The sequence below is a fragment of the Neovison vison genome, chromosome 6 (assembly GCF_020171115.1).
Source record: "Neovison vison isolate M4711 chromosome 6, ASM_NN_V1, whole genome shotgun sequence".
In the NCBI taxonomy this organism is placed as follows: Eukaryota; Metazoa; Chordata; class Mammalia; order Carnivora; family Mustelidae; genus Neogale; species Neogale vison.
This window is the reverse complement of record NC_058096.1, coordinates 185371766-185443854: the sequence shown is the minus strand read 5'-3', so window position 1 is coordinate 185443854 and position 72089 is coordinate 185371766. Positions and strand designations below refer to the sequence as shown.

Sequence of the window (72089 nt, the reverse complement as noted above, 5' to 3'; positions counted from 1 at the left end):
GTACTTCAAAGCCTAGAGACTTTGCAGATGTCTTGGTGGTGATTTCCCTTTAGCAAACACATGGGAAATACTTCAATAAGAGAGAGACCAGGTCCACAAAGGAAAACCAGGGGCCAGGAAGAGAGAGAAGTCGGTTTGCAAGCTGAGCCCGAAGAGCCGGGTCGCCGGATACTCAGATCTCAGATCGACGGCCTGGATTTGCAGCTGGGGTCTGTTCCTTGAGCTCCCCCATCCCCTCACAGCCAGGCGGCATCTCTTAGGTACCAACCCATGAAATGTCGAAACAGAACTTGACTAGAAGAAATGAAATACCTCACTGTGGCCAAGAGCCTATCAGCACGCAATCACCCCCACAGGAAAAGGGGAACGGTAGCCTCTGGGACCTGAAAAGGGTGGGGATGGCTGGCAGAGGGTGGGTCTCATCGCCCCTTGTGTCGTTTCCAGGTCTGTTTCTTTTGCATTTTTGAGTCTCCTCCCATAGCAAGTTTCCCTTAACACACGGTCAGGGACATCTTTACTTTGAGGAGCTCTAAAGCTCTAAGCCACAAAGTCCATCTTTACAAATGGCAAAGTTCTTTTGTGGATTAAAATCTACTTTTTTTTTTTCCAATTTATTTATTTTCAGAAAAACAGTATTCATTATTTAAAATCTACTTTTTGAATCAAGAAGCACCTCATCTTTTAAAAATAAGCATGTATTACAGAACTACAACATTGTCTACGGTCTAGACACGAAGTGCTAAGCATCTGTGGAGTAAGCAAGTGACCGCTCCCACATTATCCAGCAGGGCCTGGAGCGGTTCCCGATGGTGGGGATGGTGCCTGGGGTGGGGACACCCAGTGGGGCTTATAGATCAGAGTGAAGCGCCCCATCCACTGGGGCACTGAACACACAGGGCCAACCAAGCCTTCACCTGGGAGACAGCCTGCCTGCCTATCGTTCAGCCCTGATTGATTTCTATGACAAAGTTTGATCGCATGCTGGCCAGCAGCCAGATCTGGTGGCCCCCTGAGTGACAATGACGGTGTCTGTCCTCACCAAGTCTAGTGGGAAGGACAAACAGGCTGTCACAACGCCATGTGCTTCTGCTCTCCTGGGACAGGTGCAGGCTCCAAGAGAGAACACAGGAGGGGCGCTCGAGGTGGGAAGAAGGACAGAGAAGGATGCTGTAATGGCACCCTGGAGGGGTCACTTGCCTCCAAGGAGGAGTAGGAAGGAAGGATAATGGGAGCTAAAGGAGGAAAGCCTGGAGACTTAGCTCCATGTAGGTGAGTCAAGGAGTCAGGATATCTTCTACAGGGCAACTGGAAACCACAGCCCCACCACTGGCTTGTTAACTTCAGCTAAGGCAAACATGTATTGAAATTGACCACATACAAAGGTTAGGGTACCACTCAAAACAAGAGGAGTGCCAATACCATCTTCACCCTGCAGTTGTAAGAATGGAGGCTTGGCAGTGAGGTAGCTCACCCTGGGTCCTCCTGCTACTGGGACTTGACGCTGTAGATGAGGTTCCTGAGTTTGTCACCCAGAATCAACACCCCCTTTTCTGGAACTCCATCTCCATGACGTCACTGGAGCTATAGGCATGGGTATAGGACTTATGCCTGGCCTGCCAGAGCACTGCCATCCTCTGGTCACAACCACTGGCTCAGGAATAAGATAGAGAGCCAGTTAGAGTCAATGGCACACAAAGTTGCAAATTCCTGGGAATCTTGAGATAGAGAGAGAGAGAAAGGGGTCTTAAAAGTGGGAGGATATGGGTTTAGAGCTGGGGAATAAAGACAGTGCAAAGAGAACCATGAGATTAGGTCTCCTGGATCAAACTCTGCTTGAAGCCACAATACTCCACAACTTTTGAGTGAGAATATTTACCATATTCTTAGTTGTTTTTTCTCTCTCTTGCAACGAAGTAGCCCTAACGCAATGGTCTTATGGTGACCCTCTCATCCTGTACCCCTAGTGTCACACGTGGCTGAAACTGCTTTGTTTTGCTAATTTCTCGGCGCCTGGGTGGCTCAGTGGGTTGAGCCGCTACCTTCGGCTCGGGTCGTGATCTCAGGGTCCTGGGATCGAGTCCCGCGTCAGGCTCTCTGCTCTGCGGGGAGCTTGCTTCCTCCTCTCCCTCTCTCTGCCTGCCTGTCTGCCTGCTTGTGATCTCTGTTTGTCAAATAAATAAATAAAATCTTTAAAAAAAATTATCTTAGTGAAATTTTGAGCATGGAATAAATTGAGCTATGAAAATAAAGGCAGAGTATAGGAATGCATTATTTAAACAACTATAAAATTAGTTGCACAGGAAAAGGAGGTGGGATGTAGAGCAAGGGGAACAGAGGGACGGAAGCACAGACCCTGCTCTGTGGCTCACCAGCTCTGTGACCTCATGCAAGGCCCCTCTGCTCTCTCAGCATCAAAGCTATGGAATAAGCAAGCATCATTAGACGGGACCTCAACTCAGGTTGATGACTGCTACGTAGGCTGTTTTGGAATCATCCAAAGTTGACTAACACAGATTTAGGAGGCCCATTCATATCCTAACATAGACCAAGCCTTAGCTTCAAGAAAGCTCACACCTGTTTGTATCTGGCAGGTGCTGCTGAGAAAGGCTCATCACTGGGCTTGTGTTCAGTGAAGTGCAATTATGTAACCGACAAACGGCAGAGAACCTCGCTTGTCCTGGATCTTGGAAATCTCAAATGGCAGCCCTGGGAGAGGGTCTCCAGCCTGGCTCCAGTCTTCTTGTGCTCAAGGCGTGTGACCATCCCACCGTCCTACCACTTGCAAGACAGGACTTGCCCAGTTTCCTCTCCGCCGTCATGGAGCCTCGCTCTACAAACTCTTCCCGCGAGTCCCCAAGGGCAGCTGCTCTCATCTTTTGATGACGGCCGGCCAGTGACCTGGAAGGCGGCCCACAGGGACCCACAGAAACCACGCTGGTTGTTTATAAAGGTTGACACTGGCAGGTTGCAACTGGGTAGTGACTTTCAAAGAATCTGATGGGCCAGGTGCTTTATTTAGCTATTCCGCTAAAAATAAACTTTAGAATTTCTACAACTTTTAGAAACAGACAGTTCTCACCCACTTTCAACTTCTTACAATAAAAAAAGCATCTGCAAGAATTGGAGTTAAGATGCCTGTCACTATAGCCGACTTTGAAGACAGTCTCCTTTTAAAACCTGTATTCTGTTACAGATAAACACGCTTTGTTCTCCAACGATTCCACCTGTGAACTAATTAGGGGTTTTTGCCCGCAACATGTGAGATTTTAAGTTCTGTGTTGTTAAAAACGAAATATACAACTGGATGTGTGAAGTGGCTATGGAGATGGGTCAGAACAAGGTCACGTTCTAATCGGCAGTCACTGACCCCTCCTGCAAGGCGGAAATCATCTCCTTCGCCCAGAAAACACCGGGGAAGGTGCTCCCTGTAAGTCCTAGTGAAGTCCGAACACAACGTCCACCTCCCCCCTCCGTATCTGAATGACTTTCTAGGGCTACCGTCTCAGGGGTTCCGTAGGCCTAGAGCCATAACAGACTTTCCAGTGGAACAAAGAAGAAGACCAGAGTATCTCCCCCGTTTATGCTCTTGGATTGGGGCACATCCTCGAACCCCAGCAGAACGACTAACAGAAGGAAACTGTGAACACTGTCCAACTCTCGCCATGGCGACCCTCACCCAGCTACCTAAACACAAGAGGCCCAAGCCATTCTTGAGAACGAGATACAACACCGACAAGAAAAATAATTAGATTTAAAATCACAAACCTCCACTGTAGTTTCTCCAGGACCAGCAGTCTGTGGGCCTCGGTGTGAAGATAATACACATTTGTTGATGAAGGCGAGGGCCGACGTAACTACCTCGAGGGGGACATCTGAACTCTAGAAAGTCAGGGGGGCTCTGGCAGGTTTTATCTGCCCTCAGACCTCACCTCCAGGCGCAGAGGGAAGAAAGTCCTACAGGAGTTGGACCCATGCAAATGAAGCCTAATGGCTTTCCTTTAGAGAAATGAAGCCTAATGGCTTTCCTTTAGAGAACCCGGCAAACTTGGGCGGGGGAGACAGGAGATGCTGATGAATGACTTCTCCAGTGCCACCTGAGTGAGGTCAGGCCTCTTTGCAAGGCTCACAGTTCTTTGGTCTCTCCTTTTTCCTGTTTAGTATCTCCTTCCTTCCACATCTTTACATCTCTCAGCCTTGAGCTGGCTCCAAGCAGCCCCACTTTCTTGCCTATCTTCAGATATCCATAAACACTGTTAGTTCCCATGGGTATCGTTCCAGGGGGGAAAAAAAAAGTATTTGGCTGCGGGTCGGGGGGTAGCTCTTATTGTTTGCATTTGTTAAAATGAACATGTTACCACTTTTATCCTAAAAAGAGGATTTTTATAAACATAAAGTGTCTGGACTCTTTTTATTTTTTTTTTTTTTTGAGGGGGTAGGGACAGAGGCAGAGGGGAGAGAGAGACTTGGAGTCTGACGCAGGGTTTGATCTCACAACCCTGAGATCATGATTTGAGCTGAATTTAAGAGTTGGGCACTTAAAACTGAGCCACCCAGAAGCTCCTGGGCTCTACATTAGAAGGTGATTTTAAAACACCTGGCATAGAACAACAGGCCTATCTTGACCAGAACACTGTAGTATCATAAAGTAGGACTACCAAGACCTACACGTGAACGGCACAAGCAGCCGGAAAGGGTCTCACCACAGATTTTCTCATTTCGTCTTCCCACCCAGTGATGGGAGCATTCATTCTGCTTGTCCCCCAGACGAAAGAAACCGAAGCTCAGGAAGGTCAGGGAGCCGCATGCAAGTTCACAGAACTTGCAGGCTGGGGTGTAGGGAGGGAGGAGCTAGTCTTCTCGCTCAGACGGCAGTGCTCTTTCCAACCACCAAACCAATCCCCCAGGATCCTGCAAGGCACTGTCGCTTCTCTGTTCAACAGACAGCAGAGTCTCCCGTGTGAAAGTCCCAGTAAGAGCGGGGTGTCGGGGCGCCTGGGTGGCTCAGTGGGTTAAAGCCTCTGCCTTCAGCTCAGGTCACGATCTCAGGGTCCTGGGATCGAGCCCAACACTTGGGCTTTCTGCTCAGCGGGGAGCCTGCTTCCCTTCCTCTCTCTCTGCCTGCCTCTCTGCCTACTTGTCATCTCTGTCAAATAAATAAATAAAATCTTAAAAAAAAAAAAAAAAAAAAAGAGGCGGTGTGAAAGGCCCAAGGACTCTTGAGTTAGGGCCACACTTACAAATGAAGACGCCTGAGAAGGAACTTGGTGCCACAGAGGAGCTAAAAGAAAATGTAAGGGCCTCCTCTGTTGCCAGAAGGAGGGTTCCTCTTCAGCTTGAAAGCTCAGAACTGGCTTCCTGGAGGAGGGCAGGCCTTGGCTCACACTCACAGGGTGGGAAGGGGTGAGCAGGCAGGGATGGAGGCAGAGGGCTGGGAACACAAGGGGCCTCGCTGGCCGCACTCAGAGAGGGCCCAGGGGTCAGCGCGGCCGTCAGTTTTGGGGGGTGGGGGTGGGGAGAGGGAGAACCCGCTATATACTTTGCTCATGGCTGGAATCTAAAATACAGCTTTAAATTATTAAGGATCCTGGAATGCCACAAACTTCTGAAAACTGCCTGTCAGGATCACAAAGATGCTTGGCGGAAGGCTCTTTTCAAACCAAGTGTCAGAAATGAGAGACGAGCTGTGTGACCCCACTTCACCGCGCACGTGTTCATCAGCCATCAGTCGGCGGCTGGCGGTGGTGCGGCTGCGTGGAAGGAGAGCCCACAAATAAAACGGGAACTCGCAGTATGTGGATTTGTGTGATTTGCCTCCATGTTAAAGTGGGGGGGGGGACCACCCCTTGGGTGCTTCTTTCCCAAACTGCGATATAAAGGTAGGAACCTTTCTTATTTTATTTTTTTTTTTTTTGAAGTCTTTTTTGGGAAAGGCGTACAGCACACCCAGGACAGTCAGGGGACCATATTTTGTGCAACAGCAATTCTTCTAAATATAGAACACACAGCGATCACAAGAGGGATGCGAGCAGTGTCCTTGGATGCTCCGCGGAACAGGCGGATGACAAAGCTGCTAAGAGGGTTTGCATCGAAATCCTGCGTTCCCCGATTTAGCAGAAGGCTTATTTCGCTCTCTTGCATGAGTGGGTTGCGGGAGCAGACCCACGGCAGTCGCATTTTGAATCCCATTCTTTGCCTTGTCCTAGGCCTGCCTTAAAGGCACATAAATCTCCCAGCTGGGAGAATTTGCTTTTTAACCAGGTACAAGTGAATTTCCTTAGCCAAACTCCGCCTATCCCTAACGCCTGCCAGATACCACAGGTCAATTTCATTCTTTTTTTTTTAACTTCACCTTCCCAACAGAAACATAAAAGGGGAGCTCTATAAACATTTCAGATTGCTAATATACTACCTCTTCTCATTCTTCTAAGTGGGAACTTTGCTCATGAGAGAAGGTGAGCATCTACTAAAAAGTAATTTTCTCTGTCAGAAGGGCTCGCCGAGCACTTGGTCGCAGCTGAAATGTGTTTTAATAAGGCCTTTCTCCTTTACAAGCCGGCGGCTTTCAGCTCTGTCCCCCAGCCTGAGCGGGGAGGAAGATGGCTCTCAGACATCCTTTTGTTGCTCTAATCAGAACCAGAAGGGCCGTAGTGACTTTCAGGCCTTGGGGAGCTGTAGTTCTTTTGTACCCATCTCATCCAAGAAATCAAGTTTGATTAATTTGTCATCGAGGCAAACGTGTGATCCCCTCAGAGCCAGGCCTTTGAAGTGGAACGCTGAACGGGGACTGCAGAAACCCCGGTCAGTGGGAGAAACGGTGATGGTGCCCAGTCCGAGTTCTTCTGTGCGGCCGGAGCTGCCTGTTCTCATTTAAAACGCTCTAAAAACAACAACAGAACCCTTTTCCATACAAGGGTTCCGAGTTGGACGGCTCCCCGTCCAGAGTCTCCTTTTGTTTACTTGAACTCTGAAAAATAGAGTTAGACGGACTACAAAGTCAGTAAGACCCAGAAAACACTGAGCCACACCACAAAGCACGGGGGCGCAGGGCTCTGACCTCCTGCCAATCTTAAAAGACCACTTCGAGTGGGAGATTCGAGAGGGCTGAACCCGGTGTCAGCACGTGCTTCTGGAATGAATAATCGGAAGGGGTCTCCAGCTGGGTCATGGGACAGATGCTCATTTACGATGCTCTGGTCTTGTTAACCTGCACTTAGTGGAGTTCCTGAACTGCTGAAAATGCATAAGGTAGTGGCCCCGAGATATTATTTAATCCGAGACTTAGTGTCATATTTCTTGTTCAGATGCTATATATGCTTTATAAGGAATTACAGGGCTTTTAAAAATTACGGAGTAAGCAATCTTGAGACATTCCACAGTGTACGAATCCCCATATTGAACATGCCGGCGCACAGACCTTCTTTATGATGGTTACCCCTCAGGTATATACATAAAGACTCCGTGAGTTACCCAGCCAAAGTCCAGGGCTCCCTCAGCTTTTAAAGATGTCTGAAAAGCACCGACAAATTATAAACAGCCTTTTTGGTGAACTGAATTCCGTGTCAGAACTATTATTAGAGCATTTTAAAAACAATAATGAGATTAGTAAAAACACTCAGCTTCAGAAATCTAAGGATATTTTAACTTAAAAAAAACCCCCAAACCTGCTTATAGCAACACTGAAACATGCCTTCCCCCCAGCACGCACCGAGTTCGTTCACAGTACGTGTAGGTATATGGAGCTCAAACATGCTTAACATAGATTTCTTGCTTATCTTATGGTCTAGTAGTTCCTAAGTTTTAATGATATTTGCCAATCTGCTCAACAGTAAGCTCCATGAAGAACGGATGATGTCTTGCCTTGTTTATTTTTGTATCCCCAGTGCCTAGCAGCACGTCATAGCTGTTCAATAAATACTTTCTGAGTCAGTGAGTCAATATCCCATGTAATCCTTATCTCAGCTCTCCCAATGCCCACTGGCTTTCCTTAAGGCCTCCGGCATTAAAAGAATATGCATGGACTACAAGGAACACTTGCCCCCCCCCCCTACGGTCCTCCTCCAACGATAAGTTTGAGTGCCTACAATCCACAGAGCATAACATGGGACTTATGTTTCAGCGGTAATTGGATCAGCCTGGAAAACGTTTTCATCAGCTGGACTTCCTTCATCTACTCCTGAGTAACAATGGCAATAATGTCCTTAGAAAATAATTAACTGGAAGATTCATTCAGGTTTTTAACTGGTTCACAGCAAATGACCGGAAGTCAGGTCCACAGAGCTCCAGTGAAGAACTTGTTTGTTTGACTTGTTTGGGCCACTATGGTGCGAAGAGGTAGAGAGATTGGTAGACAAGCAGTCACGAGACTACTGGATTTGGCCACCATTGCCATCAACGTGCACGGCCTCGAACAGCTTAAGCCAGACCAATCCGTCAAGGGGAAGGTGCCAAAGTTCCATTGGATCAGTTCGTTCTCTTTACCATGTGGACGTAGAGTCAACTAATAGAAGCACCATCAAACAGCTCTCTACATGAGCAAAGTGCTGAGCTGGGTACTTCAGTATGTCATTGGCTTTGAAGAAGCTCTGTCTTCTTCCCTTCTGTAGATTAGCAAATTGGGGCTATGAGAGGATGAGTAACTTGCTTGAGGCACAAGCTAATGGGATTTCAACCCAATAAAACAAATTCCAAGCTAAGCTCTTTGCATTGTGCCAGTCTGCCTCCCTTCCGATTGCTGACATCCAAGGCTAAGGTTTGGAAATCCCAGAGTGGTTCAACCCAGAGAGAATCCCACAGTCTCCCACAAAAACCACCAAACCATTACCCAGGACACCTAACGCTCTGGTCAAGAAACTAAATCCCATCTTCTCTGTTCTTCTCCTTTCCAATCTCCAATAGAAGCATTTGCAAACACAAATAGTTAAAGGTCACCAGTAAGAAGTAGAAGAGGATTTTGCATGATCCATCTGTGCTGGGATAATCCAGAATTGGCCGTGAATATGTTGAAGGGCCTACACTACACCAGTAATTCTTTTCCACCTGCCATCCACACCAGTCAAATGTGTTATTCTTGTACATTCTTTGGAGGAGAGTGTTAGGCATGTGCGTCTACAGATTGGGCACTCAATAAGTGAGACAGAAAAGCAAACTTCAAGTACAAATTTTTTAATTCCCAGCTAAAACCTTGAACAAGTAAGCAAGTAGATGGTGTACACTGGTTTCAAGACAAATCTGCTCATGTGGAACTGATGCAAAGAAGCGGATTAGGAAATGTGTATTTTTCCCACATAAGGTATGGAATGAAGGAAAGATCGTTGATTTTAACAGCCAGGAGATTCGGGGAGCTGGCTGCAACTTTGCCTCCAACTGCTTGTGTGACCTTAAGCAAATTCTTTATGCTTTCTGGGTCATTTCTTCATCTGTAAAATGCAAAGGTTGAACTAGGCCAGCGAGCTTTCCATCTTTCTCTTAAAGCTGTAGGTCCTTTCCTTTACAAAGTCCTCTAAGCAGTGTCAAGATCTTTGTCTACTGGAATCTTCCATCAAGCCTAGTGTCAGGAGAACAGGCTAGAGCCACAGCACCTGAGCTGTCCCTTTGCTCTGTGACGAACTGCCTGCGTGACTGTGGGCAAGTTATTTCACGCCCTCGAGTCTTAGCTTCCATGCACAGAAAATGGAGGGAACAATCATGACAGTGCCTCCTTGTATCGTGGGGAGAAGTAAATTAGTCTCTGTGCTTCCATGGCATGGAGCTCCAAACACCATTAGTTACCATTAAGTCACAGCTAGGAAGAGAGCCGCACCGCATAGTAGAAGCGTACCAACCCCATTGGCTCCCTGGCTTATGCGGGCAGCCCGGGCTTACAGTGTCATTTGGCACCTAGCATTCAGAGAGCTTATAAGTTACTTTGCTGAACCCAACTTTCATGAATAGAGGAGCTTCTATATAAAAAGGTAAAGGTGATATTTATCACCTGAGTGATAAAACCAGAAAGAAATGCAAGGAGTTGCTTACTGTAAGTCAGCATCGGGGTTATTCTAGCGGGCAAGGCCCTAGGGGCTGGGATTGTGGGGAAACTAACAAAGGAGGCTCCTGGGATGGCTGGCAAAGATCTATTTCTCGACCTGGGTGCTGCTCTAGGAATGTTCTGCATATAATGATTCACTAAGTTACACGTTTGTTTTGGGTGGTTTTCTGTATCTTTGTTTTATTTTTACAATAAAAAGTTTCTAAAAAGTGGTGTTTCATAAAACAAAATCAATGAGTATGTAAATTATGCCGAATGGCTTCCAAAATGTTAACAATTTGCCTTGCAATGCATGTCAGTATGGATGTGTTATTGTGTTACTACACTTTAAAAAATACTTTTAAAAATATACTTTACAATAGGAGCTTTGTTTGCAGTATCTAAAAGTATTTCTGTAAAACCAACCACCTGGAGAACACTTTTTGAAAGCCAACGGGCTTCTGTTAAACTGTTATTTATGATTCCATGACGTTGGATTTTTTTTAAAAAAAGACACATTCTGAAAATCAGCGTCTTGTCCTTTATCATTTGACTATCTTCATGAAACACCAATTATTTTTGCCTCAAAAAGGGAATGCTGCATTAATATTTACCCTTCATTTCCAGCATTCTTTAGTCAGGGTGAGTCACAAAACTCCAAACTTTCCTAAGACCCGAAACCTCCCTCTAAGTCCATGCTTTCTAGAATTCTATATGTGCAAACAACAAATGATTTAAGTTCCCCAAGTGAAAGAGGAAATTGGGGAGTAAGAGCTTGTCCACATCTTTGAGGCTGGGAGGAGCCCACACATTTAACCATACCATCTGTACAAATCCTACCAGAGTCCAACATGCTTATGATTAGAAGGGCTTATGATTTATGCTTGCTAGTTAAATATGCTTATGATTTAAAATTATTTTCTCTGGCAAGAAATAACCTAGTCAGCACCACAGCTTAGCCAGATGATGGGAAATAGATACATATTTCAATGGTACACATTTTAACTGGCTGAGCCCAGTAAATGCTACTGTTTTCTTTTCTTCCTGTAACAAAAGACTGATCTTCCTGTAGGATTCCAGAGGTTTTTAAACATACATTCATTATGGAAAGCAGTTAAAAAGTTCTGCAACAGAGGTTACTCTGACCAAAAGAATCACTGGGGTTGGCCTCTGAGAAACTGTATCTTCAGGGGGAAGGCAGAGCCCACAACCAAGAACACGTCCCCAAAAAGTGCATCGATAACCATTACATGATACAGCACCACAGAATACATGGCAGCAGTAATTAGACTCGAAAGTGAGAAGGAGATATTGGGAAATCTTAACACCTTCAGGGTGTTATGCCCCGCCCCTCCAAGATTTCACAAAAAATCTGCTGTGTTCATGGTAACTGGGCATCACACACATAATCCTGAACCGCTTGCTTCTGCAGCGAGAGACAGGAAAGTCTGCAGATAAATGGGAGGAAGTACGAGTTCGCTGGTTTCTTTTTGTTTTTAGAGGGATATGTGGGGCAGCCAGAAAGGAAGAGTAAGTTCACTTTACGTGGCGAAATGGGGGACAGTTGGATCTTAGGGGCAAATCAGAGGACAGGAGAGAAATAACAGTAATTGACTTATTCTAAAATGAGACCATTCTTAGCAAAAAATAGTGAAAAGGAATGAAAATGAGTGAATTGTGTTTTCTAAATGCTGAAGAGGAGCCCTGTCACCAAATATGTTCAACAGAGGAGTAGAAAAGCAGCCGTGTTTCCTACCAGAGCACCTTAGACAGCTGTCCACGTGTCACACACTGTGTGTCACATGCCGTGCTGGGAGCTTCACGTCCCTATGCTTGCTGGACAGAAAGGCTCAGCAGGAGTGGGAATAAACAGTGTGATGACCCTCACCACACATACACTCAGACCCTAGTTGAGATGAAGCAATGTGGTTAATGAAACGGCATGAAATTTTAAACCCGAGGGAGGAGAAGGACGTTTCTGTTCCACAGAATCCCAATACAGAGTGAAAATGAGTGGCAACAGATAAGAAAAAAAATCTCAGTAGAAAGTCTACAACCTCATGGACCCTCAAACCCCCATAAAGTTATAACTTGAAAAAAAGGAGCACCGATTCGTAACAGCACAGTCCCAAAGGAGAAAACTACAAGAACTTTTACATGAAAAGCCTAAACATTTGCCCTAAATACATAAATCACTACATTTTCGAGGAAGAAAAGTACAGTCTAGTCTTACCTTATTGCTGCAAAAGGCTGGAATAAAAATTACTGACTCATGGAAGCAACTTTCACATGTATCTGAACATCAAACACAACACACAATATAAAATCAAAAATAACTAGAACAGAAAAGTTTTCAGTCTGACCTTAAAAATACTGAGCAAATCACTAGATGAAGCCAGATCAAAAGGAAGGGCATTACACCAGCTTGTAGCCATATGTGGAAGGGCCCCAACCGCACAGGGCACAGATGGTATACAATGGGGAGGGGTGCACAGCAGATCCAAAACATAAGGCAAATAAACCTGCTTCGGCTTACACACAGGTAGGACAGTTTCAAAGGATGAATAATTTTGAATGCAACTGATAAGATTTTAAATTTGGGCTAACCAGTGCTAGATGTCTCCAGCTAAAGTGTGCTCACTGGCTTAAACTCTGAAATCCTTTGTGTAATAATTTAAATGAAACTAAAATCTCAGGGAGGACACATGCCAGGGGACGGTAACTTGTTATTAAATGACAACTGAGTAGTTAAAACTTAAAAAAACAAAACAAAACAAAAACACTGTGGTTGTGAGCCGTATTACCTGATTAAGGTCTGAGAAATAGGGGTTGGGGAGGAATTTAATGCATGCTCACAAAATTAATAGCTCTATTTGAAAGCAGAAACCCTACAAGTTTTATTAAAATGTTCAAAGTCCCCATTCATCACATAAGGAAAAGTGCTATAATTAAAAATTTCACCTCTTTAAACTTTCTTAGGTAAAAAGACAAAAGGTACCAAATTTTCTACAGAAAACTCAGAAACGCTTGTATTTACTTCATGCTTGTTTCTCTAATACAAAGCTGACCGTTTTATAAATCTCGAACACTTGCTCCAAAATAAAAGTTTCAGAAAAATTCTCTCACTTCAACATTAGGAGTCGAAATCCTCACAAAGAAATCTTGCATTTCATTAAATGAGTTAGATAGCTTTTTTGAGGCAGCAACCCAAACAAACATTAAACACAGATTTCTTCAACCTCATGATTTCTGAAGGACACAAAAACATAGAATATCCAAAAGGCCATTTTATTGGATATTCTAATCAGTACATTCAACACACACATATACAATGGGACTCTAAATTTTAGCAGCAATGATGGACAGAAAAATACTGACTTCACAATGACTTCTGATTATCGTTTACGTGGTTTTAGGGAATACTTACTTGAATTTTTTTGGACACTTCTTTGTATTAGAGAATCCCTCCACTTTAGTAACGGCTTTGCTAAGCTACGTCTAGAAGTGACAATTTTAGTGGAAATTCTTCCCAGGCTACTTTGATAGTCATTTGAACAGTTTTGCTTTATTTTACATGCAATTTTATAGCTCTATAACGTTCATTTAATCTTGTTCAATGATGCTGAACCCCAGATGCCATAAGATATTATAGAAAAGTAGTTACTGCACATATGGAGTAACTACTTTTTCTGAACATTAATTTCTTTTCTCTTAACACGCTGAAATGGTATTTAGAAAAGAGAAAAGCCACCACTCTGTAGTAAAGGTTTTATATCATGGACTTCCAGAGATGGGCTACTTATTACCGCTGTGGTCCTAGCCATAAAGTTCTTATTTACGAGCATCATCTTCTGAAGTCTTAGTGATAATGGCTTTCTCCAGCCTTCCTGAGGTTGTTGGTATTACAATTCCAATCAGGTCACCGGAGAGCTTGGGAATGTGGAGTGGGAGGCTCTCCTCCTTTGTGATAGGTGAGGGCTGGATATGAACAGGGGGCTCTCCAAGTGAGGTCTGAGGGCCATCCACATTACAATCACCGGGACTCTTGCTAAAAAAGGCAGATATCTAGGCCTGCCAGACCTGGCGGATCAGAACCTCTAGGGCCGGGGCTGAGACACGTGCAAGTTGAGTAAGCACCTCAGTGATTCTTCTGCACGCTAAGGGGTGAGAAGCACTGGCAGATGATCTCGAAGGTCCCTTCCACTCTAAAATTCAAAGACTCGGTGAGTTTCCTTTTGGAAACGGAGTAGCGTCAGCAAGATGAGAGGATTTCTACGACTCGAGATGGTGACTTTGAGCCTGAATGCGCTAACCTGAGAAGTGCTTGGATGTGGATGTGCATGTGAATATAGAAAACGGAAACAGAACAGCATAATCCGATGTGTAAAGAACCTATTTGAGCTTTCTTCCTTGTGACAGGACGAGGGGGAGAACCCACTCTAATCGCTAGGCAAAAGCATGGGTCCAAAGTGTGTTCACTACACCCCCCACCTCCCATCTTTTCCCTTGGCCTCTTGTGACCCCTCCCACTTGTCCAGGCAATTACCCAGGCTTGTACAACCCTGAGTCGCCACACTCTTAAGTAATTTTTAATTGCTCTGCATACATTCTTTTAAGAAATAAACTACCTACAGGCAGTCCTCTACTTTTCCTTGTTAGGAGTGAAATCGTACAGAAATACACAGTCTAGGAAAGGTGAACAGCGAACTTATGTTTTTAAAGGCGAGTTCCATATTTAGAAAGCCCTTAAAAAAAAAACCTGAAAACCAAACCCTAGTTTTACTTCTGCCTTCGGGCACAATATTTGATGAAACATTCCTGGTATTTCCTATATGTTAGTTTATTTCGTTCTTTCTCTTTGTCACTGCTTAGAGGCTCACTGAGAGCCCAAGAATTGAGCTTTTTAAAGCACATCCAGAGAGTTCTGTCTTTCACACGTTCTTCTCCGGTATTGGAGAGCTAAACTTCTATTGGTAGTATCTAACTGCATTTTTATAAAAGCAGAAGAGCAAAATGCACTCGAATCTTAAAATAATCGCACAGACCTAGCTGGGTAAATGGTGCTGAGCCGGACCCGTTGGCTGGAAGGCAGCGCCCTCATGTGATCGCTCCAAATGTTGTCACTTTTGTTTCAAGCACAAAAGATGGGACCTTCTAGGAGCTGGGCTTCTCACAGCAAAGGCCGACCTCCTGTCCCAACAAGGTTATTTTCAAACACCAAACTGGAGCACTGCTTTAGTCCCTGAGAGTCCGAGGAAGAAAATGAGAGGCTATCTGGCCACCTAGGGGCGTATCACTGGCCAGACGGGATCGGGTATGTAGTGCTTGGCCTGGGTGAGCTGTCTGGGAGTTCGGCTGACAGACTTGAGTGTTCTCAGTTTGAGGAATCTGGACTGGGTATGTAGCCTGCAGACTCTAATGCCCAGCTCTGTCCCTTGCTACCCCATGTCCTTTCACAAGGGACGGGTTTCGTCAAGGCTCTGCTAGGAGCCGGCACGGTGTGTCTATCACTCAATGACACCCAAAGTTTTGTTCATCTATAAGGTCTTGGAACTGTGTGTATGGTGCAGGCCTGAGCTGAAGTCAAGAAGAGAGTTGAGAAGGAGTCAAGTTAAACTATTTAAAGTTTTATGAGAGTTGTGTTTTCCCTTTTGCGTTTTTTTGCTGTCACTTTCACTGTGAATTTAATAGCCATGTTATAGTAAATGTACACGTTCACTGTAAACTATCCCCTCATTTCAGAAGTGTGGAAAAGTTGGGCGGTGAATCTTTAAGTGGAATAAGCCAACACTTCGGGTTGTGCTTACAGAAGAAAAGTGAATACAGAGACAAGTTACTTTAAGTGGGTATCACCTGTCCTTATTAAACGGGTGTCACTTCCCCAGTGTAAGCAAGCACCTGTGATCTAATGACCTAGTATGGGGCAGTGGGAGGAGAAAGTGCACACTGGTTTCCCTCAGAGACCCTGGCTCTCCATCCAGACCTAAGGAAGGACAAAAGTGAGCAAGTCAGCACTGTGGTTTCCATCAGGCTCTCTGGAGAGAGGACAGGCTGTACCTGCAAGGTCAGGACTGAAATCAGGATCCCCCGCAAGGTGCCGCCCACCCCCGCATGGGTACACTGCCCTAAACAAAAGTCTCATGGCCCACAAGATATTTCCTTGTATCTCAAAAAGAGTATTAGCTTCTTTAATCCAAGAAGGTAATGAGAGGTTTTTAGACTGATTAAATCAGCTTAGTTCGTACAAAGTCTATTAGGAACTAAATATTCAATTAAAACAATTTCCAAAGCAAAATCTGACAGACTCCACTCTTAGAGTAATTTAGATAATAGGTTCTTAACATTTGGCAAATTAAATCCTTCTCACAGTTGGTATTTTCCGCAGGGTCAGAAATAGGTGCAGAAGTTCTCTGGGACAAAAATCTACTTTGTGTGTTAAGCCATGTGCCACGATCAGAAAGAACAGAAACTCGAGAACATTAATGTGAGCCTAGCATTCCTATTTATTTTTTTTCTTCAAAGGCTACATACATGCAGAAGCTGAACATGTCATCACAATGCTTTAAATAAAGTTAAAAAAAAAATAAAAATACTTCAAAATCCATTTACTTATGGAAATATATATGACAATTAAAATGAAGATAGGTCAATCATCCTTTTTTTCTACTCTATCAGAAAAATACTTATATTATAAAAAAGAATTTAAATTCATGTTCAAAATAATTTTTTTAAAAATCCTTGATGAATAATTTAAAAAGAAGTTGGATGTTAGTACAATGTTAAGGAAGCAAGTTCCAGGCTTTTGAAAAAAGGGGTCTGAAATCCTTATACCTCATTCTGAAATCACTGAGGAAAGTCAGTTTAGAAACAAAGGAGGTTTTCATGACTGTGATCATTGAGATTATGGTTGATATGGTCAGCAATGCAAGTGAAGGGCACAACTTTTATAAATAGATTATCATTGGAAGTATTTAAAAATGTTTGATGGGAGAATTTTATTTACAAACACAGGCTGGAGGTTTGAAGAGGTCCAACCTCTCTCTGCTGGTCGATACTGCAAGAGGTATTAAAAATCCTGGGTACAACGAAGTTCTGAGCACAGGGAGGGTCCTTTCTGTGACATGTATAGCGTGCACTAGCTCCCTGGACTCGGAAAAAGCCAGGAAGAGGAAGTGTCTTCAAATGGCCCTGCCTTTTTCAAATAACAGCAGTAGGAGGCTTGGCAGAGTCGAGAGAGGGAAACAGGCACATTTTGGAAAGAGTCTCAGTGTTCCAGAGGGTGGCCATTTCCTTCTACTAAAACCGGCATTTCTTTGGTAACATAATACAACATATATCAACAATTCCAAAAATTAATATCAACACAATGCACTCTACGGTCCACTTTGCCAATGTTCACATTCATCCTGGAAATGAGATTTACCTTCCTGCTCCTAAATGACAAAGGCAGGGGAGAGCTGCCCAGGCAGGAAGACTATCGATTATTGGAAATCATATACAATGTGAGCAGGAAAAGGGGATAATCTAACAAAGTGTGTTTGAAAGGATTTGGAAAGCCCTAAGTGGGCACACATATCCAAAATTCAGAAGTAGCTTTAATGCAAGCAATTACAATACCTCTACCTCTTCAAATCAGAAATACAAGGTCTCCTACCAGGAGAAATCCATTGCCACCACTCTATGCCTATCCTTGGAGAGGGCCAAATTGAAATTCTGGTTAGAAATACTTCCATAGATGGTGTGAAGACCTCGAGTTTGATTTATATCCTGAAATATTCAACTGTGATTATAGTTTTCATGTTCGGCAACCCAACTATTATTTTCCTTTTATTGCTAAAAAAAAAAAAAAAGTTTCAAAAGGAAAAATAAAAGATGTGTGTGCTGTCAGTGCAAAATCAGATTAAGTATGGTTTTTCTTTTCCCTGGGACAGAAGAAAACAATGCCCAGTGCACAGTCTTTAGGAATGTGTCACCACAAATAACCAAGACAGGTTTCACCAAGCTAGTATTCCTCCAAGTACAGTGTGGTTTTCAAAAGCAGTATTGTCACGATTAGGCATATTCTCATGAACTAGGTACAGCAGAGCTACTCAAAGGGAAACCGATTTCTTGTGCCTCAATGAAAGGGGAGTGTAGAAAACAATAATTAGACTGAATAAGGAAATTTAAAAGGAAAAAAAGAACAACAACAACAACAACAACAAAAACAAAAAACAAACCCAGAGTGAAAAGAGCAGAGAATTTAGAAAGCAAAAGAGAGAGAGAGAGGGAAAAAAAAAAAAAAAAAGCAAGTAATGTGACGGTAGAACCCCACACAGTTCCCCCCCACCCCACCTGCCACTTTGAGCCCTAATCGCCCCGTCTGCAAGGACAGAACCCACTCTAAATGGACCAGCATCGGGCTTCGGCAAGTCTTCTCTTCACTCTCCCTCCTGTTAAGACCGTTTCCAAAACCAATCAGCAAAGGACAAAGAATTCTTTACAGAGTGTGCAATTAGTGTTTTCCACGTCCACCTTCAAAAGCATGATGCTCTTCATGGGCTAAAGGACAGAAAAAAACAAAAAAGAAAAAAAGGAAAGAAAACTTTAAGCAAAGGATGGGGCAACCCTTCTCTAAGGCATCTCATTCAGTTTCCCCAAAGGCTGGCAAGAACGCAAATACCTTTTTGTGCCAGTAACTCTTAGCTAAGGCGTGCATTTCCTGAGAAACGTAATCATGAAAATTAAAACAAGGAATAAACAAGCAATGGGCATGCTGCCTGTTTCTTCTTGCTGTGCCGAGAGGATGAGTAATCCCCACGAGCTGATGAAGAGAATGTGCAGGGCCTCCAATGCTATGGGGTGGGGGGAGAACGTGCCCCACGGGATGCACAGGGTGGGGGAACCCAATGTTACCCACGCCAGGGCTGTGCACGAACCTATCTTTAGAAATAAAATAAAACAAAAACAAAGCAAAGCAAAGAACAACACAAGTGGGTAAGCAGTCCTATCACATCCCCCCACCACTGAGCACCCTCTGTGGGAAATGAAATTCCATAAAACGGATGGGACTGTTATTTTTTCCAATCATGTTGTTCATTTTTTTCCCCCTCAGTCCTGTTGTCTGGCTTGCAAAGTCACTAATTACAGCTGGGGACCCTAGGATAAAAAATGGCGCTATCAAAGATACTTTTCAAAGACTTAAAATTTTATAAAGAAGTGGGAAATAAGACATTCATAATACATATAACATTTTCTCCAAGGCAAAAAAGGCCGAGTGTGAAAGTCCACTTCCTGGAATCTGACTAACATCGTCATGAAGCAAGGGCAGATTCTCTTCTCTTGAAGGGAAATGTTGCTCCAGCTTGGGTCTGATAAAGCCCAGGGCAACTCACAATTCTCTGTGCTTTGTCTCCCTGTGTCCTCCCCCTGTGGGCTGTGCATGATGTCCTAGGAAGGCATGGATGGACTGGCCCATTCCACCTGTCAAGCCCCTCCCATTTCTCTGTCTTTAATAAAGACTAAGTTCTTCAGACTATTGTCTGCAGGGGTGAAGTGGTGAGCACAGGGACCATTTTCCCTTCAGGATCATCCTGGATGCTCGCCCCAACCTGTTCTTCATTTGGATAAAATCCTGGGGGATACCTATTAGCTCCCAGGGTTACTGTGGGTTGGCCAAATTCCCAAGGAGACCCTACAATCCCAAATGATTTAACTGAATGCTTTTCGCATGTAGAACTTTACAAATATCCCCTACCCCCACTTTTTTCTCTTGAAAACAGATTTTTAGGGCTGGTACCAAAGCAAAAATGGTCTGTTCTGCAGTGAAATATAGAGTGCTGCAGGGTCAGGCAGGGGAGGCCCAGACCTCTTGGTGACGCTGGGCTCCAACTGAGGAACGGAGACATGTGGATTGAGCCGGGATTTTCATGACTCTGAGTGTGAGGACAGTCTGCGGCAGTCGTGGCTGAGACACGGAAGTCGTGGAACTGTCACGGGTTATGGAGCTAGCTGAATAGAACATGCAGAACTGGGGAAGTCCTGCGAGATAGAAGTTCTTTCAGCCTTGGGTGAGCCTTGGTGGGAAGATAATATAGAATTCTCGAAACTGGGAGTCAAGAGATCTTGGTCCGGAAAGGGGCAAGAATACATATTTTGCGCTACACAGGTCACGTGTTCTCTGTCCCGACCGTGAACTCTGCCACCATCGGCACTGAGCAGCCGTACACGGTATGTGCACGAACGGGCACCGCTAGGCACCCATACACTTTATCTATATATGGACATGGAAATTTGAATTTCATACAATTTTCATGTGCTACGAAATGTCGTTCTTCCCCTGGTTTTTTCCAACCATTTAAAGATGTGAAAACCATTCTTAGCTGCAGCCCCTGCTGAAGAAGGCAAGGAGGGGGCAGATTTGGCAAAAGGTTCCTAGTGTGCCAACCTCTGCTCTAAATAATTCTCCCATCAGAAAAGATGTCATTCAGCTGCTCTGAAGAACATAACATAATGGGTATGGGGTGTCGGAAAGGTCTCCCTGTACGTTGTGAGTGTCTCCGTCAAATAATTAATCTGTGTCCAAATCCTGTATAGCTTAACAACAGCCCACTCATCTCCCCTCCCTCTTGGAGGCCTTGACCCAAGATGCTTGGGCTCTTTCCACACGGGAAATCTGCCACGTCACCTGGCTTCTGTACACTTGTAAATACTTACACAGGATCCTGTTAACAAGACAGAATCAAAGCATGGAGTTGGCCATTCCTAACTTAGCTCACGCTACAACTGTTCTTCATCATGCTGTGAATAAGATTTCTGCCCAAACCTCATTTTTCCAAATCAATTCTGCAGCACGTGGTGTATAATAATCCTACTGAGTAAAGGACTGCCTGCTTTATATAAAATAAAGAGAATTGCTTGTTTTTTCCAATTCAAATTTTTATTTGAATAATCTTTGAGTCTTTAAATGTTAATTTATGCCATTAAAATATGGATTTCTACAGAGACCCTAGCCAGTTCTGCATTACTCAAAAACTTCACAATGGCATCTATCTTTAGGGCAACTAGTCAGCTTGATTCAACGGGCCAGGTTGCAACTTCTCCCCCTTGCTTGGCTTGCCCTCCCCCTTCCTCCCCAAGCCATCACAACAACTAAGCAGTGATTCATCCATGTTCGGTCTTACCTGATTATTACCAGTGCCCTAACAACTCGCCTAACCGCTCTATGGCTTCATTTTCTAGTGAAATACTCCTATCATCTTGGACCTGCTGTGAACCGTGTTACTTGGAAATTTAATCAGAGAATTTTGAAGCAGAAGGAACCTTGGAGATCATTTAAGACCAACCTCCTCAATAGTCTGATGACAAAGTAAAAGGACAAGTAAAGTGTGATCTGCTCGAGGTCCCATGGTTGAAGGGGAACAAAAATTCAGAGGGCCTGACTTGATGATCCCAAATTTGCTTCTCTCCTCTTTTGAGTTGAATGTGGAGTGGGTTCAAAGGTGGGAAAGACTCCTGTAGCCCCATTCGTAAGTGGCCATGAAATATACTTCCTTCCAGAGAGTTAGTCTCATGAAGCAGAAAAAAACAAGAAAAGACCCTTGGTGACCTTTCAATTAATATGTGGGTTGAAATACAATTAGGGTTCCCCAAGGACTGAAAATTGTATCTATAAATGTGCAGTTTCCACACTGCACAGCCAAGAATCCACTTCAGCAGGGCCATTTTTCTGTCTCTTTTATTGAAACTTTTATTTAAAATTCAGGAGCTAAGCACCTGCTGAATATCTACAGCAACATATCAGTCTTGTTGCTTAAATCTAAATCCCTTGGCCTGTGATTTTATGATTCCTTCGAGGGAGGCCTTTGTTTTAATAACCTCTGTCATACCAAGACAATCCCAAAAGAACATTTGATTTTTATTTTTTCCCTCCTTTTTGGCAAGGGGTTGGGAAAAGTGAAACAATAATGGAGTGTATTTCAACAAGACTGAGATGCACTCCTCACCCCACATCAGAAGACCCCTGGCATCAATAATACATCATAGTTTAATTGGGCGTCTTTTATTTTTCTCTCTTGGTGATTATAAAATAATACTTATCATCAAAGGCATCTTAGAGTCAATGAAATTCCACACAGTTAAAAAAAAAAAAACACCAAAAAAAAAAAAAAAACCACTGGGTTATTGACTCTTGGAATGGTTTGGGAAACGGGAATTCATCAGATGTATGTAGAGGGCTGTCGGTACGTTTCTCGAACTCACTGTTAAAAGTGTAACCTGCAGTTTGATCTACCAAACATTCATTTAATCGCACTAAGCTGTTTTCATTATGAAAAAGATGACTTTTTCAAAAGAGCACACAAAAGCAATGAACATGAATCATGATGGAAACAATGGGTCCACACACCTATTCATACTGTTAACATTTCACCACTGTACGTGAATTCTCTTTCGTTCTGTGTCACAGTCCTCGGTAATGAGGAAGTATTAGCATTTCAGTAGCACATTCAATCACCCCTGCGCTCAGAACGAGTTCCTCCACAAATATAGATGTTATACATTATAAATTCCTGTTTATGAAGGGATGATTGAATATCTACCTGCCAGCTCATATAATAGAATTCTTGTTATTCTTGTTTCAAACAGAAGGTAATTTTTTCCTGAGAGTGACAAATTTAAGGTCAGGTTTAAATTTCCGAAATAACCAATACAACACGTATCACCTTTTCTGATCCATGTGTTTGGGTGACAATAAAAGCTCATTTTAATTTCTTGAGACTGAACCTTTTTTTTTTTTTTTTAAACACTTAGATGTATTTTATCGAATTATTTTCTGGATTATAAAATTTTGAGTGATTCTGCCTTCACCTCAGTTGCAACATAGTCTCTATCTTTTTAAAAGTAATCATAGAATAAACTAGAGAGTAATAACTGAAAATAGAGCACTTACGTTTATAAAATACTGCTTTAAAAGATATGTGGGGCAGAAGTTCATAGATCTTTTCTAACACGGTCGCTTCACCCACTAGAGAGGCGTTTACATTCCAGACTTGGATGACATCTTCCCGGTCGCGAACGCTGACACTGACTCCTATGACTTCGTCATCTGAGGGGAAGGCAGGGAAGAAAGAAATGAGCAGTAATTCCAAGTCTGTCTGCGTTGTTTCTTAAGCACTTATCGTCACAGCTCTAAGTTACGGATAAGATAATAAAAAGGTGGCACAAGAGAACACATGATAAATACTGTTTCTAAGGGGAACCGCTGGACAAAAAGCAAGTTAGTGGACAAAAGCTGCAACAGGCATGTCACACTGACCCAGGGACTTAGATAAACATCGTGTTCCAGCCAAACGAATTTTCCAGATAAGTAATTTATCCTTTTTAACATGTTACCAAAGCTTTTTGACTTATTTCTTCGTCTGTTTTGAGGAGACTTTTTCTAAAATGGGTTGCATAATGCTCTGTCCTCTGAAAGCCAAGTGAACTCAAATGAACTTTTCCTCGATGCTTGACTGTCTTTGTTAAGAACAGCAAGTATTTTTCTGGACTTCCTGCCAAGTGTTGAGAGATCGTGGGGTGGTGAGTGCTATTTGCCCCAATCCTAACTGGACCCAGACCACGTGTTCTTAGCTGCTCATTCTGTTTCTGTGTGGTTTGCTTGTCTGCCCGTTCTCTTTCCATGCTTTCTGCTCCCCAGCGCTTCTCTCCGGCTACTCCCCTTCAGGTTTTGGCATTTTGAACTTTGGGCTAGAGAACCAATGACCACCTGTCAGCGCTGTGGATAAACTGAGAGTTAAATGTCCGAGTGTGGCTCTGCTCGTCTACTACTTCTATGAATGGACATTAAAGCATTCATCGATACTGATTCGTGTAGGTCTGTTGTCTATTTTTAACTAGATTCTGGGTTGGGGGCTACTCTGCCGATATTTGAGAATGGTGGCCAGATAAGGAAGGCTCTGGACCATCATATGCTTCCTTGCACCCACTCTGTATCTTTTAGTTTGTGGCAAAATGACGGGAATAAAGGGTTTTGACTCCTGGTTTATATGCTCATGCCATATTAATCAAATAGGGTTGGCTCTCTGTACTTGAGTGCCCAGGATGCGAAAGATGAGCATTATCAAAATTAGGAAATTTTGCTTTAGTTAATATGCTTTGTCTAATTTGCCGAATTTGCTCTAAATCTGTGCATCTAAATATTTATATCATCAATTTTTCCAATTGTCTTCTGGGGGTTAAAACATTCCAGTATTCTAACATAATTTAAAAGAGGGCACGTCTAATTTACTACAGGAATTCATCTTTAGTAAAATAATTCCTTTGTTTCCTCCTTCCTTCCCTCCACTGCTTCACTCCCTCCCTCCCTCCCTTCTTTCCTTCTAATTGTGTACGACTTGACACTAAATGATGCCATTTCTATCACCATTTGAAAACAGGCAAGATTGGCTTACGGTATCAGAAGCCAGACCGGTGGCCACCTTCGGGAGGAAACAAGGGCAAGAAGGGATTCTGGGGCACGAGTAATGTTCCACTTGCTCCCTGATCTGGATGCAGTTTTCGGGATCTATTGCCTTTGTGACTATTTATCAAGCTGTACACATTACAATTTGTGTACTTTTTGGTATGTATGTCACAACTAAATCAAAATTAAAAAAAAAACAACAACAACAACAGGAAGGACCTAATCCCAGCCATCCCTTAGCCAAGAGAAACATTGTTGCATCAAAAATTTTTAGTTCAGGTTTCTCATTTTTGAATTTACGCCTGCAGTGGGCACTTGGTCGAGCTCAAGAACCTATGTGAATGGAAAATCAACACATCAAGAGGGAAGCCCTGTGCATGTATTTTCATTACCATTTTCGAGAATGGCCATGAAGACACTAGATCAGCCTTTTAGGGAAACATCAGCATTTTTCGGTCTTTGGGGATGGCCCATTTCTACACTCTTGGCCAGAAGGTGCTGTAACTGATGGCTGTTGGATCTGCTGAGCCATCCAGATTTCAGTTTGGCTTGGCTCTTGATAACCAGGCGGCTCCTACCAGCCTAGCACTTTCAGAAGCGGCGTGGTCAAAGGCTGCAACTCTTACGCAAAGGCAGATCTGTCAGCAATCATGTAATATTCATAAGTAGAATCGACCGGCAAAACCGTAATTATTTTAGGGGACTGGCAGAAGAGTGAGGAGGAGCCACTGTTTAAAGATGGGGGAAGTGAGGCTGGGCGAGACTGGCCAGCTTGCTCCAGGTGGCAGAGCGGGGGTCACAGCAGAGCTAACGTGTAACACACAGTTAATGGTGCACCGGTTTCCTAAGTCAACTACGGAACAACAGGCCTTCTTTACTCAATCCTGCCTGTTTATTATTACTTAGACTGTTTTCCCGGGGTTCTGGAAACAGGAATAATTCGCACAGGAAACTTCCTCTCCCAGGGATTTATGTGTTTATAATTATGCCTAGGACATATTTTTGGCTCCATATTGTGAAGTTGCTAACTATTCCCTGTTAACATAAAAGGAATCTGTACTTTTAAGACAATTTCATCTCATCCCAGGTTTTGTCTGAAGGGAACAAAAACTGGTGTTAATAAGGAAGCAAAACAAAAGGAGAATTATGGAAACGGCTAGTAAGTGAATTTGAAGGTTGCCAGGCAATGACTTGGCCTGAGGTGGGGGGGCAAAGTTAGCACCATTTAAGGCACCTGGGGACTAATTAATCAGTACTAATTAGCTAAGAAAAAAAAATTTAACTCAAAGCTGAACAGGTCAAGTGTTACTTTAAATGTCACCTCAGAAGGGTTCTGAAGGAACTAGCCAGGAAGAAAACAAAATGTTAAGCATGCAATTCAACTCTTCTCTTTGAGTGGTTTCATCATAAAAACAAAGCAATATAAAAGTGAACTTCACGGAGGCTCTGAGAAATTCACCCAGTATTTGGAAATGTCTGAGGATCTATCTGAGCTTCTGTTGTAGGGTTACAAGTCCCGGGGTGAGCACATCCCCTCCTCGCCTTTGTAAGGCTCTTTGAGCAGCGGCCCAGGAGTGGGACAGGAGGAAGGGAGAAAAACCAGGGGGGACACAAGGGACTGTGGTGCACTCCACACTCCACTAGACACCACTTACCCCTCTGGAAGAACTGGAATGAGAAATCTAACCTAAACTGTGTCAAGAACCAACCGATACTAAATTTTCTTTTCTTTCCTTTTCACTTATTGATTTTAGACAGATGTTTGTGGATACCACTAACATGAGCTATGTGAGGAAAAAGATATGTACATACACATAGGTACATACATTTAACACACATAAATATGTACGTGTACATACACATATGACACAAAATGCCATGATCACATGAAAAAAACCTATAACTTCACAGTTACCAAGTAAAGAACTTCGAAACAGGTCAAAAGTCAAACACGCAGAAACAAACGCCTCCAAGTGACAAGCACAAGCCAAGCAGACACGAGCAGGTGACCGACGGCATGGGCTTCTTTACCTGCAGCGGCACAGTCTGTGAACTGTTCCCCGATTGTCGCTAACAACAACTCTTTCCAAACTGTGGACTGGCATGGGAAAAGAATAAAAAACAGCAAACAAAACAAAACAAAAAAACCAAATCAAAACAAAAACAAAAATAAAAAACAAAAACAAAAAAACAAAACAAAACCAGAAACAAAAAAAACAAAAACCAATAACAACACATATATTTTTAGACAAGTATCTTCAACAAGTCACATTTCTTTCAGCTTCACATGCATTGTTCATATCCATTATTTGAAGCCCACAGACATCCCTTACAGGTGTCAACACTCAATAGTGGCATATATTGTATCACTTCACAAGTAACTTTACACAGATCGATATCAGGGATCCAAAGTCACAAACTTTGTGTCCGTAACACTTTGTGTCCAAAGCCACAGAGTCAATCTCTAGTGAAACCATGATGAAGTTCAAAAGAATGGGATGGGTGGTGGGTAATGCTTTCAAATGACTCAGAAGGTTCCAATTCCTTGAGCTTTCACGGATTCAAAATGTATCAATTGATTAGAGTTGAAAGCTATTAGTAAAATCCTTCTCTCCCAAACCCTCCCTTGTCTGTTCTTCTGGCAATTTACGAGGTACTTAAGAGGTTACCGCAGTGATGAGCTCTTAAGGAAGTTTAGAGACTTGCAAATTCCCATCCAGCGGAGACACACTGCTACATCATGGGGCAGAACTTGATGTGTGTGTGTGCACGCGTCTCTTGGAAGACTCAGTTCATGTTCCCACCCACCTCCTGCAAGTGAGAAACCTGAAGTCCCTTCTACCCAAGGGACTACTGGGACTACTCAGGCCATCCAGTTAACGGCCAGCAAGCGCTCACAGGCAGCTGGGGGCCTAAAAGTTCTTACAGTTATTCCCCCTCAAAAAGCTCTTGGTCCCATGTATCTTCCTTGCCAGAGCTAACAGGCCCTAAACTCTCCCAGAACTGGGTTTGAATCTTGCCAGGCTGCTTGGTCAGGGAGCAGACAGACTAAGGGAACATCAGTTTCCTCAGGTGAGCAGGGAAAAACAACACGTGATCTCCCAGGGCTGCTGTGACCATGAAATTAGTCAACAAATGTATTCAAAGGGCTTAGCACTGTGACTGCAGCAAAAGAAGTTAATACTTAAAATCTGTTCCACAAATAGCAACAAGTTTGTTCTAAGCCAGGTGCTCGCTACATATTAACTATAAATAATGGTGTTTATTACTATGTCCTAATACATTGAAAGCAGCCTAGCTGAATTTTTAACCAAGATGATAGCTGTTAAGCACCAGGAGCTTTCACTCGCAAGAGAGAATGTATTTTCCCTTTTCTAGATGCTCCCTTTGGCTCCACTGGTCTCCCTTTGGGAGATCACCCTCTCCATTCTCTATGCCCCACCTGTGGTGTCTTACACTTTCATGATGAAGTTGAGAGCATTGCAAGTAAGTTAGGGGAAAGGGGAGGTTCCCTCCCCCGCTGTGACATCAGACAAGGTTGGCCCACCAGACCCCACTCCTCCATAAGTGACAGTGAGTGAAAAGGACACCTGTACAGACGTGAATGTGCTAGCATCTGTGACGGCAGATGAACGAGGAGAGAAAGGACGAATGTGCCCATCAGCTACCGTTCACCACACGCTGACATCACACATTTGTATCTACCAGAACTCAAAGTCTGGTGTGAATCAATCAAGCACATGAAAAGGAAACTGTGCTCTCGCTGAAATTAAAAACTTACGTTCTCTCCTCTTAAAGGTGTGGGGCAGGAGGAGCTTCGCAGGCCTTGCCTGGTGGTTAGCTGCCCTGACATTTTTGTGAAAACCAAGTAACAGGCAAATCCTGGAGCTATGCATCTTGGTGACAGTCTGCTTCATTAACAAATAAATCTGGTCACATCTTTAGGTTTGTGCTTATAGGGAAATGACTCAAACCTATGGGTCTCTGGAGACACTGTAATTCTTTGAGCTTATCCACATGAAAGAAACCATGAAGAGGTGATTCGGGTAGCTTCTGCCCTTTCATCCATTTTCAAAGAAGTGTTTTGGTTTCCCAAAGCTTAAGAATGGGTTCGAATGTTCACTTTTTAGTCAGTAGGATGAATTTGAGCCTATTCTAGAAAATCTCGGTTTCTGAGACTTGACCACGAGAAACCAGTTGTCTCACAGGCCATCCTACCAAGCAGACTCTCCCCGGTCCCACAGGGAGGCTGGGCACAACCTTACACGAATCTCCCCGACATGGTGTGATGCGTGGCCTCCCAAGCATCCCTGTGTCCGCACCAAGCTCAGTGGAGGAAGGACCAGGATTGGGTGGGCAGGGATCTGCTTCTCTCTCATATACCAACTTCCATATGCTAGTCATGGCTGGTGAGGAAATGATGGCCAGCATCAGCCTTTCTGTAAAGTTTAGAAGCGTGCAGCTCTTCGGAATTGATGATACAGTCCCACGGCTGCACCGTTTCTGTACAGAAACACGGTACTACCTTTTCCAGGTGACACTGGGAGGCAGAAATCCACGAAGGTCAGAACAGATTTTCTCACCCCCGGTCCTGCTCTGAGAGGACCAAGCGGGCTGCCTAAATAGCCCGAGATGCTCGCCACAAGCGGTCAACAACAACCCAGCCACAGGCAGTTTTAGAGGAGGACCGGAACAGACCTACCGTGCTGTCCTTGGGGACTTTCATCTTCCACACGCCACCCTTCGCATTGCTCTCCTCTTCCCTGGATCAGAGACCGAGGTTTGAAATTAGACTCAAGGATTAAGTCACTCGACATGCATTTAATTTATCCACAAATGGCATTAAAAATGACAAACAATGGAACATTCTTCAATAAACATCTCCCGCAGCCCTTTTACTGTAAAAGGAAGTGGAGGAAAGAAAAAGAAAGGGGGTGAAGATGGGAAGGGAAGAAAGTGGGATTCAGTGGCCACAAGGGCAGGGGTGGTGAGGGGCCACCAGCTGCTCACCGTGAAGCAGGCGGCGATGAGAGGTTCCCTATGCTGCCTGGGAAAGGACAATCAATACAAGTGCTTTACAGGCGTGCAAGCCATTACGCTTCAGTACCGCATTCATGGCATTGCCTCGTCCAAGTCTCATATCGACCTTCCACTCTATGCCTAATAGGAGACTCGGCCCTGGTGGTGGGCACGCGCCATGATTTCCTATTTAGTATCTGCTTGCTCATCTGGTCAAAGCGCCCTGATTTCCCTTTAAGGAGCTATTTGTCCCCTACTTCTATGTCAGACCCATTCTGATAGGGCTGATGCCGCATGCTAGCCTCAAAGATGGGCTTCTGACCCAGGTTTGCCTATGAAAATACTGCCTCTTTCTAGGTCTTGTGATTGCCCAGTGATGGAAAGAACCCGTGGTGGGCCAAGGACAGTCAGCCCTGGCATCACATGGGGTCTGGTGAAGGCTGAGAGCGATAAACTTGGAGGGTATAAGACGGCAGCTCCCAAGACCCATGCCGCCGCTCCGGAGGCAGAGCCTCTCTGAAAAATTACACCAACTCTGAGGAAAGCAAAGCAAATCTGATGGAGTGTGTCAGATTCCTAATAACATCTGAGCGCTTGGGTATGGCAGAAATCAGCCCTACCAGGGGACGTCTCCATTACTTAGAACACGCAAGGGACACGATATATGACTTTATTCCTAATTGGGACTCCAGCCCAAGCAAACTGGCTCATCGTCTACTACCCTCATCATGACACCAAGCTATTAAAGAAGGATCCCTTCCTCTAGACCCTGGGCTGTGCCTGATTCCCACACCTTTGTGGGGTCCATGTGAGAGACGTCTCTGAGTTTCGAGCGTACAGCAGACATGCATACTCCACCTGACCCTCTCATCTCCCAGCAGCCTAGAAGCTTCTACACTCCACTGCCTAGGTCATTATCGTGCAAATGAAAGAACAAACCAAAATGCAGCAACGCCCCATACAAAGGAGCTGCATCATAAGTCTGGCGTGTGAACAATGACCTATTTTTGGTGAGACCACAATGGGGTGTTCAGTGGGGAACACTGAGAAACCTACTCATCATCGTGGAGCCCAGGGTAAAGGGGAAAGTTGGGGCAGCAGCTTCCTTCGTAATTAAGAGCTAAAATTACTTTCCATCATTACCGGGAGAAAATGACTTTGGCATTCCAATTTGGCATGAAGTAAATATTTTATGAGGTTCACAACCATTTCCCTCCCACCTTAACCTCAAATTACAAGTTAGACACTTACCAAAGTGGTCGCCTCTCTCCTCTCATTAAATGATAACTACATCTCAAAGGCAGGCTAGTCACAGGAGGGATATTATTGTACACACTCCAGAATATCTTCAAAAGAAAAACACTTTGTTTAATATACCCAGTATTGATTTACTGTGCCACCAGATTATAAAATTAATGCATTAAAGAAAAAAAAAAGCCAGTTCTCATTAAATCCTATCCATTTGAAATAGATTTTCTTTTCAGTAATCTTTGTAGTTTTCTGCTAGGAAATGTAACAGCATTAAAGAATGTTCTTTGCTGATGTTGGGCCAAGTTCTTTCGCTTCCCAGGAAGCTACAGCTATTTAACGAACTTCCCTATGCAATGTATCTCTGTGTAAACCTGGGCAAGGACCTTACTGTTGACTTTTCCAGCAGGTGGATGGCATCTGATACAGACCTGAGGGCTGAATATATGTAATGAACCTTATTTCCTTGTAACACAGACCACTTTCTTTCAAAGTCCAGAAGGAAACGGTTCCACTTTGGGTTAGGGGATGGCTTATGGAGGAGGAGGCGGCAAAGAGAGATCACCTTATGCACTCTCTTCTTTCCTCTCCCCTCCTAGAAGGAATAGGGAACAGCTCAGTTACTAAAGCAACAAGTTGCCCAAAATATGGGACCACACGTTTCTGTCCTCCCCAAATGCATATACTGAAACCCTAACCTCCAAGGGGATGGTATTAGGAGGTATGGTCTTCGGGAGCTAATGAGGTCAGAATAGAGCCCCCATGATGAGATTAGTGTCCCAACAAGAAAAGAAGGAGAACAAGCCCTCTTTCTCTTTTGGATGTCTGCATATAACAAGAACATGGCTATCTGTCTATAAACCAGGAAGATGGCCTTTACCAGAACCCAGCCATGCAAGCACCCTGATCTTGGACCTCTAGCCCCCAGACCTGTGAGAGATCAATGTCTACTGTTTAAGCCCTCCAGACTACAGTATTCTCTTATAGCAACTGGAACTTACTCAGAGGCAGAGTGGCCAGTGGACAAAAACAGATTATAGAAAAATAAGAGAATAAGAATGACACCAATAAGAGTAGTTCCTAATAGTGGCCCTGTTATACCAACTTTTACATATGCCTGTCATCTATCCTACCAACAGCCTCATTGGGGGCACGGTTATTACTCCTACTTTATACATAAGGGAATGCAGGCACTGAGACTCATCTGCCTAAGAGTCAGTGTTTGGTGTGACCACTGGGATTAGGATGAGGATTCAGTTTACAAATAAGAAAGCCCTTCCCAGACTGTTGGGAATGGGCCATCATAACACTGCATTATGAATGCTACACAAACAAGAAATACCACTCTGTGTGGTAGGGTAAGCAAAGGGTGGTTGTGTGGGTCTTCAGGTAGATCTGTGGGAAACAGTCTGAGCAACACAGCAACCAGAAAAATAAATCCTAGGGCTTCTGCCACAGAATAACATCAGCGGAATGAAAGTTTATGTACGCTGAATGGTAAGTCTTAGGAGTTGTTCAAGCCTGTCTGGTGTAAAAACTAAAGCCCGATTAATTGCAAGGAAAGCAACAACGAAATAGAAGATAAAACTGAAAACAGCCACCTGGCAGTCGACTGGTCAGGAATACCTTGATCCCTTATACTAAAGCGGTACCACGTCAGGAACAGCTGGAAGTAGGTCAGTCGTACCAGCAGGGCCTCAGGGAGGCGTATCGGCCCTTAGGGAGGTATTTGCCGGATAAAGGGTTTGCTATTCGTGCAAAAGATAACGTGACTCCGGGAGGGACTGGTCGGTGGTGTCAGGCTGAGCCGAGGTGGAATCTGAAACCAAACGGTTGGATTCCAAAATGAGTGCCCTTAACCACTCTGCTATTTCCTTTGAAAATAGTCTTGTGTGTTTTAGACGCATCTTTCTGCAGCTGGGAAGCCATGGACCAGGCCTAGGAGTCCCAGAATGAGGGATGCCTGCTGAACATGTCTTTCTGCGGGGAGATGCTCTTTGCCACATTGAGTATGGTGCTTAGCTCTAGTCTGGGACTACCACGATAAGGTGGCAGTGACCGGTGGGGGATTTATGGATAAAAGTACGCCAGCATAAAAATCCCTGCTTTAACTAGAAGGACTTTGGTGCTGTTAAACATCAAGCCTCCTAATGGGACATCCAAACCAGAGCATCTGCCCCTCCTGCTCTCCCCCAACCCCCGCTGAAATTCTCAGGGTCTGAAGCACCTTGAAAAGAACAACACGATGCTTCTCCGTGTCCAAAAAGAAATCACTCTAAGGATCGCGCTGAGGTTTGTAGTTCTTTAATGGCTTCTCTTGAAAATAAACAGACAACTGACTTTTTTAGTCTTGGCAAATCTGACAGGAGATGATGGCCCAAGAAGACACAGCAACAGACTGAATTCTGACTTCAGTACTTATGAAGGCACATCTTCACACGTTTGTGAATAAGCACAAAACAGGAGCAAAATATCTGGTGACATCACTGAAAAGAGCCCCATTTAAGAAGTCCGTAGCCCTAAAGGAGTCTGTTTCCAGCCTCTTTCCAGCCCCTCATCCAATATGTGGAATATTTGTTAAATTAGTTATCTGTGGTAAACTGCAGTCCAGAAGCGGAGAATCCTCCTTCTGACAGAACATCAGAAGGTCTACATACCCCTGGGTAGCTCAATTGGTTAAGCGTCTGCCTTCTGCTCAGGTCATGACCCCAGAATCCTGGATCGAGTCCCATATTGGGTTCCCTTTTCAGACCCTCCGCCCCCCCCCATGCTTTCTCTCTCTCACTCTCTCAAATAAATAAAATTTTAAAAAAGAGATAAAGAAAGAATGTCTTAGTGCTATGTTACATGCCTTTGTCATTTCCCTCACCATGTACGCATTTTATTATCTCCCCTCATAAGAAGGGTTAGTACAGTACAATAAGGTATTCTGAGAGAGAGAGAGAGCACATTCACATAACTTTTATTACGGTATGGAGTTATAGTTGTATTTGAGTATGTTATTGTTAATCTCTTCCTGTGCCCAATTTTTTTTTTAAAGATTTTATTTATTTATTTGACAGAGAGAAAGAGAGAGATCACAAGTAGGCAGAGGCAGGCAGAGAAAGAGAGGAGGAAGCAGGCTCCCTGGCAGCAGAGAGCCCAATGCAGGGCCCGATCCCAGGACCCTGAGATCATGACCTGAGCTGAAAGCAGAGGCTTTACCCACTGAGCCACCCAGGTGCCCCTCCTGTGCCTAATTTTTAAATTAGACTTTATCATGAGTGTGTATGTGCAGGAAAAAAACCTACTATGTATGGGCTTCAGTACTATGCAGTGTTTCAGGCATCCATGGGGGGGGGCTTGGAAGCACCCCTGCTAGATATGGGGGGGATGCCCATAAACATGATAGAGAAACAGTTTCAGGAAGGAGTCCAGCATTACACACTCCTGAGACCCTCCTCCTGCTTCGAGAAAGTAAAAGCGCTCTTTCGCCGGAAGCTTGAAATTCATGATTGTGTTCTCTGTAACACATTTTTAGTTTTGTTGAAAGACCTAAATTTGGGGTGCCTGGGTGGCTCAGTGGGTTAAAGCCTCTGCCTTCTGCTCAGGTCAGGATCCCAGAGTCCTGGGGTCGAGCCCCACATCGGGCTCTCTGCTCAGTGGGGAGCCTGCATCCCACCGCCCCCACCGCCTGCCTCTCTGCCTACTTGTGATCTCTGTCTGTCAAATAAATAAAATCTTTAAAAAAAGAAAAGAAAAGAAAAAGACCTAAATTTTACTATCAATAGGGACTTGCCCATAGATTTCAAAAGCCTAAAATTTTTAGAATTCCTATAATTAATTCAAAGTGGCCTGCAAACAGCAGATTGGAGTAAAAGTAAGCACAACGTTGATAAATCAGAGCCAAGTGCTTTTTTCCAAAGCGTGAAATGATCCCCTGGGGTGAGGGAAGGTATAAAAGTCGGGCCTCCTTCATTTGGGCAACACTGGCAGGCGCCAGTCACGAGGAGGTACTGCGATGAGCTTTTGGGGGAACAGAACTGAACATGTGAGGGCCAGCCTTGCCCACGGAGCCCACACCTCAGTGGGTAAGTTCTCAAGCATCACTCGGGGACCCTCTGTGAAGAATGGAGGCAGGGCAGATGGTGGTCCTGCGAAGCTATAAATTCAAGTCTAGCTGCGGTTAGGACCAGAGATCTCAGGATCACCTTCACAGCTCATGAAGCACTTGCAACCCTAATTTCCTCCTCTACGTATCGAGCAGATACAGCTACTGCATTGGATGATTTAATGGTTAGAGATGAAGTAAGAGTTTGTGATATGCCTCCAGCAAGGAAGCAAGGTGTGGTCAGACTCACGAGACAGTGTGACCAACTGATAAATCCCCAATATACCAGTTCTGATGGGAGCAATTATGCCCCTTCTGATGGTCTTCTGCCGAACAGATAATCCTTCATTACCAGAAAAACTGACAAATTTCTTCCTCAATTTTCTACTGGAATGTTCTGAAGAAATGAGAAAGAGACCGTACTTGAAAATAGTAGCAAAGAAAAAAAATGCCATGTTGTGATAGAGGAGCAGGTGTAAAATAAAATAAAAACACTCAGCAAACACTCTCCCTCACCGGAAAACAACAAAATCCAGAATTTCTTCTGAGGGCCACTGCATCTGAAGCAGGAGAGTACTTTTTAAATAAGAAGCAAGTATTTCTACTCCATAGGAATCGGTTTCTAGTTCTAGAGCTTGCTTCCCACCAACTGAATCAATGATTTTGCAGGGAGGACAGAGAGAACCCAGAGAAAACAAGGCAACAAGGGAAGAACTTCAAGGATGTTTTTACCTGACAGCAGACACCGTAGGCTGAAAGCAAAGTGCTTCTGATCAGCAAGAGCTGGGTACTTGAGAGAGAAATGGGTTTTGTTTTGAATTCCAAGGCGGCCTGACTTCAAGATAGAACCCAAGTTGGAAGGACTAATCATCATGTAGGTAAAATGCAATCAGGGCACTCTCTCACCCTACAGGAAGTTGCCGAATAAATCACAGAGTCTGAATGGGGGAGCTAAGTGGGATTCGTACTTTGAGAGGCGAGAACCCATAGAAAAACCTGGGGAAACACATCAGAGCAGTGTTTCTGCAGGAGGAAGCACTGCTTCCCACATAAGGCCACCAGTGTATACTTCCTTATTAATGTTAATACTTTAAAGGGCACAGGGGCTTCAGAAAATGGAAGTGAAAGCTCAAGAAAGTGGCCAGCCTCGGAAGCTTGTATACCATCATAACAAAGGGTGATAAAGTGCAAAAAGGGAATGAATAAAGGAAAAGGGGTTTGGGGCCCCGACAGGTAGTCCATTGGAGGAAGTGACAGAACCTACATGGGAGTCACCGCTGTGGAGTAAGCTTTGCTATGTAGACTCCAGGGATAAGAAAGGGGGCTACCTTTACAAATGGAAGTTTATGCCACCCTTCAAAGGGAAATTCATGCCTGATGTAAGGCAGACAGGAGAGCACGGCGTTCCTCCCCTGCCCACCGTTTCTCAACTGCCTTCAGCTTAATAGAATTCTTATGCTAGAGTGGCATTTTGGGGGGTGACATATTTTGAGCCCCTTTGGAGACCCAGTTTTACATTTGAAGTGACTAAATTACGTTTACTGTGCAAGACTTCATTTCTGCCTTCAGCCCCCACCGGCACAGTGGCCCCCCGTGCCTGCAGGCCAGCAGAGAGAGAGGACCACAGGTAACCGCTGCAGTTCTGTTTCTGCACAAATGGGCGGTGACTGTGAATGCTGATCTCATTATACACATCATGAATAAATTCAATGATAAAGAATCCCATCTTACTCGAAATTAAGTCTGTGTTCCACAGACCTATGAGGTAGACCTGGCTGCAGGTCCTTCTCTCTGTCTCTTCAACATGGTATGTTTGTGTTTCTTACTGCAGTAAGAAACCTCCCCCCAAATGGTTCATTCCAGGTCATTCTATTGCAGGAGGCCACCCATGGTGGGCTGCCCATCTGTGTTCAAAACTTGAATCAATCTTCACCTCCTTCTTCATTGTCAGTACTGACCTATAAACCCCTCTTTCTGAAAGGGACCGATCTCGCTCCCCAAGGATTTGGAAGGCAATCTGTCATGCTAACTTCAATGATCTGACCACATCACGCCGTCCCATGAGGGAGGATGTCTTGACGTCACTGGCAGGACACAGGTACAGAAGGGACATTGTCATAGTTTTACCATGTTGTATGCATTTTTGATGAAGCCTTTCTGTTTATGATAAGTGATGCTGGATATCCATTTACAGAAAAAACATGAAGTTTCTGTATTATGCAAATTTAAGTAAAAAGTCAGCGAATTTATGCAAAATATTGGGTAGAACACAACACAAGTGGGACACGGTGTGGCAAAACCTTTTTTTTAGTATATGTGCTGCCGAAGCGAGCACACGGTGTGGCAAAACCTTGAAGGGGATAACACAGATGCCCGAGGTGGGACAGAATGCTGCGGAGGAATGGGTTTTGGGGGTGGAATTGCTGGGTTTTGCAGCAGCAACGCTGACAGAGAGTAGGGACGAGGGAGCCCTCCCTTGCAAATACTATTTGGCAGGTAGCTCTTCCTTCTCCCACAGGTAGAATTAGACTTGCTCAGAAGCTGTGGTTCTCTTCTGTACTGCATCCATTTAGGACATAAAAACACAGGAGAAATGTGGAAAATTTGGAAATGTTTACAAAAGAGTAAACGGAATCAATAAGCATCTGGAAAACGCAACTAGATGAAAAATGGAATTTTCCAAGAACGGCAGGAAAGTAAGGAATAAATTTAACTCCAAGCAAAGAGAATTATTGTTGGCTACAGTGAGTGTCCTTAGCAGGGGTTAGTGGGCTGTCTGGAGGCATGGGCCTCCCCCCACCAACCCCAAGTCAGGGCGGAGTGAAAGGAAAGAAATGATCTAGAAGCGGGGGTGGGGGGGTGGGTTCTAGTCCCTGGGGCATGGCAAGGTTGGCTGATTCCACTGGGTGTTTTAGAGCTAACCTCTCAGTCTCAGTGTCTGCAGCTAATCAATGGGAATGACAATTCCTCCCCCACCCCCATCAACACCTCTGATTTACTGAAGGGCTTTAAAGTACAAAGAGACGTATTTTATCCTGCTGTATAAAGCAGTCATTAATAACACAGGATGCTCAATTTCACCCAAACAGAGATGGGGGGGGGTTCACAGACACAATCAGGGATGCAGGGTTTTTTTTATTGCTGAAAGAGCGAAGGTCCAAGAATTGATATATAATCACAGAATAAGAACACAGGGGAACCGAAGCACGTCCCCAAATGACTTAAAAACTGGCACCAAAGCCAGTTGTTAAATACTCAGGACCGTTCGCAAATGTTGAGGACATGCAGAGGCTGGAATCCCAGAAGTTACTGATAAGTTAAATGTGTTTTCCCCAGTCGGGGTGGCAGCAGGAACATCATCTGGGGAACAACTGCTTGAAATCAATCACTGAAAAGGAGTGGCGTGCAGCCGTCTGAGAGAAAACACGACCGAGGGCAACGCGAGAAGATGCTCAGGAGAAGCTGGTGAGCCATGGGAGACGGGCCTCTTATTATTATTATTATTGGACCTGACCATGGGCTTTTCACCTCCTTGTGCCATTTCACTCTCAGGGCCCCATGATACAATCAGTATTGAGACTGTTCCCATCCTGGAGATGAGTAAGCAGATACAGAGAAGTTAAGCAGCTTGCACGAGCAAGTGAGTGGCAGATAAGAGGATAGGAACCCAGGCAGCGTGACGACGCTACACCCTCACCCACATCCTCGCCTGTCAACTGACGATGCCAAGGGGTAGCATCCAACACCACTTTAGGAAAAGCTGCCAAAGTCTGGGTATGAGGTGCCAAGCACGACTAAGAACCATATGCAATCTCATTTAACCCTAGATTAACCTTAGGGAGTAGGCAGCGCTCTGACCTCAGCCCGACAGATAAGGAAACCCAAGGCGGACAGGGGCACATGGGAGATATGAAAGAACCTCCTGACCACTTGGGGCAGTGTTTCATTATCACGGCCCTCTGCCCACCCCCAAAGAGCCCTTTTTTCTAATCACTCCCTTGTGAAATGTTAATACCACAGCAGAGCTGTTCATTTGCTTATGTACTGGATAGACAGCTATGCTTTATGTATAAAAACAGTAGGATTTTTCACCCCACCAAGGATCAGTTTTTGCCCCCATTGAGAATGGAGCCAACAGCTTAAAGGATCCTTATGCAAGTAGTTCGTTGTGGTTCAGGAAAAGTGGTTCATTTCTTAACTTCTCATTCAATCCTTCGGTCCTTCAATATGTCCTATACATGTATGTATTTATTTAAAAGATTTTATTTATTTATTTGAGAGAGAGAGAGAGAGAGTGACCTCGTGGTGGGCTCATGGTGGGAAGGGGCAGAGGGAGAGGGAAGCCTCAAGCCAGCTCCCTGTTCACTGGAAAGCCTGACAGGGGGCTTGATCCCAGGACCCTGAGATCATGACCCAAGACAAAATCAGGAGTTGGCTGCTTAACCAACTGAGCCATCCAGGTGCCCCAATCCTTCAGTATTTATTGGGGGAAAGGAGTAACAGACACAAGAGAATACAGTACTGTGTGATTCCATTTACAGGATGTTCAGTAAAACACGGAAAGATATATGGTGATAGAAATGTGAATAGTGGCTGCTTCTGGAAGAGAAGGATAAACAGAAGGAAAGGAGGGACTTTCTGACGAGGCAAATCTTTTTTATCTTGATCTGGGTTATGGTTACATGCCTGCATACCTTTGTCAAAACTCATCAAACTGCACACTTACGTAATCTACATTTACCAAATATAAATTATCTCCCAATATAGTTTTCAAGAAAGTATTTCCTAGTATGTGCCAACTGGGGTACTTTAAAAATTGGTTCTGAAGACCCTTTCCGACTTGCTGCTAGATGCCAAGACTCAACCAAATGGTCTGTGGTCACACAGGGTCAGAGAAACCAACAGACCCCGTGATCTGACTTTACCAATGTCCGCCCTGGAGTCCCAGGCAGAGATCTGAGGCCCAGTGTCATAATGGAGTGGGGAAAGTCTACTGAGCACCTTCCTAGGTCAAAGGGATCTAAGAACTTCCATGTGAAGACAGGTTTCAAAATCAAGTGTTCCGAGGTTCATACAATGACTGCTACGTAAGAGGGAATGAAAGTCCACAACATCACCACAAGGAAAAAGCAAGGGGAAGCCTTTCCTGGAACCGGAGAGCCTTCATTCCTCTGGACAGTGGCCATGTGCTGCCTTGTGACACTGCTTGTACTTGGCACCGCACGATTATTTATGGCAGCACTGTTCTTTTGCTTTCCACATGCTTATGCCATTTTCCCAACTATATCAGAAATGGACTATGGTCTGGACTGTGTCTTTACATCTGGCTCAGTGGCCATGCGTGGCACCTTACCATCAGATTTTGGGGACCACAGAAAACTGAGAGTATCAAATTTTCTGAAACAGAGAGTGAGAGAAGTTCTGAAAAAAAGGATCTTTGTGCTAGTTCTAAATGTCCAGTGGCATTAAAAGATTTAGAGGCACAACAGGAACATGTTAAATTGGGCCCTTCTAGAACATTCTAAACATAAAGTCACTGCAAGTAGACAGCAGCCTTAAATCCTTACTCTGTCTATAACGGTTCATTAACCTCAAAAAGGGGGACATACTTGACAGACTTCAAAAGACACACTTTTAAAGAAAATGGAAATGTGATCAACTAAATAAATCAGGTTTTTCAGAAATCTTCTTCAAAAGGGTTGGTTAGAAAAAGAATGGCCAGGACTAAGAGCTTCCAGGTGTTGAGAAGCTACAGTGTATCAGGTATCCTGCTAGGCACAGTACCTTACTCTTCCTGACCACTCCAGAGAGAGGTACTCGTGTTATACCCACTTTACAGAAATTAAAGGTGTTGATACTTGCTTAATTTAGAATGATGGAAGCTGAACGGGAAGTAGGAAACGGGCTTGAGACCTTCCACTTTCATGCTCAACCCGCATTCCGATTCTGCTCTTCCTGTGTAACCCGTAGCCTTAGGTAAGCCTGCAGGGGGGATGCTACTGCATCTCAGAGAAGGGAAACAGAGCTCAGAGCTCAGAGAGGGAGTGGCTGCGCTGGCATCTGATTGGGGACACAGACCCATGAAGGGACACATCACAGTGTGCTCCTCTCGAGGATGCACAAAATATTTAGGCAGTTACTATGTTTTAGTAGGTCCCCAGGAGAAGAGCAGGCCACCTGGATATGGGCGCAACCAGCCTCTGGGTTACACCTAGTTAAGCACAGAGCCAACAAAAGACCTGAGAGCTGACCGGGGGACAGAACCCTGTGTGGGGACTGCCTGCCAAGCGGCCGTTTTCTGGCTGGAAGATCAAATGTCCCCCATATACTGTGTTCACTGGGTACGTCCATTTCCGGATCTTACCTGCACTGTCTGTACTGTGTAGATTTTCTTCAGATTCGAGGCACACTCAGCGGCTGTGGCACCAGGAAGGGATCTAAGGAAACAGAAATAAAGAGCAAAGACACAAGCGAAACAAGGAGTCAATGTTCATGAAGTCAGTCTGCAGGTTTTCATACAAATTAGGTCTGAAACCACAGCAGCAGACATTTCTGGGATGTGACTTAGAATTTAAAATGTGAAATTCCTACTCCGTGAAGTCATGCATCTGTCTCTCCTAAAAGCAAGCATATTTATTCAGTAGAAAAAAAAAAAAAAGGAAATGTATGTAAGAAAGATATTGGAAACTTTTAAACATCACATTTTAAAAAATATTAAACCTTTTAAAAAATCACATTTAAAAAAAATACTATAATAACCTTGTAATAACCAAGGCTTCTGCTAGGACTTTGGATAGGAAACTGTGCCCAGAGTACAGGTGACTGAAATCATAGGCTCTTGGCCCAGTGACATGTTTGAAAAACTTGTTAGTTCTCTGGTGGTAAATATTCAGGAACTCTTAAGAAATAGAGTAACCTTTTGCCAACTTTAAGAAAACATGATTACTAAAAGTCAACTTTAGTTTCACCTGAAATTTGCATATATTTCCCCAACATGTGCTTTCAGAAAAACTCAGTTATTTTCTCGGGCTGATTTAATTAGTTCTGGGGAATTCTGCGGTCAGAATACATTAATCTTTAGTTTGCCATACGGTCCACTAGATGGCAACATACGACAGGTTTATTCAGCGGAAAACTTGGGCGCTAGGGACAGGCCTTACCCCCAGCACCATTCCTGGGGTTAGGGGCAACGTAACAAGGTCTCATCAGTCCTTAGAAGCAGAGTCTCATTTCTTGCTACCTTTTCCTTTTTCCTATACTGAACTAGAAGTTCTTGCTCAAGACTGTCGGGACCCAGGAATGTCTGGGCAAAGGGGAATATTCACCCCTCAATTAATGCTTGAAAGCCCTGTGTCCGGTGGCGAGGTGGGAAATGAAGCTTGCTGAGAGGAGAACATGCTGGCTCACAGTCAACCCACGAGGATCCGGAATCTATAAAATGTATTTAGCAGCCACTGACCCTCACAGATTCCACAGAACCTCAAGACGCTGCACTTTCTGGAGACTCACAAAACTACTGCACACCAGAGATATGCACAAAACTCACACAGCTCAGACGCAGAGAGGGCAGCCAAGACAAGGGTCATGCCCAGGTGTGGGGTAGGCATGACACCGGAGTGACAGGGCTCTAACAGACTAAACTCCTGGAACTATGGACCAATGTTCCCTGGTGTCTACATGGAATAGAAAAATATCCTTCTGAATACAGTTCCCTGGCTTCAAGGTCACTAAGGAAGTATAGTTGTGGACTAGTTTGAGGGCAAACAAAGGAGCCTGTTTAGTTGGTGATGTGATAAATTAAAGCTACCCTAATGCATGGGCTTTCAGTTCTTTTCCAGTTGTTCATAAATGTGCTGGACATTAAAAAAAAAAAAAAAAAAAAAAGCAAATCCACAATAACCAGCGTGATCGCATTTTCTTGCTAGACCTGAAGCCTAATACAACTATGCTGAAGAGAGTGGTGAACAGTGAGATATTCGGTCAGCATCTAGCTAGGACAGTGCCTGGCCCCAGATGAATCCATCAGTCCACAGAGATTGCCTTGACATGATTAAGTATTAACCTACTATTTAATGCAGGTTTTTATACTGGTTTTGGTTTCGATTATAAAATGATTGGGGGAAAAAAAAAACACTAAACAGACCTTGAACTTTTTTTCTGGATAGATTTTCACATGAAAAATCTTTCCCTTTTACAAGAAAATCTATTGGCATTTATTTTAAGGCTGATTTTTCCCCCCTTTGGGAAGTTTAGCTGACCTCTCCACCAGAAATGCCCAGCAAGACATCCCTGCGTCACCCAAAGCACACAGGAGAGCAAAGAGAGAGCTCCTTCACTAACAGGATGGAGGTTTGTTGGGATCCAAAGGAAAGAAATGTACTTTGCCTTTCTTTCATTTTTAAAACAGCATATTTCTAAGTTTTACTATTTTTTAAAGTCACACTTCCATGTGTAACGTGTAGAACTTGAGCATTTGAATGTTTGCCTCAGGCAGCATTATATCAACTTAACGCAATGCAAGGATAACACCATTTAGCCTGGAAAAAGTTTCTGATGAACATGTGTTTTCTCTGCCTCTTTTTAAATGCCTCTGTCTCTATATTCTGATCTTTTAATTCTATTCCAGTGGAGGAGAAAATTGTACAAAATCATTTAGGGCCCCTCAGTTTCAATGTCCAAATTTGTTTTTTTTTTTTGTTTGTTTTGTTTTGTTTTAAAGAAGCCTAGTTTCCAGAGTCCAAGCAAGGGCTCTAGAATAAGATGAGAAAGCAGCACCGTCTGTGTGAGATGACAGTACGAGGGGCTTGTGCGCAGTGACTCCATTCCCACTGGTGTGCTAAACGTTCTACCTCCTTTACGGCATTGAACCCTGGCCACCCAGCTTTCTGAGAATCGCCTTTCTGGGGCAGCCGAGGAGAGAAGCTTCCCGCTAAAACAGATCACCCTCCATGATGGGTCTATTCTGATTAGCATGTTGTAATGTGAAGGTATGGGCATTTGAAGGAAATACATCAGCTCCTCTGTACTCTGGTTTCCTAAGTTCTTCACAGGAAGTTTGGATTCTGGGATCTCAAGGGTTTCTTGCAGCTGCTGGACAGTTTTAAGGCTCTCCAGTTTCAAAGTAATGAAACAACGGTGCTGGAACTTCTGATCGTACTTGGTGGCTGGCTTGGCCAGCGCGAGGAAGGACATTCTTCCGCGAGCCAAGTCTGATCCTGACAGTCCTTGAAAAATCATGCTGTGCCTAAACCTCAGGCCTGCCCTAGGACATCTTTAACAAGCAGAACTGGACCATAGCCACGAAATCAATTTTAACAGGGTAAACAGGCTGAGATTTTAAAATCATCTGTCTTGTAAACAGGTCAGTCCGGACTGGACTCACGGGTTCAAAGTTGAACCAGAAGCTGTAGTGTCTACGGTTACTGTTTCTTAAAGTAGCCAAACAGGTTGCTCGCGCCAGAGCTGTGGTGCTGGGCAGACCGCCCCACGCCCCCTCCTCCCCGTTACTCTGAAAGAGAGCTCTACCAACCGGAACATAAATGTTGGCCATGGACTTTGAGGAGAGACACAGTTTTACTCGTCTCACATATACAGGCTATTCTCCTATCTTTTAAAAGTCTTTTTATTCCATTCATGTTAGAAACAGAAACCTCCCGACAAAAACCCAACCCAGCCCTTGCTCTGCAGCCAAAGGTGTTTATCTGGGCGTGATCTTGCCCCCCAGGGTGACATATGGTGGTAGTATTTGGAGACATTTCCTGTCATCACACCTGAGGGGGATACCAGGGGCATCTAGTGGGTAGAAGGCACAGGAAAGCCCCACAACAACGAATTATCTAGTCCAAAAGGTCACCAGAGTCAACGCCAAGAAACCCTGACACAGACACGTAACAAACAGTCTCTGAGGATTTATGATTTATGTAATCCACAAAGATTCAGTGCACACCTCTTTCAGCTGATGGGGCTACACCAGTGGTCACTCTAGACAAAGTCCGTGTCCTCATGGAGTTCTAGAACTAGCCCCGCTGCTTTCTGAATTCCCCAGACTCCCAAAAGAAAAGCAATTCTGATCAGATCCCCTCTTCTTTGCCCAGAAGGGAGGAGATGGGAGAGAAAGCTGTGAGAGGGGCATACGTATCAATGACGACCCTTCCTAGAAGGACACATAGTCCGACTGGTGGCTAATCACAGAACCAAGGAATCAGGACCTGTTTGCACATCTCTGAATTCTATGCCGCCTTCTCCCAGCAGCAGCTACAGCTGAGGAACCCTCAGTGAGACAATAAATGCTCCCTGGGTGGATCAGATGAAGGAGCTGGAAGTGTCTGCCAGGAGTCTTTCCTCTGATTTAGTGATATCAATGTAATAACAGGATCCTTTTAAAGAGGGTTTGCTTATGCGGTCTCTAATCTTACAGCAACCCCGTCAAGTTGCTATCATCATCCCCACTTTACTAATCAGGAAACTGAGGTGCAGAGAGGCTTTTTAAGTAGAAAAATCTAGGTTCTTTCCCTGGTCTAACTCTGATGCCCATGATCTTCCTCTTAGATAAGGAGAAGTAAAAACCCAGCAGTCACTGTCATCATGGGAGGGTTACCCACGGCAAATCTTAGGGCAAATCCCTTTCTCATCCCTTTTTAGGTTATCTACTCTCTCCTTGGACCCACTGTGGCCTGTCATTCTTCCACCGCCATCCACCAGGCCACGCTGTTGGAAGGGGGCGGACGCAGAGATGGGAGATGCAGGGCTGACTTGGAGGCTACCAGAACCCCTGGCATTAATGACATCCCAAAACATCATATAAGGGACACAATTCAGTAAGAGCACACATATAGGTCATCATCTTCTGGGGCTAGGTATGAGAAGAAGATACCTTTAGCAAACAAAAGCTACAAATGAGCTACAGAAGGGTTAAGAGGATGGCCCTTGGAACCCATGGATTTGCATTCAAGCCCCAGTTCTGCCAACTCCCAGCTATGTGGCAAGCCTGACCCTCTCTGGCCCCCACTTCCCCTTTCTGAGAACATGATCTCTATGGCAGTCATTGCTTTGCTACTTAGATGACATGAGTGAATGCTCTACAAAGCATTTACCCAATATCTGGCATCTAATAAGCCATTGTTGCTAACATCACCATCGTCATCATCACCATCAGAGGCAGAAAAACAGGAAGAGATAAGACAGCAATAAGAATTAAGAGACTCTGAACACATTTTCTAATCTGTGGGGCAGCCAGTAAGAATACCAAGAAATCTTTGGGAGTTACACACAGAGCTGAGAAACTCCTAGATTCCTTCCTCAGAAAAGAAAGCCCATTAGGTGCCAGTATCTCAGGGCTCAAGGCTGGGGCCACCCTGACGGCTATTTCCACTTGGACTTGGCTAATCCAGAAGTTGTGATGGTTACGGCAGAAGTGGGAGGGGATCCTTCCAGGTCTGCCAAGTGGATGATGGGTGCACAGATAAGAGGGGATGACCCACACCCCCCACCCAGCTTTACATTATGTCTGTGCATCTTCAAATACATAACAAAATAACAGGAAATGCATCTCAAGGCTCTTTATGTAAAATTGGTTAAAATTTCATTTGGGGAGTTAGGAGAAAGCAGACAGTCTCATAAGTTTGGACCAACTGTTCTACTTAAATGGTTTCTAGGCACCTAAGCAGCACTTATACGCAAAAATTAATGTGTTACTTACAAATTGTCTTTATCTGTTCATTAAAGCAGGTCCCCGAGATTCTCACAACACAGAACACTTTCAGCTCAGTTTAAGTCTGCAGTGCTTCAAAGCATTTTATCCTCTCTCTTATTCTGGAAATATGTACCGAGACTCCAATAATTGAAAAAAAAAGAAAGAAACAACCCTGTGTATCCTGTGTTCCGTGCATGCACCATCTCACTCCATCCTCATTCAAACACCATGAGGTAAATACCAGTTGGCGTTTCCATTCTGCAGATAAGCAAACGCAGTCTGAGGGTGGTGACCCGCCAAAGACACAGAGCTGGCTAGAGGCAGACCTGGGGCTTGAACCACGGGTGGCGGGAAACCTTGCTCACAGTCACCAGCCTAGACGGATCACTTATTCCATGACCCCTCCTCTGCTTGGTGCCATGAATTCAGCTCTGCACCAAGCAGTCTCAACTCCTCTGCAGCTTGCAATCCTTGTATCTCCCTGCAATACAAATGGGCCTTCTCCCCTCAACCCCACAGGTGCCCTTAAAGATATGGCTGCTACGGGGTGCCTGGGTGGCTCAGTGGGTTAAGCCTCTGCCTTCGGCTCAGGTCATTATCTCAGGGTCCTGGGATCGAGTCCCACATCGAGCTCTCTGCTCAGCAGGGAGCCTGCTCCCCTCTCTCTCTGCCTGCCTCTCTGTCTACTTGTGATCTTTCTCTGTCAAATAAATAAATAAAATCTTTAAAAAAAAGAAAAAGAAGATATGTCTGCTACAGGTGAGCAAGGCTCATGAATAATTCGTGGAGACAGAAACCCTGGTAAATACCCAAGGAAGTGATCATCACCGTTGCCTGGCTAGCTCTTGGCAGGCCGCGGCACCACTTACCAGTGACCTGGACACCTGGAAATGCTTCTTACACAGAGAAGAAGCTGGAAAGGTTTCTCCCCAAATCCTGCCTGCATCCTTGCCAAAGTGTGCTCGGTCAACAGGTAGCATCATCTGGTGTGAGAGCTACAGCATCTCCAGGCCCATGAGACACCTGCTGAATCCTATGTGATTTGTGTATATACATCTAAATCAAGTCACCAGAAGAAATGCTAACAACCTGGCAAGTAAAAGCTAATGAACTATAGATAGCATCATCAAAAACACATAAAAATCACTTTTCTCACAGACGCATTTCTTGTCATCGCCCAAAGAGACAATCAAGATGAGGCCATCATTAAATGTGAAGGACAATCCTACCCAGGTTCTTAAATATGGAAAGGGTCTCTTCTTTGCAAATTGTGAAGCAGGGAGTCCTTGGCTTAACTGTTTCCCAAGCAGTGGGAACTTGGTTTCTTCGTCTGTGAAATTCAGTGGTGGGCCCAGATTACCCATCAAGTCCCACGCAGCTTCCTTATTTCAGAATGTGGAACATGGGAGAACTGTGTTGCGTGCACTGTTCATAGTCACAGGGAAGTGGTGTTTGGCAGGGTGAGGGACACCAGTGCTTGGGGTCACGCAGTCCTTAGCTCCAATCCTGTTTCCACTCTGTTAGCGGTGTAACCTTGGTCAAGTGGCTGCTCCCAGTCTCCTCAATTTTCTCACATGTAAAACGTGGCTGGTATGTCCTACTTCAGTATTGTGAGGACTCGTGGGGAATTGTGTATAACACCCAGGGTCATACCTAGCAGGGACAGCGCATGCCCCGTGCATGTGCGCGCGCGCGCACACACACACACACACACACACACACACACACACACACAACGGATGTTGTTGGAAGAAATGAATACGGACAACGTTCCACCTCACGTGAGCGACACCTGCATCTGAGCCAGGAGTACGGCCTTCATCTGAGAGGGAAACTTTAAAGCCAGAGGGATGTGTCTCCTGAAAGCCCGTCTAGGTGAATGTGCTCACATCGGACTCAGCTGTCAGAGGGAAAATCTGTAGAGGCTCAGCTCTGTGATGGAGAGCATCCCTCGGAGATCACGCGCTCCATTACAGCTGATTGCATTTTAATTACTTTTAGATAGATCTGTGGCTTGTGGCCATCGCCGCTTCCTGTTTGAGAGTCACACGCAAAAAAAATGGTCCCGGCCCTATTATTAACATTTAATAAGGGATCTACTGAAACACACTTCATAATCTAAATGCTTTATTTTTTGCATGTTTAACTCATTTTCACTTTTCCAGGCTTCCTTATATTTTCATTCCCAGCCGATAAGCTCCTTGACACGAGCCACTGGGACTCTTTCCCTTTTGCCAGATAATTAATCCCTTGGTACACAGAGGCTGGGTACAAGAGAGGTGACAGCAAACTGAGGCCAGGTTCTGGACTGTCACCCTGCCAGACCACTAAGGTCCTGCCAGCTGTCTTAGGTTTGGAAATAAGGAAATGGCATCTGTAATATTAAAGGAAAGAAAATAGATTTTTTGAGCAGCTAGTACCAGGGGAGGACTGGTAACTTTTCTGAGGGTGTTTAAGGCCTCCAGGCCCAACGGCAGGAAGCCAGCACGGCCGCACAGGAGGAGAGGCTGTGGGCCCCCGAGGCAGAGCCTTTCCCTGACCTATGTGAACACCATTCCCCACTTCCAGAAGGTAAAATCCTGGGCTATAAGAAAGTCTGTGGGTTCAGAAAGGCAAGAATGGGGGCAAGAGATGCAGATACCAGCCGGTGTTTCCCTGTCAACTTCTACGTCCTTCTACGTGGTCCTCTATCTCACCTGGTCCCAATAGGCCACTCTGTGAACGAGGACGGTTTTGGGATCCTATCAAGCCTGGCCTGGCACCCCATATCAGATTTACTATTATGGAGCACCCCACGGCGATGTGTGCGAAAGCATCACACCGTGAAAAGGGTCTCCCTCTGGAACGTGGTACCTCCCAGAACACTCCACTGATGCCGTGGAAACGTGTGATAGGAGAGACATCCCTCCTGGGAGGCCCAGGACCACGCTGTTGTCGTGTCTGCATTCTTGGCAGCGAGAGCAGCGATGGACAAGTTAACAGGCTCCACTGACCTGATCGATAAAGAGAGCAGTAGTTCTCCAGGGGTGATGCGTAAGACGCTTGCTCCAAACGTGCAGTCCACCCCCGAGGTCTGAGAGAGCGGGTCCTGGGCAAGGCTGGGAGCTGGCACTTGAAGAGGCCCAGCCGGGTGGTTCAGATGTGGGTGGTGAGGGATGACCATGAGGAACACTGGTTGGGTAGAGGCGAACCCTGAGGGGGGGTTGGTGGGGGACATATGTGACTGGCCTACCTTTGTGACTAAAGACACAAGAACACAAATACTCTCTAAGCACCTTCTGTGTGTACTATGAAGTCTACTCCGGGGAGTCAGGCATGAGGCAGTCCGAGTCTCATGGTCAAGAGGGAGGGACAGGGGACCCACCAATGATCCTTAATACAAATATGGCCTGTAAAAATGTGCGGCAGGAGTGCAGACGAGATGGGCTCAATCCTGCTTGGGCGAAAGGCTGTTTAAGGGCAATTACAGAGTTAGTATCTTTGCAAGGCCTTGAAGGACGCCCGACAGCTTTTCAGGTAGACAAAGGGCAGAAGGGCATCCCAAGCACAAGGGGCATCAGGAGACAAATCTCAGAAGCTGGCAAGTCCATGGCTTATGCAGGAAAAGGGCCACATGTCCACTGTTAGCAGAGACTGGACACACTGAGTGGTATTTTAGAGTTGGGGACATATAGAGGATGAGGCTTAGAAAAAAAAAGTGACTTTCAAGTTAAAAATAGCAATATAGAAGTTTGTAGCATGATCTGAAGGCTGTGGGTTTTAGGTTTTGTTTTTGTTTCTAAGCTGCGGAGTACTCTTTTCAAATTAGAGCGGCCCATTTCTAAAACAAACACCACAACAAAACCGGATCAGAGCCTCTGGTAAAAGTAGGGGTGGAGATCCAGAACCCTACCTGCCGGGAGCGCATAAGCCCACAAGAGAGGCGTGCTTGCTTAGGTGGTGGGAGACAGAGTCACAATCCACAGCTGTGGCAAAGGAGGAAGGCGGGGAGTTTTGGAATGACAGGACCAGGAGGAGGTTAGAAGGCAGAAGGCTAAGCCCTGGCAGCTGGTGGGGGAAGAGGGGGTAGGGTAGGGAGTGTGGGGGGGGAGGGCAGGGATGCCGGGAGGAGGGAAGAGCTTAGGAGCAGGCAGAACCAGTTTACCTGGGGCCAGAGAGCGCGGGTGCCTGGGAGCAGGCACAGGGAGAGGAGGGGATGGCTTAGGCTTGGAGCAGGTTTTCCAACAGGGGATCAAACCTCTGAAGCACAGAGCCAGGCGGGGTAGTGGACTCAAGAGAGAAGAGGATTTGGTCAAAGGAAATTCCAACTCCGAAAAATGTGTTGGATGGTGGCACTGCCAGCCGGTACGTGGCAGACAGGGTGTCCAGAGCTCAGGAGAGCGGTCAGGCTAAGGATGCAGGTTTACAAATGATACTCGGAGTAAGATGAACCACCATGGGAGAAGGGGAAGTCACTAGGAGTAGAATTCCACAGCCCCGAACCCTTCAGTGTGGGGTGACTTTGTGCCAGGGCCTGGTCCAGGAGGAGAGGGCAGAATGATGCAGCAAGAACCCTGTGAAGTGGACGTTCCAGTGAGAGAAGGCGGACAGACACAGAATCCCATATGGAGAAAAGAAGTGGGGTCAGGGGCACGGGGAGTGTGTGTCAGGACGTGCGTGCCGTTTCTGTCTCAGTGGTTAGGGCAGGCCTTGTGAGAAGATGACATCTGGGCAGAGACCAGAAGGGGAAGAAAGTGCAGTCCTAGCAGATGGTCGAAGGAACAGCATTCCAGGCAGGAGGGACTGTTGGTGGTCAAGGCCCATGCTTGGGATGACAGAGAAAGAGCTAGAAGGGTAGAAGGGAGAGGGAAGGAGGGGACAGGGATTGGGGGGAGCAAGGCACATGGGGCGGGGACAGGAAATGCTGCAGAGTCTCACAGGCAGTTGTAAGTACTTTGGCTTCTGCTCTGAGTGAAAAGGAGATCAGAGAAGTGACAGGCCTTAACTTGGGTATTACTTCAGCTGCTGTGATGGAAAGGGACCGTAGGTGGCAAGGGGAGAAGCAGGGAGAACACACTCCCACAGTGGTCCAGGTGGGAGAGGCTGTGCGGCTCAGGTCCAGGATGCAGGCAGTGAGATTGCGCTGGATTCTGGACACACTTGCATGGTAGAATCAACAGCCTCTGTGCAGAGTGGGTGCCGGAGAGGGAGAAGGAATGGGGAAAAGGAGGAAGGGGAGAGTCACAGAGGTCACCACGATCTGGAGGCTGAGCAACCAGAAGGAAGGAGTGACTGTGAACTGCTATGATCTGAGATGGGACAGATGGAAGAAGGCAAATTTGGAAGAGAAGCTGAAGAGGTGGTTTGACATGTGTTGAGTTTGGATGTGTATTAGACATCCATATGGACACAGAGAGGAGGAGACGCATGCACAAGTATAAAATTGTGGGAAATCACCAGCGCACCAAGGGAACTGAACGTCTTGTAACTGAATGCTGTCGCTGGTGTGGCTGGGGACCAGAGGCCTAAGGACTGAGTGCTGTGGATAAAACTGAGGAAAGGGGGTCACCACTCAGAGACGCGCAACCAAGAGCAGCTTCCAAGACCAAGACAGGATCAGGTTTTCGATATCTTCATTCTATATCCCCAATCAAAATCATACCCCAAATGCTTGCATTCTAAGCCATACAGTCCAAATAACACACACACACACACACACACACACACACACACGGGTTTACTGGAATTTGCTATCGAAAATGCAAGTAACTCTACTTAAGGGGCTCTCCGTTTCATCCAGCAGGGGAAATGAGTTCAGGTTGCTGGCTTCCTAACACTAAGTTCAGACAAGCTGCTCCAGGGACTGTTGGGGGTGGGGGTAATGTGCGAGCTTCAGGTAACAATGTTACTTATCAATATTAATTAAGCACTTATTCTATGCTGGGCACCCATGTTGGTGTTTTATATTTAACCATTAATCCTCAGAACCACCCCTGGGAGAGAGAACCTATGAATATCCTCATTTTACAGACAATGAAGCTGAGGCTTAGTGGGGGTAGATCACTTGTCTCTGGTCATAAAGTAGACTGAAAGGGAGGACAGGACAGACGTAGGTGCCAAAGGAGAGTTTTAGGGATGAGAAGGCCTCTGGATGCTGTGAAACTCAAAACTGATGCCCTTGGTGGCAGACACCAGCTACGCTGGGGGGGAAGACTTCCTTGGAGGGCTCTCCTGAGAGCCTTATTACTCTCTCTAGAATCTTGTTTCCCTAGGGGGGAAAAGTTATAAACAGAACTTCTAGAACACAATGTGTTCATAACCCCGAGGGAACTGGGCCAGCTGACATAAATGTAATGGACTCCCAGAGAAGTGGAAACAGCGTTCAGTAAAAGCTATGGGATGATTGATCAGGCAAAATGAATTCAAATGAGCAATGCTAGAAGTAATTATAATTTCTAGATCAATCTAATTATTTCTATTCCAAATGTGGACAATGTGGCAATAACATTTGGTTGGATTGCTGGCTTTCAGAGAACAAAAATACCCAAATGCATACGAGGAAAGCTGGAGTTTGTGTCTTCATTGAAGTTACTGTATTCTTATCCTGAAAGATACCAGATATTCTTAAAAACTTGTGTGTTGTTATACGGCATTAAAATCTTGGACCATTCTTAAAATGATGTGCCTTTAGGTAGACTAATTTTTGAGCCTTTAAAAAGAAACTCTCTTGATACTTGTTTTCACCAGGCAACAATCTCCACAGGTTAGAACATTAGACTAGAGGCCCGAGGTTTAACGTCTTGAAAACAGATACTAGGTAGCAACAATAGTTACAGCACACCTTTGAAAACAAAGACACATGATTTCATTCTGCTCATGTTAGCCAAAACCACTCCTACTATGACAGTAAAACGCTTTCTTAGCATCCCATAATGAAAGTGAAAATGTTTCAGACAAGGAGACTCTTTGTATCTACCCCACCCCCAACTTCTTCGGTCCCGGAAGAGACCGCTGCTCCAAGTGTCAGTTCTTATAGATTCTTATAGATGGGTGCTAATTCCAACAAGAAGAAAGGAATGAACTTATCTTCCTTAAAAGGATGATTATCACTTTAAAAAAATCTTTTAAGGACCAGATTTGGGTCTATTAAGTAAATTTCATAGAAAACAGTCATATACCTTTCTTCCAAACTTTTAACCACAGCTGCAGTGTCATCAAAATTTCCATAAGCTTTTGGGACAACCTTGAGGTGTCCTCTTTGTGGACCCACAGGGTAATGGAGACTAAGAAGGGCTTTGCATTCATGCATTTATTCATTTATCAAAATTTTCTTGTGCTCCTACTATGTGCCAGGCACGGTTCTAGGTGCTGGGATATAGCAAGTGTCAAAAACTAAGGCCCTGATCATTGAGTTTCAACCAAGGGGAAAGTAATGAGGAACTTTCTGAAAAGTCCAGAGACAGGACAGTCCTGTCCCTGAGACAGACTGAAAATAAACAGATTCATACATAATACTATGTGGCAGCATTAAGCATAACAGGAAAACAAGACAGAGCAGGGGAATACAGCATGACTGCAAGATGGGGGTGTGCTAATTTAGATACAGCCGTCAGGGAGGCGTTTCTGAGGAGATGGCACCTGAGCTGTCCCCTGAGAAAGCTATAATCGTCCCCACTTTATTGACAAAGTGAGGTATCGCTCACCAGTGAATTCCCAGAGTCTAGAAGGCATGTGGCTGCACAGTAAATTGTCAAGAAAACACCCGCCCAGTGTTTGAGAAAGAATGCCAAGAGGTGTCCGTGGCAGTTTCGGGGGCGGGGGGGGGCGCGGAGTGGAGGCCCCCGCCGGGCCGTAATCCAGCCGCCCCCGCACACTTCCCAGGGGGCCGGCCCACTTCCCCGCGCGCTGTCACAGCGGAGGTCGGAGGAGCCCCGGGGGCCGCCAGGACAGCAGCGCTCTCCCCGCTCTCCGGCGAGGACCTGGCGACCCCCGGCCGGCCCATCTCCCAGCGTCCGGCCAGGACGGCCGCCCGCGGGCACGCTTCCTCTGAGGGAAATAACGGGGGAAAGTGCTGCCGAAACTTTCGGGGCTGCGCCTGTGCCCTACCGGCCCGAGGCGAGGCCGCCAAACGCTCGCTCGCCCCGGCCCGGCTCGGCCCCGGGCTCCCGAGCCGGCTCCGCGCGAGTCCTGGGCGCGCGGGCGGCCGCGGCGCGGGGCCGGGGCTCGGGCCCCGGGCGGCGCCGAGACAAAGCGGCGGCGCTGGCCGGGCGGGCGCACGGCGGCGGCGGCGGGGTCGGGGCCGGACGCGGCGGGCCCCGCGCCCCCTCACCTGTCGAGCCAGAAGGTCCAGGGCGAGTGCAGCGGGACCTCTCCCGGCTCGGGCCGCAGCGCCGACAGCTGCTGCAGGCCGAGCGGCGGCGCGGCGTTGGCGGCGTTGGCGGCGGCGGCGCGGGGCCCCGGCGGCTCCCGGGCCCGGGTGGGGGGCACGGCGGCCGGGGGCATCGCCATTTTCTCCGCCCCGCCTGCGAGGCCGGCGGACGCGCGGACCGCGGGGCGAGCGGCGGCTGAGTCACCCCGGCCCCCGCCCGCCCCGGCGCGGCCGCCCCGCCCCGCCCCGCGCGCGCCCCGCCCCGCCCCGGGCCCGCCGCCCGCCTGGCCTGGGAGCCGCGCCGCCAGACCCAAGCCGGCCGACCCGCTGCGGGCGGCGGGGCCCGGCTGGCACGGACCCGGACCCGGACCCGGACCCGGACCCGGCGGGCGGCGGACCGACGGCTGGCCGGCCGGCCCGGGGGAGGGCAGAGCTGCAGCCGGGCACGGATGAGCGGGCTCCGGGGGGTAGGGAACACACGGCCGGCCGGAGAGAGGGGGCTGGTTCTGCAGCCAGCCCGGAGGCCGGGGGCGGGGGGTGGTGGGGATGGACGGGCGGGTTTCGGAAAGATGGAGGGATGGACGGATGGACCAGCGGACGGCGTTTCAGACGCACATGGTGGGAGGGGAGGACGGGTGCGTGGAAATACCAGCGGTCTGAAGGACGGGTGGGGAAGCCGGCAGATGGCTGGAGGAGGACGCAGGGATGGAAGGGCAGATGGAAGCACAGTTGGATGTGACGGAGAGATGGCAAGGGGAACCGCTGGCCAAATGGATGAAGAGACTGGAATGCCCAAGAGTGCCCGAAGGGAGGGCCAGACAGACACAAGCCAGGAGCCACTGACTTGGGCATGAGGTTGTGATAGGTCAGTTTTGCGTTCCTCAGGGTGAGCACATCTCCTATCTCAGCTAGTTTTAAGGGAACACAGCTCCCATCCCACCCTTTTCAGGGCCGCCAAGCGTCTATAGTAAGGGACTAAGTCTGGCCCAGAGTGTGGCCAAGCTCAGAGGAAGGTTCCCAAAGTCAGCCTAAGTCCCCAGACTTGCCCCAAAGCACCTGCAAGGAAACAGGAAACCGGGCACTCTTGAATACAGAACCCTCTGCTCTCTGAACTTCTGAAGACAGAGGAAATCCCTGTGGCTGTAAGATTCCTGGGTCCAAAGAAAGAGGAATCCTATTGGCACAGCTCCTTGGGGGCTGTGAACACATGTCATAACTGGCATGGGCATGGACGCCCTCTTGAAGCTCGAATTTTGGTTAGCCCCTTCCTTCCTGTAGCAGCTGTGGATGGAGAGTTCCATCGTCTCAGATTTTCTACCTGGCCTAGCAAGCTCTTAGCTTGAACATTCACTGGGATGGACTAGAACAGGAGCTGTAGACCAGATAGGTTCAAGGATTGCAAATGCCTCTTGTGAATCCCAAGGTAGGTGCCTTGCCTAAAAGGTATTCAAGTTCAGATAAAATGACAAGCTAAATGAGACCAATGCTTTGTGATCTCTGCTTCAAACATACTTTATATACAACATATGATGCTGAAAGCATTGACATACTAATAAAATCCTGTGGCTCTGAGATCCCAGGCTCCTTTTGGTTAGATGCAGGGTTTTTTTGTTTGTGTGCTTGTTCCCTTTTATTTTTTTTTTCAAGAAAAAGCATATGTGGTATTGTTTAGGCTGTTCTGAGTGTATTAATTCATTTAATCCTAACAGCAATCCAGTGAGGAAGGGACTATTTTATGGGTGAAGAATGCAGAAGGTAAATTAATCCCAAAGTCACACTGCTAATAAGTGATATAACTGGGGTAGAACCCAGAGTCTAGGTTTTTAACTGCCAGGCTCTACTGCCTCACTAAGTGGAGAATGAACAGATTCACATAGTAAAAATAAGGCAGTGAATAGTAAGTCTCCCTCCTACCCAAGGCTACCAATCTTCCTGCCCAGAGGAAACCACTGTTAACAGTTTCCTTCCGGAAAAATGCAAGTAGGCACATGAAAGTGTGTATCTAGATACAGAAATTGTATACCTATCTATATCTTTTATAAGAGAAATAGAAGCATTTTATACCACTGCTGCACCTCCTTATGTACTTAACATTATGTATTTGAAGATCTTTTTTTTCCATATCAAAACATGTACCTTTACTTCAAGGGCTACAAAACAATCCATTGTAAAGAAATAATGTAAACTAATTCACTAGCCCTCAAGACTTATGTGGTTCAGCCACTTTCCTTTATAAATAATGCTATCATAAGCATTTTTATATTCAGTGTTTTTCTTCAGCTGCCCAAGTTTATTTCAGAATAAGTTAGGAGAAGTATTATTTTGGTCTGCATTAAAAGAATTTGACACATATTGCTAAGTTATGGTGCAAAGTGGGTGCATGAATTTCTATATAACTGATTTAGAAGTAATGGTTGATTCTGAAGTTATGTTTATTAAGTGATAGTTATCTTCATAAAATTCTGAGGTAGGAAGGGACTTTTTGCCTTCTAATTAGATAAAGACTTGTCAAATTGTCTAGCTTCTTCCTTCTGTCCTTCAACAATACTGTTGACAACAAAGGGTTAGCTTAAAAGTTTTATCTGCAGTTTCTAAAAGAGACTAAGTACCACATGATAAATTACTTCCAGAATTTACAACAAGGATCTGTCTGGCAATTTTTCCTTATTAAATAACAATTATGTACCTCCCTCTTTTTGCTTTGGCTTCCAGGATGCTCAGAATTACATCTGATGCCTAATCAGAACATTGGTAATAACCAATGAAGCAGCATTAGTATTTTTATATTAACTTACTCCAATATTTATTTTAATGACCTAACTGCACATATGCATCTTACACTGTGAACCCCGCAGATCCATTTTGGAAGGAGGTGATGTACAAAAGCATAAAATTTAAATGACCTTAAGATTAATAAAATAGGTCAGGCAACGTGGCTAGGATGAGAGGCAAGCAGAGAACAATGGGCCTAATTTTCATCCCCTTCCTGTTTGAAATGTGTAAGAGACTTAACTATTGTTATTGCTCTTCAGACGCCTCCTTAGAAGATAAAAAATTAGGAAAATTCCCCCTCCTCTTCCCCCACTTCACAACTGAACAGCAGGAATTAGAAATTCAGGGTAAAAAGGAAATGTGGAGATTATTGCAGTGAGCCCCCCATTTTACAAATGAGGAAACTGAGGCCCAGAGAGGTGGGGTGACTTACCCGAGGCCACAGCTCTGGGAAATGACAGAGGCAGGACTAGAATGCAAGTAGCTTGAGATCCAGGCCAACGTGCTCTCCCACTGGGTAATGCGCACCTCAGACGATTTGGGGTAGCAGGAGGGAGGAAGAGAAGGTGACCCCACAGCCCCTAGCAACGAAAACAACAAAAAGGACTTGAGGCATTCATAAATAATTAAGCAATTAGCTGCAGCAGCTACTCCCCTCCCCTCTAGTATCCAGTCACCAAGGCAACTTGGGCAGGGTGCCTGCTGGTTGCCTAGTAACAATGTGGTCTGCTCCCTTGACATGCTCCCTAGGCATCAGAGGATTTGAGAGCTGAGAAGAGCCTTAGATGGGGGTCCCTATTCCAACACCTTCATTTTCCATATGGGGAAAGAGAGGCTCAGAGAAGCCGAGTAACCTGCCCAAGGTCACACAGCTACTCAGAGGCACAACTAGACTGCATTTCCAGTTGCTTTCCATTGCACTAGGGCTGCCTTGGGGACGCTGCAGATGGAGGAGAGGAGATCTTTCCGCCGTTCCTAGAAGAATGGGAAAGTAAGAGCAAGCCAGCCGGCAAGCGAGACACAGAGACCTTGAGCTCTCATATGCAATTAGCAGGAGCTGGTAATCCCATCAGCCCAACTTCCATCGTCACCATGGCAACATGGGTGAGGCGGGTACTGGTTGCCTAGGAACCAGTGGTCCTCTCTCTACGCTCTCATCCAGCTCCCTGGGAGTCACAGGAATAGTAGAATATTGGAGCTAGAAGGGAAGGCAGGCATCCTAACTCTGTTTCTGCCTTTGACTAATGAGGAAGCTGAGATGTGGGGGCACTGTGCAAGGTCACACAGCCACACAGCTAGCTAGTGACAGGGACTCATTGTTGGCCGGCCAGCCTTTCTTGAATTCCCTCTATTTGCTGCTCCTGTCATAAAACTATGGGATGGAAAACTTCACTCAGGGAAGTCAAAACACAGGAGGGGAACGGCTAGTGGTTCCCTGGAGGCACCTCTACCACCCATCAAAATGGCGGCCATGTCGCATACGACGCCTGCACACAGAGCAGACGAGGGGCACTGTGCACGTAGTTCAAGGCACTGTTTCTCAAGCCAGCAAGCCCGGGTCAAAACCCAGCAGCTCTCCCCAGACCTAGTAAACCTCTTGTCCCTCTATGGCTCAGTCTCTACATCTAAGGCACAAGCATCTTGACATTCCCTGTCTCTTAAGTCATCGCTAGGAGTAAACGAGAAAACACCCATGTACCAAGTGTACAGTAAAGGTGCACTAAATATTGTACATTCATTTATTGTACATTCAGTAAATATTTGTTGCATGTCTGCTACGCAAATGTCACTGTTCTAGGCTCTTGAAATTCATTAGTGAGCAATACAGACAAAAGAAATCCCCGTCTCACTGAGCTTACTTTACAGTGGAATGAATATAGATGTGTGTGTGTGTATAAATGAATATATATAAACACAAACACTTAAATATATATGTATATACACATACATGCATTATATATATATTTAAATGTTTGTTGAATGGGCGGAGGAACTCATTGCCAATATGCTATGTTTACGTTACCAGGCTCCTTCTCTAAGACTGAGAAGTTTCCTGTTTACAGGGTGTGATGCTATAAATACGCAGGCCTGTCTTCTATGTGGGAACTCCCGGTTTCCTTTCTTTTAAAAGCGCTGAATAAAAAGGAAAGCAGTAGCCGCTAGATGGCAGACCTCAGTCTCTCAAGATTCAGGGGACAAGGAGGCCCAGGCCCTGCTGAAGCTTCCAGCAGAGGCCCCAGGAGGGGCCCAGAGGAGGCGGGCTGGGGGCGGGGCGGGGGCATGAGGAGGAGGCTTGAAACAGCTCTGGGGCACTGAGGGTGTCGCGGGAGGCTATGAGGTGGTTTAAGGGTTATTGCTTTAGTGAGACCGAAGCCTGCTTTAACCAAGATCCCGCCATGGGTAAGCTGTGTGACCTCGGTCATTTATTAACCTTGCTGAATGCCAGATTCCTCACTCCACAGGCTGCTGTGAGGCGAATAGGAGAAAACAGGTTTGTTATGCACCTCGTAGTAAGCTGCACACAGGAAAAGCTCGACCCATTTTCCTTGTCTAGAATCCAGAAGACCCCTGAGGGTCTGGCTCAGAGCCGCAAGGGCAAGGGCAAGGGGTAAACGAAATAGCATTTGTTGAGTATTTGCGATGAGGACACTGACGTCCTTGCAACCACTGCGCCTGGAAAATGGGACATCAAGTTTCTGCAGACGCACCCTCCACATCCACAGCTGCCTACCAGCCACGCGGCCCTGGTTCTGCTCTTCCTGCAGCGCCTGCACTGGTTTTCCTTCCCTATTCCCACCAAGAAGGTCCACTCCCAGTCCTCACCTCCTAAGTTCTGGCCAATCACGACGCGCTTCTGACCAGTCTCCCCGCTTCCCGCACTTGCCCCTCCAACCCGGGGCCAGACAGTAGTCTCAGCCGTTGTCTCCAATGCACCGATTCAATCGTGCCTAACGTGCTTCGCCAGCTTCCTATTGGCTCTCACCATCTCTTTCCGGTTGCAAACAGGGCTCAGGGTCTTCTAGAGGCTTCCTGCCTTTCCGGCCACATGGCTGCACTCACCCCATTCCTCACAGCTTCTCTGCAGCCTCAAGGCATCTACACAAGCTGTTTCCTCTGCTGAACGGACCCGGTCTCTGCTCTGCATGACTAGCTTCTTCTCCCACCCTGGCCTCCTGCACAGGGGCTGCCCCACCACCCAGCTCCAGAGCAGGTCCTCATCCCCACTGATGACCACCCGAACGTGCGTCATAGCTGCACGGATCTACTGCCCATCTCCCACCCCAGGACATCTGGTCCAAGAGGACCAGCCCCTGGTACCCAGCCTAGGTCTGGCCACGTGGATGGCACATCGCCAAGGTCTGTGAAGGAAAAGAACTGGGTATACAACAGCTGCTGGTTGAAAGAACAGTCAGTGAATCTGTTTCCCAATGTCTAGTCTTTCTCCTCTGCCAGTTTATCCTTTCTGAGGATGGTATATTACTCTTCCTAAAAAGCACCTTTTCCCCGCTGCTTCTTTGCTCAACCTGCAGGGCTGCCTCTCTCCCACAGGCTGAAGTCTGCAAATCCAGTCTAGCATTTGCCGTCTTCCTACTCCAGCCACCTTTCCGAATACATTTGCAAGTATACTTCCAAATATATTCCATTATATATACACATACCTAAATTTGCATATACTTGAAGATATATTAATATATTTCAAACATATGTATATGTATTAAATAGAGCAAGTATATGTATTTTGAGATATATATATATATATATATATATATATATATATCTGTATTTGGATGCATTCTCTTCTCCTTGCTGCATCTTCAGCTCTGCCAGGGCAGGAGATCTCGAAGGCAGGCCTGCGAGCTCCTCCCACCGCCCCCCTGTGCCTCCCCACTTCCTTGTGCAGCGTCTGGTACATGGGGGACTCGACTTGACTCAATGTATGATCCATGTACTCCCCTCTCAGTAAACCTACTGTATGCACTCTCATCTCCCCACTTTTTCCTGAGTCTTCTCTCTGCTCACCCAAATTCTCCATCCTTCAAGGGCCAGGGTAAGTTCTGTCACAGGAGCTCCGTGACCAAACAAAACTCCAGAAAGGGGCAAGATATCTAGGGTTCTGGAGGCATGGCTGAGCAGGAGCCCAAACCCCTTACCACGGCCTGCTTTGCCTTAGGAAGGAAGTCCCAAAGACTTCAGGAACATTGGTTCTGTGGCCCAAGAATTCAGGTTAAGGGATCTTTGTTGTGACTGCACAGTAGTTCACTGTCTGGAAGAACGACAATTCATCTAGCTGTGAAAATTAATACAGAAACCTCATGTAAAATGGAGTCAGGAGGCCAGAGAAAGTTCTCAGCATTACCACTGTGGCTAACTGCATACCGAACAGAAAGAGACGTACATTGCAAGCCAATACACCCACCTTCACCACTACCCCAGCAGGAGGAAGGCTTTCCTTCTCCTCCTCCAGCAACAGCCCAGCCCCTGAGATGCAGTCACAACTCAGCCAATGGAAAGTCTTTATACTCTGAGCTCCCAGTTGACTCTAGTGGATTTTTGGTTTTAACAGCCTTCCAGCTTCCCCCTTTCTTCCAGAGGAGAGCGCTCCTCTCCTTTGTTCTCTGGACTTGCCAGTGGTTTGGCCGCAATTGGCTTCTACTGGATTCCAGTTCTCTGTTACTCCTGAATAAGTAACTGGAGGTTTTATATCTAAGGTTAACATAACCCACTCCTATGGCTGGCATGCAGACTGTTACCAAGGTTTGTTCCCATTGCGTGCAACACTGCAGCAAGTGTAATTCTCTGCAAATCACTGGCTCCCTATCACAGACTAGTTATCCAAGCTCCCCTGGCCTCTCAATCAACCAAAGCTGTGAGGATGCTCAGGGTGGAGAATGCATCTGAAAAAGGAAAGCCAGCAGGCTTCAGCTTGGTCTTTGGAAATGTTTTAAAGGGAAGGAGAGATGGTCAGTAGAGGGGTAACGTGATCAGAGGAAGACCTCCAAGTGTGTGTTTGAGCCCACACTTAACAGCTGTGTGATCTGGGACAAATCTATCAACCTCTCTGAGTCCTCTTTCTCGCCAACTGAAAAAATGCGTGGACTATTAATACTGGCTTCCCAGTGCTGCCTGGAGGTGAGGTCCTCCACGAGCCACAAAATGCCACACAGTCACTGGCTCTTGTTTCCTTATTACAATTCCCAGCAGAGCTAATGCGACAGACAGCCTCTAACGAGCCACAAAATGCCACACAGTCACTGGCTCTTGTTTCCTTATTACAATTCCCAGCAGAGCTAATGCGACAGACAGCCTCTAGGCTACTTGGATATAGGTGTTCTTCTTGGCACTCTTCAGAGATCGAGAGAAGGGTGTATAGAACCAGCCATCCCAGTTTGAGACTGTCCCAATTTCAGCAACATACATCCTAGAACTACCCCCCTCCCAACCCGTCCTGGGCGATCCAGAAGCCTTGGTCACACCAGGAGCGTGTCCACAGAGTACTTGGTGGTCTGCATCCAAGCAGGAGGCCTCCAGTCCCCACTGCAAGGTGACGCTTGCTTGCACGGTGGGGTAAGTCCACAGCAAGCTGCTTACTTCTTCATAGTGAAGAGGTTCTTTAGGGATAAGATCGGATTTTGTGCCTTCACTTACGGCTCACTTAGGGGAAGCTTGTGCAAGCCTGTACTCTTGAGAAAGGGCACTGTGCTTTCCAAAGCTTCATTTTTTTTTTTAAGATTTTATTTATTTATTTGACAGACAGTGATCACAAGTAGGCAGAGAGGCAGGCAGAGGGTGAGGAAGGGAAGCAGGCTCCCCTGCCAAGCAGAGTATTTTAAAGATTCCTCGTGTACTGAATATTCAACAAATATCCGGATAATGAATCTATGATTAAAACATTCATTAAAGTGAATATTAAAATATTTTATAAGTCATTTACTTCTTAAGAGCTGAGTCCTCTAAAATTTGCAAAGCTATTATCAATTGATGGGCAATTAGAAAAGGAAAATAAAGCAAGTTTGGAATAAAGCCATATTATTTGTTTCCCCCCCAAAATTGTAATCGCATAAAATTTTCAGAACTGCAACTACTGAGCAAAGTGCAACACTGGGAATCAAAATTTGGAAACAGAATTTGAGGTCAAAGAAATCTCTGTGGTTACTCAATCTCTTTCCATTAACCAAGTGCTAGAATTGCATATTCCCAATACATAGAGATATTGTGATTTTTTTTCCTTCTTTCCTGTTGGCTTTCATTTTTTACATATTATGCACATGACATTATTGGTGTATCTTTAACAGTTCCTCAGTTTTGGGGCACCAGGCTGGTTCAATTGGAAGAGGATGGGACTACTGATCTCAGGGTTGAGTGTGTGTATGTATGTATGTATGTGTGTGTGTGTGTGTGTGTATATATATATATATATATGTAAATATATAAATATATATATGTAAAGACTCAGGGGCACCTGGGTGGCTCAGGCGGTTAAGCAGTTAAGCGTCTGCCTTCAGCTCAGGTGATGATCCCAGGGTCCTGGGCTCAGCAGGCCCCCTGCTCAGCGAGGAGAGGAGTTGGCTTCTCCCTCTGCCCCTCCTCCCACCACTCTGTTCTCTCTGACTCACTCTGTTCTCTCTCTTTCTCTAACAAAATCTTCTAAAAATGTGGTTTCTAATGGGAGTTATGATAAACCTGGTACCCCACAGACCACTGTGCACATGTGTTTTGGGTCACAAATATTTATCATCATTGAGCACGATCTTGAATCACTTCTGTCCTTTCAAAACCTTCCAGGTCCCTCAGAACTAAACTCCGAATTATCCTAACTTGGAGTTAACTCTCTATTATTCCTAAAATGCCCTAAAAGGGCCCTAAAGGGGTCATTCTTTCTTGCCTTATGGACTAAAATATTTCATATGACATGAAACATCATCTTGTCCATAAAATATAGTACTATCTTTTTCATGTTTTGCACAAGCATAGTTTAATGATGCAAATAATTTCCTATCGTTTGTTCTGAGGGAAAATCATTAATAAAACCATACTCCTTGCAAGAATCGAAATTCAGCACTAAGAGGGCACAGACCACACATAAAGGCAAGACCTAAGTTCATAGTGAGGAAACAAGCCTAATGATTATAGTGTCCAGATGGCAATGAGTAACTGAGTCATTCTCTCAAATCAAATAGCATCTTAATAAGTTGTTACATCACCCTGTTGATTTGATTTAACTGGAAGATGTCAGAAAACGAGTACAACCTACAGCAATATCATTTCCTGGGTTCATTAGCATTTGGCCTGGGAATCCTCTCCTTTTATTCTGAAGGTGGAGTTACCTCCCCACCCCACCCCCCAATGATCTTTGGGTTTGTTTCCTTCAAAAGCAGCCCATGTTAAGAAGAGACATAGCCCTAAACTGGAATTAAATAACTGGAATTAAAAAACTGGAATCCCAGTGTCTGGTCAAATCTTCTCTCAAAGAAAGAATTCAAACACTTCTTTTACCAGGCAAGCTGGTAAGTACAAGTTGTCATGGAAACAGGATGTATTCAAATTATACGAGAAATGACGTTCTTCAACTAACTAGGTGTTCATCTCCTCTAAATGGGGAGAAATTGTTGTAGCTGAAATCCATTATATTTCTTTCAAATCTGCATTAAAAACAATCATTTCCTTTATCTTATATAGGAATACACAGACACAAAACCTCACTCTCATAAAAGGGAGAATTAAAATTACTTGCAAAGGAACTGGTGCGTAAATAAAAAGACATAAAATGAAAATGAATCCCCTGATATAAATCTCCTGACACATAGTGAAGGGGTGGGAGGAGGGAAACCAGAGAATATAATACATCCTTCACCTGCAATGGGACATATTTTTCTTCAGTAGCATTAGTGACTATTTGTTATAGAATGATCTAGGCCAGCACAGTCCTCTAGAAGTTAGGGTGGCTTGTTACTTGTCATCATGGCTGATTAGAGCAGAGGTCCTCGTTCATTTACACACACCTACAGAAGACACAGAAGAAAGGCAATGCTGTGCTGAGCAGGTATTTCCTACTACTTAATAACATAATTATTAAGAAACACATGGAATAAGCTAATTTTGTAGGGAAGGATTTACAGCATGGAAGCCCCATGAGGCCACCGTTGTACCTAAGAGGCAGCCTGAAATTCTTTTTGGATCAAGGTAATCCTGGGGAAAACTCTTTTAATTTTTTTCATGTGAAGATAATTTCTCTACTTCCCTCCAAAAAGAGAAAACAGATTAAAAAAAAAAAATTTTGCAGCCTAGAATGCTGAGGTGTCAAGAAAACCCATATAGCACTGAAGACAATAATAATTCAAATCAAAATGCCAACAGCTCCAAAATAAACAAAGAATTCTTAAAACTCAACAAGAAGAAAATGAACAGCCTAATTTTAAAATGGGCAAAGATCTGAACAGACAGCTCACCAAAGAAAATATACAGATGGCAAATAAGCATATGAAAAGAGGCTTCACATTGTCTGTCATTGGGAAACTGAAAATTAAAGCAACGAGATTCCATTCCACTACATACCTATCAGAATGACCAAAACCCAAACACTGACACCACCAAATGCCCCTGAGAACACGGAGCAATGGAAACTCTAATCACACTGGTGTGAATGCAAAATGGTACAGCCACTTTGGGTGACGCTTTCCAGTTTCCCATAAAACTAAACACACTCTTACCATACAATCCAGCAATACAACTACTTGGTATTTACTCAAAAGTAGCTGAAAATGTGTCCGTATAAAAATCTGCCCCCAGACGTTTATGGCAGCTTCATTCACAGTTGCCAAAATATGGAAGCAACCTTGAACCGTCCTTCAGTAGGTGAGTGGGTAAATGGAAGTGGTACGCCCATTAAATGGAATAGCATTCAGTGACAAAAAAGAAATGGGATTATCAAGCCATGAAAAGACACGAGGAAGCTTAATTGAATATGACTAAGTGAAAGACGTCAACCTGAAAAGGTCCTATACCCTATCAGTCAAAACAGATGACACTCCGGAAACAGCTAAACTAGAGATAGCAAAAGGGTGAGTAGCTGCCAAGGGTTAGGGGAAGGGAGAATCAATAGACCAAGCAAAGGGGGTATTTTAGGGCCGTGAAACTCTTTTGTATGATACTACCATGGTGACCACCTATCATCCTACCTCTGTCGAAACCCACAGAATATACAAGACCAAGAGTGAACCCTAATGTAAACTATGGATTTGGGGGTAATAATGATGATTCACTGATTATAACACATGTACAAATCTATGGGAGGATTTTGATAGTGAGGGAAGTTGTATATGTGCATGTTTAAGGGAAATCTCTGTACTTGCTGCTTGATTTTACCCTGAACCTAAAGTGCTTTAAAAATAAAGGCTATTGGGTCACCTGGGTGGCTCAGTCATTGGGCTTCTGCCTTCGGCTCAGGTCACGATCCCAAGATCCTGGGATTGAGCCCCACATCGGGCTCCCTGCTCGGCGGGAAGCCTGCTTTCCCTCTCCTAGTCCCCCTGCTTGTGTTCCCTCTCTCACTGTGTCTCTCTCTGTCAATAAATAAATAAAATCTTTAAAAAAAAATAAAGGCTATTAAAACAAACTACCAGCAATGACAATAGGTACCATTTCATGAGTACTTAACCATGTTCCATATTTACTTATCTATTTCACATAATAGTCCTGTAGGCAGGTATGATTATCATCCCTATTTTATACACTGAAGGCTCAGAAGGGCTAAAGAACAGGCCCATAATCACACAGCAAGAGGTGGAGTTCAAACCCAAGTCAGCCTGGTTCCAAGTCTGTGTTCCTACATTTGCAAACTCACCTCTGGAAGACAAGTTCCACCTCCCTCCATTTATCTCTCTAACATTTAAAAGACGAGATGGGCCTTTGACTTAGGGAAGTTTTCAAATTATGCTCCCAAATGTTTAAAACTAAAACACCTAGGAAAAGGGCCTGTGTACCTGGTATACACGGCATATGTACACCTACTAAATAATGATATGGAATCTGGTGAGCAACGGAGTTGAACTACACATGAACAGTAGTGGAGCATTTGCTGTAGGGTTGGTTGAGTCATTTGCTTTTGGAGAGGGGCTGCTTAAGAGATGTAAACTCACTGGTCTAAGAATCTCCGTGAACTCCAGACACAGAATCATAAGGAAAATTACACTGAGGCAGAGCATAATCAAATTGCTCAATACCAGAAAAAAAAAAAAAAAAAGACAGGGGCGCCTGGGTGGCTCAGTGGGTTAAGCCGCTGCCTTCGGCTCGGGTCATGATCTCAGGGTTCTGGGATCGGGTCCCGCATCGGGCTCTCTGCTCAGCAGAGAGCCTGCTTCCCTTCCTCTCTCTCTGCCTGCCTCTCTGCCTACTTGTGATCTCTCTCTGTCAAATAAATAAATAAAATCTTTAAAAAAAAAAAAAGACATTATGAACAGAGAAACAAAAATAAAGATTTGAGAAGATTTTTCATAGGAAATAATAAAAGCAAGAAGATAGGGAAGCAATCTCCTTACTTAAAGCACTGAAAGAAGAAAAAAAAAAAGCCAACCTAGAATTCTAGACGCAGTGAAATGTCTCTTCTGAAACAATAGGAAGGAACGCTGCCTCCAGAAAGATGGAGTCAACATGCTTTTCCCAATTCCTTGTACTTGGTACAGTGAAAAATGCTGAATACTGCGTATAAACTAAACAGAAGAGGACTGTGAAAAGTGGCAAGAAGGTGGCACACCAGCTAGGAGCCTTGGCACCCAAGGAACAACATGGTGGTGAGTGCTGTGGGTTTTCTTTGTGCCTCATATATCCCAGATTTGGAGCTGGAAGAGCTGGCATCCTCGAAATGCCAATGAGCAGAGGCAGATAAAGCCCAAGAAAAATTGGCTTTCTCTCTAGCCAAAGGACAAGAAAAGCAGCAGCCTGCCAAGAAAGAAAACTTTCAGACAAGAATTGCTGTACAACAGCCAAACACCACAGAACATCTATGATCCCATCTCCCACCCAAGTCATCCAGGCCAACACAGGAGTGTAGGCATCTATCATCATGGGGGGAGGAGATTAAACAAAGAAACAATGACAAGAACAAAAAAACCCCCTCATGATCCAATAATATGCCATCTATTAAAAAAACTCACTTCAAACAAACAATATGGGTAGGATGAAAAGAAAAGGATAGCAAAAGATATATCATGTAAACATTAATCTAAAAAATGTTAAGAGTGGTTATATTAATATCTGTTAAAGTAGACTTCAAAGCAAAGTTTACCAGAGACAAAGATACTACATAATGAAGAACAAATCAACTCAAGACATAATGACCCCGAGTACATGTGCACCAAACAACAGAACCTCAAAATACAACAAAGAAAACCCTGAAAGAGTGGAAAGGAGATGGACAATTACATTTCAGATCTTAAACACCCCACTATCAGCAATTGATAGAAATACTAGGCAGAAAATCAGCAAGCAAGGAAAAAAGATTCCAGAAGTTTCCAGAAGAAATGAATAACACAGTTTAGCCAACAGTACGTAAGTGACATATATTGCACTTCAGCAGAATACACATTTTTAAAAAGATTTTATTTAACAAATATCATGGAGGACAAGGGGTGTTAGAGAGGAGAAGGGAGTTGGGGTAAATTGGAAGGGGAGGTGAATCATGAGAGACTATGGACTCTGAAAAACAATCTGAGGGGTTTGAAGTGGCGGGGGGGTGGGCGGTTGGGGTACCAGGTGGTGGTATTATAGCAGGCACGGATTGCATGGAGCACTGGGTGTGGTGAAAAAATAATGAATACTGTTTTTCTGAAAATAAATAAATTAATTTAATAAAAAAAAAGATTTTATTTATTTATTTGACAGACAGAGATCACAAATAGGCAGAGAGGCAGGCAGAGAGAGTGGAGGAAGCAGGCTCCCTGCTGAGCAGAGAGCTGGATGCAGACTCAATCCCAGGACCCTGGGATCATGACCTGAGCCAAAGGCAGAGGCTTTAACCCACTGAGCCACCCAGGCACCATTTTTTTTTTAAGTGCTCCTGGAATATTCACCAATGCAGATTACATCCTGGATACAAACAAACCTCAACAAATTTAAAAGAAACCACTAATAGAAAGACAGCAGGAAAATTTCCAAACACATGAAAACTAACAGTATACATATAAATAATCCATCGACTAAAGGGAAATCTCAAAGAAAATTTAAATATACATACAACTAAACGACAATGAAAATATAACATACAAACATATGTCAGATGCAGGTACACACAGCTGAAAGGGAATTTTAGAGTGTGAAATGCTTACTTTGCAAAAGAAAAAAAGTCTGACATTAATAACATAAATACCTACATTAATAAACTAAAAGGAGACAAGTAAAGTAAACCAAATCAAGAAGATGGAAGGGAAAAAACAATGAAAATTAAAAAGTTTTTTTAAAAAAGATATTTACAGACATCCAAAAGCTGAAAGTATCCATCATCAGCAGACCCATGCTACAAAGAATGTCACATGAAGTTCTTCAAGAAAAAGAAAAATCATACCTGAAGAGAAATTATATCTACAGAAAGGGGTAAAGAGTACTGGAAATGGTAATCACATGGGTAAATAGATGAAAATTTTCCTTACATTTTAAATCTTTTTAAAAGACAATGGGCTAAAAAATAAAAAAATAAAAAAAGTAAAAGAAAGTGGACTGTCTAAACAACAACAACAACAAAAACCCACAAAAAACAAGGCAGTATGAAATTGAAAACAATGAAAGAAAAATATGTGACAATAGCACAAAGTTTGGAGAAAAGAAAGTACACTACTTGTAAACTTGTATACTATATGTGTAGAGGCACAGTATCCCCTGAAGATAGGCCATGGTACATTGAAGATTACACTATAAACCCTAAATAAAGCACTAAAATAACGAAGTAAAAGATTATAGCTAATAATCCAACAAAAGAGACAAAAAAAGAAATCATAAGGAACATCTAATTAATCCAAAAGTAGGTATAAAAACAGGGAAAAGGAAACAATGAGCAAGTAAGACAAGTAAAAAAATAGCAAGATGATAGATTTTGATCTTACCACACTAAAATTCACATTAAATGTAAAGAGCCTAAATATGTTAATTAAATGTTGGGATTGTCAGACTGGATAAAATAGCAAGACCTACCAATAATACTCCCTACCAGAAATACACTTGAAATGTAAAGACAGAAATAGGTGAAAAGTAAAAGGATTAAAATGTTTTCCTTTCTACAGGTAGTATACAAAAACTTAACTTAAAGTTAACAAATATTTACTGAGCACCTACTATGAGCCAAGGATATATGAGAAAAATTGTTAAGAGAACAAAAGAATTGTAAGAATTCATTCAAAACCACACACTTGAGGACATGCGCAAACACAGGTGCACACCTTAAATCCCAGGTTCAGACTGTAAGCAAAACTGTAAGTTACCTCGATCCTTAGCTTGATTTCATGAACATAATCTACCATAAAATAATTTTAAAATAAAAAAAATAAGAGTAGAAAAGATATACTGTGTTACTTCTTATCAAAAGAAAGCGGGAGATGCTGGAGATGCTATATTAATATCACAATAAGAGAATTTTAGACCAAAGAATAGTATGGAGAATGAAGAAGTTAAATTAATTATATAAACAAGTTAGTTTACCAAGATGACATAACAATTCTAAGCATTTTTACTCCTGACAACACAGCTCTAAGATACATGAAGAAAAAACTGTTAAAGCACAAGGACAAATATGTGAATCCACACTTACAGCCCAAGATTTTAACACTCCTCTCAGTAATTGATAGAATGGGTAGACAGAAAATCAGTAAGAATGTAAAATATTTTGGGGTGCCTGGGTGGCTCAGTGGTTTAGAGCCTCTGCCTCCTGGGATCGAGCCCCACATCGGGCTCTCTGCTCAGCAGGGAGCCTGCTTCCTCCTCTCTCTCAGCCTCTCTCTCTGCCTGTCTCTCTGCCTCCTTGTGATCTCTGTCTGTCAAATAAATAAAATCTTTAAAAAAAAAAAGAATATAAAATATTTTAACTTTATTGAATATAAAACATTCAAATTAACCTGGTTGTCGTTTACAGAAAATTCTACCCAACAACCACACAATATATATTAAGGGGCACATGGAATGTTTAGCAAGACAAACCATACTCTGGGCCATAAAACAACTCTCAATAAATGTAAAAGAACTCAAGTCATACAAGTATGTTCTCTGATACAATGGAATTAAACAAAAAATTAGTAACAGTAATACCTCTGAGAATCCCTAAATATTTATAAACTAAAGAAAACACTTTTATATCACCTATGGTTTAAAAAAGACACCAAAAGAGAAATTAGAAAGTACTTTGAAATACAGGGCATCTGGGTGGCTCAGTCGGTTAAGTGTCTGCCTTCAGCTCAGGTCATGATCTCAAGGTCCTCAGATCGAGCCCCTTATGGGGCT

At 44.8% G+C, this 72089-nt stretch overlaps 1 protein-coding gene across 2 annotated transcripts; it reads right to left on the bottom strand.

The window, feature by feature from the left end:
* Nucleotides 1-16486: 16486 nt before the first annotated feature.
* On the bottom strand, nt 16487-58207 carry EIF4E3 (eukaryotic translation initiation factor 4E family member 3). Of its 2 annotated transcripts, none has more exons than XM_044253158.1 (7): nt 58045-58207; nt 41165-41237; nt 30714-30808; nt 29146-29206; nt 26475-26541; nt 22932-23087; nt 16487-18544 (listed from the first exon to the last, which is right to left on the bottom strand). In XM_044253158.1, exons 3-7 carry the CDS (start codon nt 30737-30739, stop codon nt 18498-18500), a joined length of 357 nt encoding a protein of 118 aa, XP_044109093.1. In that variant the 5' UTR covers nt 30740-30808; nt 41165-41237; nt 58045-58207; the 3' UTR covers nt 16487-18497. The 2 variants fall into 2 exon arrangements, with proteins under 2 accessions (XP_044109093.1, XP_044109092.1); XM_044253157.1 differs by lacking the exon at nt 58045-58207 and adding an exon at nt 54801-54985.
* Nucleotides 58208-72089: the final 13882 nt, after the last annotated feature.

Bases quoted from the DNA above. Each gene is read 5' to 3' on its own strand.
- EIF4E3 (XM_044253157.1), bottom strand. From the start codon at position 54,979: ATGGCGATGCCCCCGGCCGCCGTGCCCCCCACCCGGGCCCGGGAGCCG. The intron at 41,238-54,800 runs GTGAGGGGGCGC...CTGTTTCCTTAG, and splicing joins TGGACCTTCTGGCTCGACAG to ATCCCTTCCTGGTGCCACAG. The intron at 23,088-26,474 runs GTAAAGAAGCCC...CCTTCCCCTCAG, and splicing joins CACAGACTGTGCCGCTGCAG to ATGACGAAGTCATAGGAGTC.